The sequence below is a fragment of the Uranotaenia lowii genome, chromosome 3 (assembly GCF_029784155.1).
Source record: "Uranotaenia lowii strain MFRU-FL chromosome 3, ASM2978415v1, whole genome shotgun sequence".
NCBI classification, from domain to species: domain Eukaryota; kingdom Metazoa; phylum Arthropoda; class Insecta; order Diptera; family Culicidae; genus Uranotaenia; species Uranotaenia lowii.
The window spans coordinates 200,361,409-200,433,497 of NC_073693.1; the positions used below are offsets into that span (position 1 = coordinate 200,361,409).

The window sequence follows — 72,089 nt, forward strand, 5'->3', positions numbered from 1 at the left end:
ATAAAATAAATAGTCTATGACCTATGTGTTATTTTTGATAATAACTTCAATTGGGATATAACATCATTGAAACTGCTAAATATTAACACAAGTCACTTAGATATACAATCAAAGATCAAACTATTGAAAACTTTCGTTCTCCCTCATTTTATGTATGGTGGATTTATCACTTCTAATGCTCAAATCAATTTTATAGATTGACTTCAATTTGCATTAAATGCCTACGTACGGTACGTGTTCAGACTTTCACGGTTTTCTAGAGTAATCTCCAAAAATTTCTTCATGGATGCGATTTCAAAAACTTTTTCTGCTATCGATCGTATATGGTAATGCACAGCATTATTATTTGTAAAAAACATTTTTGTTTATACTCAGTTTGAAACGTATCAACTTGTTAGGGCTAGGAAAAGCTACTCTACGTTTTGCTTGCCCGGCTGGGCGTTCACTATATTGGTCTCCAGGAGATGACGATTTTGGCGGGACTTTTCTCCCAAACTCTGCTGCACGGGTGGAGCTATGTCAACTAAATGAAGATTATGTTAAATGAAACTATGAATTTTGTGAGGGAAATTTAACTACTTTGGGAACATCATATGTACAAAAAAATAGCACACTAGAACTGGTTTAGATGAGGACCATACAATTTGATTTTATTTTTCATCGTATTGGGGTTTTTATGGAAAAGAGTCACCTTTTGCATGAGAGGGCAGATTTACCACAATATCACTGATTAAGGATTAAAAAAAAGGGGAATATGTACTTGCGCTCGGTAGATTTATTGATGTGTTTGCAAAACTCGATGCGGCCGTGATGCTCGTTGGTCGACTCGTTGGGAGACGGTTGATGGGCTGGCGGTGACAAGCTCGACGATGACGATCCAGAAATTGGGAGAGGACCAAACGACGGATTTTCCTTGGCAGTTGATTGTTTCAGGCGAATATTTCCAGGCAGTAATGGTCTGTGTTGACGTAGACCAGAATAATCTCCTCGTGGAATTTGGGTCTATGTTGACGGAGACCTTTATAATGTCCACATGAATTTAAGGTCAATTTTTACGGGGACCTTAATCATGTCCAGGGAGTGGTGCCCAGGTGAACACAGGAAACTCGCGCGTGGCTTACGAGACGGCAGGTCTGGCGATGGCTTTGCCTTTCGCTGATTTTTGGGATGGACGGTGAAATAGTCTTTGGTTTTTCCTAGTCACATCACTTCACGATTTGCCATCTTCATATAGTGGTTGAGAGGCTTAATCCAATTGCGCACTCGCTGTTCACCAGTGACTTACTTGTCACAAATAACGGGGTATGGCGTGGAAAAGTATCGTATTTCCTAAACTCACTCCCGGACTAATCGATCGATATTTTAGAAAAGAGGCCTGCTTTACTTTCGGAGGTCCTATATATACCTTTGATTCACGTCCTTTCCTTTTCATTTCCGCCCATCAAATCCTGTCCCCATCGTTGACGTCTTCATTGATTGACAGGAACAGTACAATTTATCTTTATGGTTGGTGTCTGATTTTTCAAATTCGATGTTTTTTTTTTCAAAATATACATTATGGCATGTTCAAATTCAAATTTTTAATGCGATGTTCCCATTTTTTATGAATTATTAATAGTAATATATTTTAATAGTCCTAACAAAATGTTTTATTTTTACATACATAACGAATAGAATAAATAACTACCTAATTATAAAAAAAAACTAAACAACAAAAAACAAAGAAACGGAAAATTTTATAAATAACAAAAAAATTAATTTATCTTATGGCGACACCAACCTGAGGCTACTAAACACAAATTATGACATATTTGTATTTAGGAATTTACGGACAATTACAAAAGAAATATAACAATTTTTTTAAAGACATTAAAACCAGTTTACCCGAGCAGCAGAATTCTAATTGTAACTAGCAGAAGGCTAATTACAAGTTATATAAAAAAATGATCATAAAACATGAAATGCTCACAAAATTTCGAAACACGCTTTTTTATAAGAACACTGTTACAATCGTTAGCGCCGTTAGTGAAACAAATTGATGTAATTGGTAAAATCCTACAGATAATAATTTCATTCCTCAGGTTCAAATTCGATTGGTATTTTTGCAGTTTTGAAACCTGGCTGTGGCTCCAGAGGATAATTGATTTCGATTTTCAAGATTTAGGATTCAAGATTCCAGACTTCAAAAATCAGATTTGCAATAAATACATGATAATTACAATATTTCGGCAGGTTTTGTGAAAAAAGTGGGTTAATTGTTAATTTCATCTACCCATGTTATTCTTATATAACATTTTCATTACTTCATAGCCATGCAAGCACGCACTAACAACATTCTTCAGCGATCATTTGCATAATTTCCGTTTCGAACTGAAGGACTCGGCCAAATAATGCCTTCCTTTGCCCTTTACATTTTGATCTTCCGACGCACCCCAAATATCCCACTGCCCACCTGCAGTGTGTTATGTGAATCCTCACTTTGAGAAAATTAGTAACCACAGGAATCAGCCTCGCCGCTACGGCCCCGATGGGCGTCCGTTGCGGATTTCCAGCGGCCATCGGCAGTCTGCCGCGTGGCCAGTTTTGCATTTCTACTCCAACTATGCCGGCCGGCTGGTCTTGGGGGCAGGCGATCACGACTTCTTCAACACCGAAACCTATCCGCTCGAGAGCATTCGGGAGTTTGAGTCGGTGTCCAGCGCTTGGAAGCGTCTGCTAGCCAATTTGCTCAAGAAAGGTCAGCTTATTGGGCTTCTAGGAGGGGGAAAAGGTTTCGATACGATCACCACCACCAATTGGAAATTTATACAAGTCTTTTGTTAATCAATTAACTTACATTTCGTCTTTCGTTTCTTTCAGAAGAGGACGAGTCACAGATATTTGTCAAGTTCTTCCGATTCCACAAGTGCTATGATCTGGTGCCAACCTCGGCCAAGCTGGTCGTTTTCGACACGCAGCTGCTGGTCAAGAAGGCATTCTACGCGCTCGTCTACAATGGCGTTCGAGCGGCTCCCCTCTGGGACTCCAAGCGGCAGGAATTCGTCGGCATGCTGACGATCACCGACTTTATCAAGATTCTAAAAATGTACTACAAATCGCCGAACTCGTCGATGGACGAGCTGGAAGAGCACAAGCTGGAAACTTGGCGAAGTAAGTTTGACCATCAGGAAAAAAGTTTCTCTCAGTAAACTTAACCTCATTTCTATTCTCTTTCAGGTGTGCTTCAGGAGGAAGTTAAGAAATTAGTTAGTATTGGCCCCGACGCGTCGTTGTACGATGCCATCAAAACGCTTATCCACAACCGGATTCATCGGTTACCGGTCATAGACCCGCAAACTGGCAATGTGTTGTACATATTAACCCACAAGAGAATACTTAGATTCCTGTTTTTATACGTAAGTTTTGACTTTATTCGCTACCTATTGCATTATATTGAATAACTTGTCCCTTGAGTAAAAAATATCTTCAGTATAAAAGATAACTAAATGTTAAACATGTGTAAAAAAAATCTGAATGGCTAGAACTAGAAATCTTTAGCCGCACTCGAATTCCCATTACATTAGCCCTTCGATGCTACAGAATAAAAAGTTTCGCGTTACAAATCTAAATTTCAGGTCAAGAAATATGCTACACACTTGACGAATGACAATTACATACAGTATTCGGGATATTTTCGTTAAAAAGTATTTCTTTTCTAAATCCCACATCAACACTGGAGATCATCTAGATCAGGAATGAGCATGTTTATGCGGCTCGCTGAACATTTTTTAAATTATCGGGATTCGACTAGGCCGAACTAAAGCATGTTCGTATTATTGAGAAGAAAGACACGAATGCCACAAGAATGGTAAAGTGTCATTAATAAAACCTTTAAAAAAATATTGAGAAGCTCTCGAATTTTGTCTAAAAATGATTTTAAAAAGGCACGAAATCCATCATCCTGATCGATTATGTTAACTGGTTGGATCTCGCATATAAATTACAAGAGATCCAAATTCAGTAGTTTCAAAATCTTCTCATCACCCCCAGTTTGATCGGTCGAAGCCGGGCAAAATATAATTTGTTATACAATTTCTCTCATTAATAGTTTAAAATTGATAATAATTTGTAGATTCATAAAACAAACTGAAAATAATGGAAAAGAGAGTATTTCTATTGCATAAATTATTCAAAAAAAAAAATAAATTAAATTCTAATTCGGGCTACAGAAGTTTTGTTTATGCTAAGAAAAAAAAACTTAATAAGTACTGTTGACTTTTGTGATTCTTTTCTTCATTTTGGTAATAAATATTGGATTTGCGGTTCAATGTTTGGTTTTATCGATGAGACTGAGCATCTGAATGATCCTGAAGTAAAATTTTATTACACAAATTGAATTTTTCACAAACTGTAATTAAATAAAGGAATTTCGTCGCAAATTAAATTTTTGAAACAGCATCTTCACCAGGATATTTTTCTTTGTACATGCGTCACATGTGTCAGCAAATTCCAAGAAAATGTTTTCCTTGTCGTTAAAAATCGATTTCTTGCTAACTTCAATAAAGAAGCAAAACAAGAAGTGTGTCAAATGTTGAACGTTGAAATTAAACTTTTGAATAAATTTAGTCGTCGATTCCTCAAATATATGTAAGCAATTTCTAAGCCCCAACTATAGCATAGCATAGCACAAATCTGGCATTGGCTGATACACATAGTACAACTTATACCTAATCAAAATCAACAGAAGATGCTAAAATGAGAATCTGGTTTCAATTCCCATTCCAAATGTTGATTTTGAAGATTAGTGTGGTACAATTATGCACACCGCGACAAGTCTATGTAATCATAATAGGGAATATCTGAAACAGTAAAATAACTCTTTAGGTGCAGAGAACTCATACGACCCATAAAGCTGTTCCAGATAGTCCAGGATTGTTGAATATGACATCACACACATGATTCTTGCTTTGTTGCGGTACTTTCCACATTTTTCAATCGAAGCAACTCAATTCATCCCTCCTAGCTCGGGCGGGGGAAAATATTCATAAGGCAGTTATGTTGATATGGTACACATTAGCCAAGCTGTGTTTATCTTTTCGCACAAGCTCCACAGGATAAAATTACTTATTTGTCACATGCACTAGAACAATATGTACCATCTTTGTATTCCAAATTTTCCAAACCCTAAAATTGACCATTTTCTGTTATAAAAGGATCCGGCACACCGAGCGCACGAATTCGTCAACATTTGCCCCTTCGGAGTCGAGTTGACGTTTATCGCCGTTGTTTTCACATTTTTAGACAGTTAAACTTATCATTGCAATCATGGGATTAAATAACACCAATTAACCATGTAAATGTTTGAAAAAATATCACTTTCAGGCACATTGAGTTTAAAACAAAAAAAACTAAACCGCTATCAAGCAAGGTTCTTTCAACTTCATGAGGCAAATCTTAAACGTATCTGTAAGACTCTTTCCTCAAGTTTGGAGGCCATCCTTGCTGTGAATATCTAGCCACACGTTAGTATCACTTAGTTTCAATTTAGATAGGTTCACTCAATTAAAAAACTAAAATTATCGTAACTATCAGCAAAGCGAAAACAACGCGTTCGATGTCAATCAGTTATCGCCTTCTCTGACCCGCAATTTCTATGCCCCAAATATACATGCCTATATACCATGAAATCTTTGGGTTTTCCATCGATTTTAAGTGTGATGAACCATCCAACAGGGTTACTGATAATCGCTTCGTTTGCTTCGAAATTTCCAATCGTTACCGACGCAACCACAGTAACGACGCTGTTAAGCATTGACTCGCGAACGAATCAAAACATACAACATAAGAACAACATGTAAGTCTTAGTGAACCATGTACTATGAATTTTCGTTCTGTTTGTGTTGCCTAGCGTTCCTTGTTGATTTTCTCCTTCCAATTTTCAGTCATGAGTCACTCCAGCAATCATTCGCGTCGCTACTGAATGAATTCGTTTGCGAGTTGATTCGTCGCGAGTTGATGACGATGCTGTTGATTAATGCCCAGACTCAGCCCTAAAGGAAGAATGTTACTAGGGATCAATCCCCGTAATAAAAACAGAGACCCATTTTTGATAAATAACTAACATATCTTGAGAGGAAAATTAGCCAATATTGGCAGCGTTCGCGGCGAAGCATGATCGACAGCGAGTCGAGTAGATGTTGAAGACTTCGACGCCGTCGAAGCACAATGTTTTCATCAAGGTGTGTATATATTCAGAAGGTGTTACCGAATATCGAATTCCCGATTCAGCCATTTTGGCTATGTAGGCTATGCGACTATGCGGAACTCATGAAGTTTGTTTACCAACAAACCACCGAAAAGCTGAGCAAAAAATAAACAAACTCATTGAGAGCCCCGCTCACTCCTCGCCTACTTACTGTGAAAGTCAGAGAACCTAGTGTGTTTAATAAAGACGTTTTACTTTTTCAAAGTTTAAACTTACCGAGGGTATTCGTTTATCTAGTTTTAGGATGAATCATCCCAGAGGATGAAAATCCCGTAAAAATAAAGATTAATTAGTTTAGTAGGGAAGGGGCCGCAGAACATTTTACGCCTTTGTAGCATCCGAACAAGTTTCCTGAAAGGCTTATGTCGGAACTAAAATTTAAATTCGGTGTTAGACAAAATATAAGAAAATAAAAGTCACCAAAATCTCACCTCTAAATTCCTTCATCGTATGAAAGTTAAAAAAACAGCATTTACCTACCAAAGTGTAGGCAGTATACCTACAAACATAAATTTGTTTTTTTTTAATCGAAGAGAAATACACAAATTTGGCGTTATCCGACACCTTATTCGTGCCTATCGGATGAATGCAAGAGGGCGCAAGATTTTGCTCTCATAGTCTACAAATCGTTGCCAGCGACAATATCTTCCAGCTCTCTCATCGGTCATTCATTGTTACTGAATTCCCATTTGATTTTTAGCCATCATAACGATGTTTTTCTCACTTAACACGTTCGTCACCACGCTCATTTTGATACCTTTACTAACCACGCCCAAAGAAATTCACGGAGCGAGAATGAAAAGAAGGAGATTCCTTGATTTGCAACCTGTGGCTAACTTGAGTAAGAGAGCGTCACACGTTTTTTGTTGTGACAGGGCCTCCCAGGAAATACACCCGTCACCCGAATATGGGTCCCATGGCGACGAACGTGTTAAAGCCCGCACGGGAGCAAAATCATTTCAAAATTTACAAACATGGCTGACTTCCTATCATATCCGATTGAAACTGACTTCAGACGACAGGGTTGCCATTATTTTTTTTTTTTTTTTTGATTCCGACTGCATTTGATTGTCCGACTCTTTCACCATCCAATTCGGAAGCGTTGTTTTTTTTCCAAATGACACACAAATAAAAACCGTTTTTTGGCCACAGGTTGGTAATAGAGCACAGCCGTCGATTTCTGTTTTCCTTTTTTCAAATTCGGTGCAGTTTCAGGGCTCGTAGGTCATTGTCAAAACTTGTCCCTTAGAACTCACATATCGACAGATTTTCAACTGACTACTTCGCTAGAATCATACAAACCGATTTTCACCTTTCACTAGCTGGAATTCACTCGTGTTATTAAAAAATTAATTTCTAAAAATAAGAAGTGCAATCAAAAACTACACCGACCAGAACAATTTTGACGAATTTGACAGATATGTTCGTTCAGTAGCTCAACAAGAATGAACCTCTGTCACCTCACTAGTATCAACTCCCAGAATGAGGTGGCGAGAGCTCCGCGAAGGTGAAGTGACTCGACTATCGTTACCTCACGCGCGGCGCAGAATAAATAAGATAAATAAGGGTCGTAATGTTATGCTATTTTATAGAGGTTTTTCGGCGAGTATTAGGAAATAGAAACGTTTTCACGAGTTGTCCAGGTGTTTCAAGCTACTCTGGTTTTCGCCATTGAAGAAAAGAGATTGCCAGAATAGCTTAGAATATCAGGACAACTCGTGGAACGTTTTTATTTTCTAAAACTCGCCGAAAAACGTCGATGAAATAGCATAACGATTTTCCAGGAGACAAATTCATTTAACGCTTTGTTCTATAAGACACATCAAGGTATCGCATAGTTCCAATGATTAGTGATTGCGTGGTAAACTAGATAGACCCATGTATCCCCGTACACTCTGAATTCAGTGGTAAGAGGTCATTAAAGAGTTGCGAATCTTTACCCATCGAAATAACGTTAGGGTCTTATTTTCAGACATATCTAATGATTCGACTTCACGAATGGAAGAAAACAAAACCATACACACAACTGTTTATACAACGCATATGGCAGAAAACATGACATTAATTTCTTCTCGTTACTTATGACTCAAACATTTTAGCTGCAAGGTACCTTCATTCTAGCATTGTAATAATCTGATTGATACTTGATGGAATATGGAGAGTATTGAAGATGTTGAATTTATCATGTTTGATGCAAGTGTGTAAAGTGTGTGTGGTGTAAGTGTGTGAATTTCGCCTAAGAGTCTGTATTAGCCTGTAAAGGGTGTAAAGATCAAACGTTTGACACCTCATTTTCGATACCTGTAAGAGTCATCTCTATGAAACAATCAAAGACTGCAAGTGTGTATTTACGAACTATATTCCTGGGAGATCTGAAACTGAATCAAAGCAATCGAAAGATTCCTTTTAATTCAACCACGGTAAATGAAAAGTTCATATACCAGTATTTCGATAGCAACTTACTACCTTCTTCAGTGAATCGAAAACGTTCACTGAAGAAGGTAGTAAGTTGCTATCGAAATACTGGTATATGAACTTTTCATTTACCGTGGTTGGATTAAAAGGGATCTTTCGATTGCTTTGATTCAGTTGAATCATTCAACCAAGTAGGCTCATACCACAACAGAGATCTGAAACATCTTGGGTCAAGTACGCCAGGTACCGTCAGACTTCAAAGGAAAACGACTTACAAATTTTAGCGACCAACCTTACCCAAGTAACACGGATCAAGCCAATTGGCTTTTTGAGTTTTAATATTGTTTTATGAAGACTTTTCGATGGTATCCAATTTTTAAAACGGTTTTATTGTAACATAGGAAATACTTCATTTATCGTGTGTTTTAAAAGAGCCCTGAAAGTTTTGCTAAAGCTTGAATAAAACACTATCTTAAGAGTGTTGTAATAATGTTGCCAAAGTATTGCTAAATATTTAATAAAGCACAAACTTTCCTGTTTGAATTAGAGCTTTGGAACCAGTTTTAATAATGCGCTCAATGCGCTCGTTTATTCACAGTGTGCTTTTATTCGAATTCTAAGAATTGAGCGAATATCGATTTGCGGTTGGTTTTAATTTTTAGATGAATTAAGCTGGGTTTATTTATATCATTTTGATAGCACGTTTTCCTCAACTTTGAGTGATAATCCTTTCAAAACAGGTTATGCTATCTCTAAAAGAGGTAAACAAGTTTAAGCGTGTATACGTTCTTCTCGATTGTCAAATCATCTGTCACTTAGTTTTATCATGCCTACATCCAATGTTCCAATAAAACAGTTTTTCAACTTGGCTTGAACGCAAGCCAAGTAGGCTACACGTATACACGTAAACAAGTTTAAGCGTGTATACGTTCTTCTCGATTGTCAAATCATCTGTCACTTAGTTTTATCATGCCTACATCCAATGTTCCAATAAAACAGTTTTTCAACTTGGCGCGTTCAAGCCAAGTTGAAAAACTGTTTTATTGGAACATTGGATGTAGGCATGATAAAACTAAGTGACAGATGATTTGACAATCGAGAAGAACGTATACACGCTTAAACTTGTTTACCTCTTTTAGAGATAGCATAACCTGTTTTGAAAGGATTATCACTCAAAGTTGCTGAAAACGTGCTATCAAAATGATATAAATAAACCCAGCTTAATTCATCTAAAAATTAAAACCAACCGCAAATCGATATTCGCTCAATTCTTAGAATTCGAATAAAAGCACACTGTGAATAACAACTCCTGAAAAGTCCTAGAAGACTGCAGCCACCAGCTTCTCTTCAGCAAAGAAGGAGAAATTGAGCTTCATTACAAGTGAAAATGCTCATTCTATACTTTCATCAGCCTCAACAAGTTTTAGATGATATAAATAGTCAGGATGAAGACTACTAGCAATGGTCGATCATTGAAAATTACGATTTATTTGAAGCGTAACGTAGTTTTGATTAATGAATGTATGAAAGTAATGAATTTCAATGCAAAACAAAAATTGCATAATTTGAACACATTTAAATGTTACTTAAATTATTATTTTTTAATTAAAAAAATTCTTAAAATTGTGTCAAACTTAATTTTCTTGGAAATGAAAATATTTTTAAAATAATTTAAATGCAATCATCACCAATCACCAAACGTTTGGGAGAGGAAGTGCTAACACGAGAAAAAACGGAACAGAAAGCTCCCACAGTAAAATTCCTATCAGATTCCTTGACGTAGTTTTAAAGGATCTGTGGATAGTCTTAAAAGAGATCTGAAAGGTTTCTTAAGGCTATGTCTATAAGGTCGAATAAAACTATTCTGTTGGATGTTTTATTAGAGCGTAAAGAATTAGCTTTAAAAACGTCAACAAAATGGGCCCTTTTGGCCATATGTTAGCTTTAAAGTAGTTGTGCTAATAGCGTAGAATGCGCTTTGGCTTATAAAGTAGCTTAAGGAAATAGCCTTAAGCGGACTGTTAAGGTTGAAATAAAACTTAAATTGTTACTTGGGTTATAAATGAGGAACTTTTTGTAGACTTCTTGTAGCTAGACGTGCCATGTCTAATAATCTAAAATTTGCCGGAAATTAGTATCCTTGGTTTGACTTCTGAGATTATCATTTCTGTCTTACCAAAAAAACGTACCGTAGCTACCGAAAGCACAAATACCTACATGAAGCAATCTATATATATAAAAAGTAATTTCCGTTTGTTCGTTTGTATGTTTGTCTTCAATAGGCTCAGCTGCCTTAAGAGCTAGAGAGCTAAAATTTGGCATGGGTGCTCATTAGGACCAGGAATGATGAAAAATGTTTTTAGTTTTTTAGATTTTCGGATGACCCCTTTTGAGGGCGGTCGTCCAAACAACAACGGTTTTATTCTCCCGAACCAAAAGTCATGGCACCCATTTTGTGAATCGACTTTCGTTTCCGTTCGTATCGTTGGCGGGATTATTTTCACCATCACCATGGGCAGGCTATTTGAAACGACCATCCAGAGCTCACATGTACTGGGTAGCAAATCGAAGCTTGCTGAGCATTAAAATTTTGAAAGTGAAAATTTTGGCGGGTGTTTTTTGTACCTTCTACTGTTCAAAGCACATGCTACCGGTACGAGATATTTGGATACAATTATAAGCCTACATTTTGATTGAAAAATACTACTAGCCTGTTTGGAATATATTGACTAGAATAGTAGTGGCTTTCAAAATGCTCTTTACCGCTGCTGGGGGGCTTTGAAGGTCAACCATTTTTATATTTTTGGAATTCCTCATAGAGAAAGAAAAAAATTTTAGATTCAGAGTTTATAAGTTCACGGCTGCGATTTTAACGCTTCAATTGGAATTTTAATGGGGGATTAGAAAATTGATAACATAATGAAATTTGAGGTTTTCAGTTTTATACAATTCTATTTTACTGGCCAACTTCTAACTTTAGAGTTATCATTGATGAAAAATGTGGTCGATTCTACCATCTCTCAATGGGATGTTTGTACCCATGAAAAAATAACAGAACTAAAAAAAACCTTTTTCATAATATAAAAATGGTGTGTCCGAGATGATTTGTTGTTGATAACTTCAAAAAGTTATTAGTAGAACTTTCAACATTTAAGATAAACTAATAATAAAACAGTGCGAAATTGAAAAGCGAAAAAATACATACAAGCAAATAAAAAAAAACATGCAAAGTGGGTTTTCAACATGGTTCAAAAAAGTTCGGAGGTTCTTAAGATATTTCTGATTAAATGAAACTTAAATATACCATTTTACAGGGAGATCATCCATATTGAAAAGTGGGATTATCTTCAACAAATATTTTCATTAGATAGGGGATGGAAAAGATTAAAAAAGCAGTTTAATCTTTCGAAGATAAAACTATTAAGCCAAATCTATTCAAGCTTCATAAAGAATGATGGGTGTAAAAAATGTTTTTCATGAAAGGATGAAGGATTGGGATGAAAATTTGTACACGAGAGTTTTGAGGGACGGGCAATCGATTTCAGGTATTGAATTCAGGGTAAGGGGCCGGCAAAAGGTGGGCGTCCATATTAACGTTTCCATATTTTTGCAATATCGTCGTTACCATACATCGGATTGGGATGAAAATTGGCACACGGTAGTTTTCAGGGACGGACAATCGATTATAGTTGTCAAATGTTTTGCCAGGGGTCTACGACAGGAGTCGTCCATTAGTTTTCCACTGCTTTTAGCAATATTGACGTTACTATGCAATAGATTGCTTTGAAAATTTGCATACGGGAGTTTTGAGGGAAGGAAATTGATTACAGATATCAAAGATTGTATAAGAGGCCACCTGAAGGGGTTTAACTTTTTGACAATAATTGCGTTGTTATGAAACTGTCGAGTCGAAATTCATACACGGTGATTTTTTGGCACGTTCAATTGATTTCTGATTTCAAATTTAGTAGCAGACGACAGAAAAGTGAACGTCCAATATTCTAGCAAAAATAACTAAACAATGATTTCGGAAGTGCATCTGGAAAATGCTTGACAATTGGCGTATTCATACAACAAGTTGAAAGCGAAACGGAGTTCGTATGGGATCAGCTAGTTTTTAATAAAAATTTGTTAGTTGGACTTTAAGAGACTACTTGGAACAAATAACTTCATGAGTCTAGCTCGAGCCGGCTAATCTCCCAATTTTCCCCCAGTCATAAGCCTATATTCCCAATCTCAAATTGCTACAAACCTGATATTTTCAACCCCTTCTTTCAGATCAATGAGCTACCAAAGCCATCCTACATGCAGAAAACGCTGCGCGAGATCCGCATCGGCAGTTACGATAACATCGAAATTGCCACCGAAGATACCAGCATCATAACGGCACTGTACAAATTCGTCGACCGCCGGGTTTCGGCCCTGCCAATGGTGGACGCCGAGGGACGGCTGAAAGACATCTACGCCAAGTTTGACGTCATCGTAAGGACTTTTTACTTTTTTTTATCTGTTTCATGATGACTTAAAGAGGTTGGTTTTTTCCACTAGAATTTGGCCGCCGAGAAGACCTACAACGATCTGGATGTTTCGCTCAAGACGGCCAACGAGCACCGGAACGCCTGGTTCGAGGGAGTGCAACACTGCAAGCTGGACGAAACCCTCTACACCGTGATGGAACGGATTGTCCGGGCCGAGGTACACAGGCTGGTGGTGGTCGACGACGAGGAGAAGGTGATCGGTATTATCTCGCTGTCGGACATTTTGTTGTATCTAGTGCTGCGACCCACCGGCGATGGTATCGGTAATTCTGAATCCCTGCGAGCGACCGATCCACGCTTGCACAAATCGCCAAGCAAGCTTAGCAACCAGTCGAAGCAGGACAGCAACGAAAGCATCGAAGAGGAGAAGGAACTACTAGCAGAAGAGGAGGAAACTGGCGAGGCTGGATCAGAAAAGACTGAACTGGTAGAAGCAGAAGAGGCGACGGAAGATGCGCTAGATGAAGCACAGTCATCAACAGCTCAGCAGGAGGATGACAAAGCCGACGAGAACGATATTCCTCCGGCGGATTCGCCAAACGAGCGCAGCTCCAATGACTCGCCCGTTCAGGATCTTCTTGGTGAAGAACAGAATGCCATACGTGATACACTAGCAACCAATGTCCAAAGAGAAGTCGGTTTGGTGAGCGAGTAATCGTAAGCCAGATCGTCAACGCGAAACTCCTTTACAGTTTTACCAACAACCCATATACATATATATTATATTTTATCTCGTTTGGATTAAGTTGAACTTTTTTAAGTGGATACATTTACTAATCTGTTGCCCTTCATTCTCGGAGCCAAGGGCTTTACTAAAGTGAAATTCAGTGCAGGAAAGGGCAGCATTCAATGTTATATCATTTGTATAGGATGAAATTATCAAGCAAAGAATAAATCTGTCATAGTTTATGTAACTTATAATAGGAAAGACGATAATAAAAGCAAACGAAATTTATTGAGAAGCAAAGCACATACTTGAAGGCCTTATAGCAATATACATACACGCAAATGATTCTAATATTTTGAGACGCCACTACAGATAAACTACCAACGGTAATAAATGTGATCGAATGCTGCTGCAAATCCTTTCCGCCTGTTTGATTTAGGTAATCATTATCTAAAGCAAAGATGAAACAACTTTCCGTTGACAGGCATACATTTTTTTCTGTAAATCGAATCAATCCATTGCTTATCCAATCTATTTTTGGACAAGGGTAAAAGTAATTGAAAATCAAGTACAAACCAATTGCATGAAAATAACAAATGGAAACTCAAGAAAGAGAAACAATTAACCAATACAGCGATAAACATAAACTCTTTACTTCAAAATCAAACAACAAACATAATACAGCGGTTTTTCTTTTTCAAAAAAAACGGGAACAACTTTCAAGCACATATGGGAGTGACTTAATATTTAACTACGCGACAAATCTCAGTCGCAGTAATTAGATCAAAATTCTAACAGTTCAGCATCTAAACAATAAATTTAGAACAAATGGCATAAACATACGCGGAGAATTTTTGCTTCAGTAACAAAACAGCCATATGAACATTGTTAAAATAAAATACATCCAAATACAGGCATGTACATTGCTTAGAGAGAAAAAAAAATTAAAAACACAAATCATTAAGATTAACAAAACACTACAAATTGATGGCCACCTTGCGATGATAGTGAAGAAGAATAAAAAAAAGTCCTAAACAAAATGCAAATCATATTTATCGCTCCCACCTCCGGGCTATTATTGAATGAAATTTTGTAACCCTTTAAATTATTATTTCGACCTAGACACTATAGAAATTGGAACACTGAAACTACGCTTGCGAGTTACGTTTTCTTTTCAGTTCATATTCTCAACGGAATGATCGTTGTAGCTGTTGCGTGAAAGAGACACATGGAGAGAAAGAAAGATAGGTAGATAGATAGAGCGCGAGGTAAACTTGTTGGAAGGAATGTCGGTAGATGCAAGTAAATAAAGCATGAAATGTATGTACATTAATATAACGTAATACAATACAAAACAATTAAACAAATGTTGATAGTTTTCGGCTATGGTATGTAGTCAATATAAACCATGCAAATGAGAAGAAATGATAAGCTACAAATTTCTATTCAACAAACTAAGCTGCTGAACCATAGAGAAAGCAAGTTTCAAAATAAAACAGTTGGAAAATAACTAAAATGGAGTTCTTATTTCGACAGATTTTCCCTGCACAGAAAGGCGTTTCTTTCAAGTTTAGTATTTACCTAGTCCAAACACCAAATTTTCTTGATATTGCACTATGTTTTGTACGTCAACGGTCCTTTCTGTTCCCGGTTTGACTATTCCAATATGTAGAAAAACTAAATGATATCCTTTTTTACATCACTATTTTATTAAACCTTTGTGAAATATATTGCGGAATGTATTCAGCAAATAAAATATTTACAGGATATTGCTAAACAGCTTTTCTATCTGTTTAATTTTTGATATTTTTTCTCATGTTTGCAGAAGTTCTTTAAAATTAAGCTCCAATTAGCTGCAAATGGCATAAAGGGTGATACGGTCAAAATTTGGTCGAGGGTAAACGCGTGTAAATCGGTGAAATCGTTTATTTAAAAAATCAAATTAAATTTCTTTTTCAAGTTTAATTAGTATAAAATTCAGGAAAAATATTCAGTTAGGCTTCCGCTTTTCCAAATCCGAATTGCCGGGCCTTACGCTTAACTCCTGCCATCAGATTTTGTACAGCCACCTTGTCCACCTTCTTCGCCGCAGAAAGCCAGTTTGCCTTGAACTGCTGCTCGTCCTTAGCAGTTTTTTTGGTCTTCTTTAGGTTCCGCTTGACAATAGCCCAGTATTTCTCAATTGTGCGGAGCTCTGGCGTGTTGGGAGGGTTCTTGTTCTTGGGAACCATCTGCACGTTGTTGGCGGCGTACCACTCCATGGCCTATTAACCGTAATGGCAAGATGCCAAATCCGGCTAAAACAGTTCGGAACAACCCTTCAGGAAAGGCAGCAGACGTTTATTCAAACACTTTTTCACGTAAATTTCTTGGTTGACAGTCCCGGAAGCTATAAATATGCTGCTTTTCAAGCCACAGGTACAGATGGCTTGCCAAACCAGATATTTCTTCGCGAACTTTGATAGTTTCATGTGCTTGAAAATATCTGCTACCTTTCCCCTTCCCTTTGCCGTATAAAACTCCTGTCCCGGAAGCTGCTTGTAGTCGGCTTTGACGTAGGTTTCGTCGTCCATTACCACGCAGTCCAACTTCGTCAGCATCGTCGTGTACAGCCTCCGGGATCGCGCTTTGGCCGTCGTATTTTGTTTTTCATCGCGATTTGGAGTCACTACCTTCTTGTAAGTCGATAGTCCGGCTCGTTTTTTGGCTTGAAGCACGGTTGTAGACGATACACCCAGCTTATTTGCGGCATCTCGGAGAGAGAGGTTAGGGTTTCGCTTGAAACTACTCTCTTTGTCGTCTCAGCGGCTTCCGGTTTTCGATTTCCCCCCGATAAAGACTTCCTGGCTGTCGACAAACGTTCCCCAAACACTTTAATTACATTTGTAACGGTAGATTTGGCAACTTTTAGCGATTTTGCCATAAATAAACCAAAAACATTTGTTTTCTTTGAATATTCCATACTGTTTTGGCCCGCCAGCCAATCTCATTTCTGAAATTTGGCCCGCCTGTTGAAAATGATGATGGCCACCCATGATCTAGATGATCATGAAGATTTTAAGACCTCTACATTAATCAGTAAAAGTAACAAAATTTAAACATGCATGTATAGAATGAAATTTTTTTAAACAGGATTTGGTAAACAAGATGTGGTAGGCTGTGGACGAAGAAAACGGAAGTTTTTTTTTGACAGGAATTTTTTTAAATTGGTGATATTTGTGAAATATTTGAAGATGGAAGCTTATGGTGGTTAAAGTTCGAGAAATGGATGCGACTAGTGGCCAACCCAAAAAAAAATGCTACTGTTTAGAAGCGAAGCCGACAGTTTCCACAACATCACCTGATTTAGTCAAGCCACGTTCCCAGAAACTTTTACCGCAGTTGAAGCTAGACTGCGTCCTGAATCATCCGTAATCATCATTTCTCTTTGATTTGGTGAGCCCGTTCTGTATTATTTTTTTTTTGGCTTATTTTTATTCTATAAAGGAAATCACAAACACCATAACCTTATAAAATCATATGATATATCTTATGAAATCATATGAAGCGTTTGGCAGGCAACTCCACGCTTCATTCCTCCTTTGTTATTTTGCGTTTTTCATCACATGGTTGGCCTGACCGTAGTAGTATCGGCAACGCATGTTCTATGTATCAGATACTATGTTGAAAAGAAAAATGAGGAACGCAAGTTTTTCATTTTCCAGTATGCAAACAAGTTTTGGCCATGTTGATGTGAGAATAAAAAGAAGAAGAAGAAGAAGAAATTTAAACATGCATGTATAGAAATAAAACTTTAAAATTAACATGAGGCAAGGTTCACTTATACAATAATGAATTTTACATTTTCAAATCTTTTTCATATAGGTTTCCCCAATACTTCTTTACACTATGTTTTGCCAGATTGAGCATACATTTTCTAAACATTTATTCATCACAGTATCAGATTACGACCATGTTCTTTACCGAAATTCTAGGCCAGGGGTTTTCAGATCGTGCTCCGCGAAGGTTTTGAAAGTGCTCCGCGACGTACTCAACGAAAATCATAAACCAACTTTGAAAAACTCTGATATTTTTTTATCGTTTCATTTTTATTGAAACATGAGAAAAAAAATCACAGGGCATATACCTAGTACGAACGAATAAATTTTGTTTACTTTGTTTTTACTGGCGGCTGAATTCCTGCAGTGATGTTGGCAAAGAATGGTGAATTGTCAAATGCACTGCTTTGATCGAACAACCTTGTGTTGCAGGACTGAGTGTGCAAAATACTCAATGAAAAGGCTGTTCTTGCGCCGTACTTGGCGAGCTACCGGTTGGAAAAGCTGAAGAAGCGCATACTAGCTTAGCTTAGCTTGATTGACTACTCACATCCACCTTAAATCGTAAAATCCGAAATGCTGTTCTACTATAAAGATGTTTGTATGAGAAAAAAATGTTAGATTTGTTGAAACTTTACATGTTTAGTTGAGTTGAGTTTTCAATTAAGGCAAAACGGTAATATTCAAAGAACAATAAATTACATGTAGCATTTTGAACTCCACGATCGCTGGTGTGGCTCAGTAGAACGAATTCCATGGTTGCTACTTCGCGATTGACCGAGGCCATCAGTTTTGTACAAGGGTCAAAAGAATGGTACTTGGGATTAGCCCATTCTCAATGTACAAAACTCATGCTCTCTCTTTGAACATCAATAACGGCGCCGGCCACGTCCTAGTAGTCAATGAATAGTAAGGAAAATAGAGAAAGGGATGAAAGACATAAATTTGTGCTTTAGGACCGAGGTCACCTCTGCATCCTAGCAAACAATTTTGTTTGGGAGAGTGGGTAAAAGGATATGATCTGGAAGCACTTCTGACTAGTGCATTGATCTTGTATTAAAAATCCTAATCTCCTACGTTTTTAAACATTTGGATTTAACAGAATTCCAAACATGTTTGTGCAAAAGTATTAAAGTATTATAATTAGTATCTTTTCTATATCAGCTTAATATCTTCCAAAATGAAAGTTTGATTAGTTGATTAGTTTCTAATCAAGTACAACACAATGCATAATTTACAATATGGTGTTTGTTTTTCATTTGCCAAAACTAACCTTATTTTACAGTTTTTCTTAAGGTATGATGAGCAGCGTGATAAAGTTAAAATAATTATTATTTAGTTTACCTTCTAAATATGATTTGATGTTTTTTTTGTGAATATCTTTAAATTGAATTTCCACTTAGGTAATGGTTGTCTGATCCTTCTTACTCAAATGCATATGTTAACGTACCTAAAAGCAGAAACGATCTTTCTATCGAATACAATCAAAGCATGCTTCTGTTGAAATACAGTAGAAAAAGTGAATTAGGAAACGATGAATAGTCGCGATGACAATTTTGTCTTAACGACCAAACAGTAATGTTAATTTATGAAATACTAATATAATTATAATTTGAGTAACTAGCGATTAAAGAATTTGTCTGTTTGTTTAACTTTAACTTCAAATATCTACGTAATAAAAACTGTTTAAATCTATCATTTCAATGTGTTAAACATCAGGAACTCATTTATAATTTTTTTTTGTCGGCGAACTAACGAGTTGAAAAAGCTTATGAAGCTAAATGTTCATCTTGGAACTGTGTGCTCAATAAGCTTCCGTGAAATATTTCACTTCGCATGAAACTGTCAGAAATTCATGTTTGATAGATTTTTAAATATTTTTTTCTGCGGAATAGTTTATAAAGAGAATTTGAACATAAGGTACACCGGGGTAAGTGAGGACGCGGGGTAAGTGGGGACGGTGGCTATTAAAACAATACTGTGAACTATTTTTTCAAACTTTTAATGCAGAATGTTAAATTTTCTTGTAATCTATCCAATAACTGTAAAAGAGATACGGTTCCGACAATTGCGTATGTTTACGGTGACTTTTTTGTAAATTTTATATTTTTAACTACGATGTCGAGGTGATGTGCATCTTTTTCAATCCCAAATTTCTCGTAAACTAGCTGGCTTTTGACGAAAAACTTTTTATTGAAACAATCCTTACATTCGAAACAACCAGTTAGGAAAAGAAACGACGGTTAAAAATTGAGAAAAAAGGGTTTATTTGCAAAAATCAAAAATTTTGTCTCCAAACCCTACCTGGGGTAAGTGGGGACGACTTTATATATACTTGATGTCAACACATTTTTTCAATTTTCTCTCCTTCATTCAATACAATTTAGCTTTATTTAGCATTCAGATCATGAAAAGTTGGGAAAAGTACTTTTTTTTCTAAATTAAGTGTATATTTTCGATAATATCGGATTACACACAATAATCAATGAAAGATGCCTTATTAATGGTACCATGAACTTTTTTCAAAATTTCGAACGGTTCGAGCAATAAAGTAACGTATTCAACCAAAAAAACACAAATTTCTAGAAAATATCCTGAGAAATCAAAGGGAAAATCTACCGTCCCCACTTACCCCATAAAGCGGGGTAAGTGAAGACACCAGCAGTCCATAACAATTTACGTGATAACTTTTTTCGCTTTGCGTCTATCAAGCTCATCTCTTCAGCATTTGTGAACAACATGTTCTGCATCATATTGAACGCGATTTTATCAAAATTGACCCACTGCAGATTTTTTAATGATTTTTTAAAGTTGAACTATACGAAAAACCGTCCCCACTTACCCCGGTGTATCTTATATAAAAATAATTAAAAAAATGACTTAGCTTGATATTCGGGACAATGACAGATTCATGACAATTGTTTAGCGGCCCTGCAGAAAATCGTTTTCGGTTGTTCCCAATGATGTAGCTCCAGTCCTCTTCACTCAACCAATTCGATGAAATAACTCTTGAAATTTCGAAGAAAATCCACTATCACAACATAGAAAACCCCAAAACACAACACTTAACCAAAATTTTACAATTTTAAACCCATTTGTAACGAAATATTATAAAAACTTTCACAATAACACATTTCAAACATTTCACTCTGACTGTGCTGCCTCCCCATGATCAAGGTGTTCCGGGTTTTCCGATAAAGATTCACCAAAACACCAAACTTCGGCTAAGGTGAAAGTAACACCCAATTCCTTACAAAAGTCAACAACATGACCAAATCCCTCAGCTTGCCGTCTCTAGAAATCTGAAATGAATCTCCCATTTTGAACTGTCAGAAAACTAAAACGCAAAACATTCGAACGAGCGAAGAAAAATCACGACCGCACTCGACCAAGGCCTGCTAAGAACTCAAAAGCTGAAGAAGCGCATACTATTGCTAAAAACTCAATCAAACCTTGTATTCAAGAAGTCGTCCGTATCATTGATCGTCCGTTGATAATAAAACAGTGGAATTGGTAAATTCGATGCTCATGTCAACACGGTTTCTCGGCGAATTTGTGACATGGCTGAAGATGTTGAAAGCGATTGAGAACTTCAAAATTCGACATGCAGCTTGACGAATCCACTGATGTAGTAGGACTAGCAATTCTGATGATATTTGTTCGCTATCAAGTTTCTGAATGTTTCGAAGAAGATTTGTTCCTTTGCAAACCATTGCCAACTTCCACGTCGGGGGCTAAAATTTTCCAGCTAAACAATTGATGATTATGTTACGGACAACAATATTCCATGGGGAAATTGCATTGATGTATGTATGGACGGTGCGAAAGCTATAGTTGGAAATACTGTTGGAGTCGTTGCCAAGATCAAAGAAAAGACCACAAGTTGCGGTAGTAGTCATTACATCGTTCATTGATATGCACTCGCTATGAAGAAACTATCATCATCTTTGAAGGAAGTCTTGGACGAAAGCATAAAAATAATCAATTTTATTAAGGCTCGACCGAAAAATTCAGGGATATTCAAGGCGTTGTGCGAAGAGATGATGAGCCGACATTCCAGATACTACTTCATACCGAAGATCGCAGGTTATCTCGTAGAAAAACGTTGTCTCACCTGTTTGAATTAAGAATGAATTCAGTCTTTCAATGCAAGGTAAAGGAATAACAATCTTCGATTAAAACGGTAAAATCATGGCTATCAAGAGAAAAATAAATTTTTTGGCAAAATCGCTCAGAAAGCGCAACCTGGACAGCTTTCTGAATTAAAGAAGCATTCAATCAGAAATCCCAACAAACATTTTTGCTGATTAATAACGCCAATTCTCTGATCGTATGCTGTGTTAAGGTGCTGATTGCTGTTTTGGCTAGCTGGCTGAAGAACTAAATATTTCAGCGCTATTTCATCGTGTGAGGAAGTTCTATTTCAGCCAATAGAAAGTAGGGGAAAATTGGTTGAAGAATAACTTTCAGCCTTTGTCCAACCATTTTTGACACCATTCAAATTTGACAGGCGTCAGCTGTACAAGGGTAGCTTCGAAAGCACCTTTCAGCTATATCAAATTTTCTTGTTCAGTTATTTATCAATCAATATGCATGAGAGTGAATGAATCGAATTAAGGATTTTTTTTATCTTCTAATTATTCTAAATTTCTCACTTTTCTTGATAAATGGCCTAGCCGGGAAATGTTTCTCGAAGCATTTCAATTTCTTCATATGAAATTGAGCTTGGTTGGGAGATATTTCGGTCGCTTAAGAACGACACTTTTCTGAACCCGATCAGAAGAGAAAAACTAAATTATATCAAGATGAGATATTTTGATATTCAATTTTATCCTATCTGGATGAGTTATAATTTAGTACTCGTAGGATGTTAAAATATCTCAAATTATATCAAAAAATCTATACGATCATAGCTAAATTATATCAGTTTTTGATATGCTCATATCAAGATTATATCTCGTTCAGATAGCATAGTTTGATATTGGACAGAACAAATTATATCAAAATTATAACTTATCAAGATATAAGTGCTTCGAGAAAATTTTCTAGTGGAAAGTCAATAAACCACATTATTTGATAAAACCATGGCCCATTTTTGGTTTCCCAAAAATTTGATTCAATTTTAAGAATCTGTTGAGCGAAACTCGTTAATGTAAGGTTTGAGCCGTTGACTTCGATGTCCGTGTTTCAGAAAAAGTTGAACGTATATCAAAACAAGATATAATCATGTTATTTTAGCACAATCCGAGAAAAATCTTTATCAATGAATATGAGCTCAACTCCATTCAAGTCTGTCAACCAGAGTAAGATATAATTCAGATTGGAGAAACTTAAAATCGAAAATTTAGAGTACTTAATTATAACTGAATCAGATGTAAATATCTTGGTGAGATACTATTGAGTTATTATTTTGATATGCTCTTCTGATCGGGAACCTATGCAGAATGCATGATTGGTTCTGCGTTCTGCGGCATGAGGCCAACAAGCCGTAGACTCAAAATTCAAGATAAATTCAAATGAAGAAATAAAAAATAACACGAGAGGGGAAAAGTAGCTGGCAAACATCGGACCTACGTCGTTTTTGTTTTTTTTTTATTGATCCGTCAATTGACGTTTCATGTCATCTTCGCTGGTTAATTTCTCCAAATCTCGATGTTCAAGGCAGCTTCTCCCTGAATTTTGGTTGCCATCTTTCAGCACGATAGCTGATTTAAAATTAGAACTAAATAATGTTTCAGCGGTTGTTCAGCAAAAAATGTTTGTTGGGAATAAACTTGAAGTTATCATCCAAAAAATTCCAAGAATTATAACAATCACAACACTTTTCGTTGATAAATTTATTTTTGTATTCCTTGGTTTAAACTTTAACGTGTCTATTGAAGTCATTTACATTTACAATTACAGTCCCCCCACAATCATGGGTCACACACAAATATTAGTCACCGGCCATTTTAACTGCTGAGATCTACTGAACTATTTGAATTTTTTTCATACTACTATTTTTAGTTTATCGATAATATCATAAAAATGCATTAAAAATAATATGTGTGCGTTTGATACCAGTAAAATGCTGTTTAAATAGTTTTTACCATACGTTAATAATTATCTGTTGAACTATTCCAAAAATTTCCAATATTATGAGGTTAACATCTTAAACCGTTAAGCTCCTTATGCGGGTATTTGAAAAATTCCAACTAAATAAATAGGTCTCATATAAGCAAAAAGGACGGGTTCACATTTTCCAAATGAAACTGAGCGAAGAAAACGCGAAATTTCAAAATTATTTGCGAAATAAAATTGACCCATAATTGTTACAACATCTACCAAATTTCACACAATCATGGGTCACTTTTTGCTAGCAAAGCAAAACATTTCTTGGTTGCTATAGCTCGACCCAAATGCCCCTTGAATTTATAACAATCAAAGAATGCCCCTGAATGTTTGCCAGAAACGTGATGATTTCTATGTTGATTTTCGGGTGTTGCCATGGACTTCTATGTGACTAATAATTGTGAGCAATTTGACTAATAATTGTTACGGACTACAATTTTTACCAATAATTGTGGTTTTGAAAAACGCTGATTGTTTCGGTAAATACTGTTATTTTTTAACAAAACTGACAATAAAAACCCACTTGAATTCAAAGAGGAAGCATTTAATGACTGAAATTTATGCAAAGCTTGATATTTGGTCAACTAGCACCCAAATAAACAAGCAATTTGTGGTGAATGGGTACCGTAAACTGGGGGAACTTTGATCACTTTTTTCATTCATTTTTAAATATTTTTAAAGTAGTTACTTTTTCGTAATACCTAAAAGCTTTAAAACCCTTACTGAGGTGAGGAGTATTAAGCATGATCATTGATTGCAGTAAATTCAAACGACATCGGTAGTTATAATTAAATGTTTGTTCCAAAACCAGATTTCAAGTTTCGGGGTAACTTTGTTCACTATGGTTTCAACGTTTCACAAAATCTTCAACTTTATTGTTTTGATGCGATCAAGCACAGAAGGCTCAAAACATCGATACCAGTAATTTTTTGTTTGGACTCAATTTAATTTTTCAATGTTTTCTTTCAAAAACAAATATGCTCGATAGATGGACAATGTTGCTGCATACATTTAGGAGTAAAAATTATAAACATTTCTCAATATTTGTTGGCCTCAAAAACAAATAAAATTTTACCTTCATGCAATTTCCTAAGTCCTCGTACTGTTCCCATGTTCTTTTTTTTTCTTCAAATTTAACCATTTGATAGGGTTTTTAGCCATTTTTTTCTATACGGGCTTTCTCATGGAAAATGACCATTTTTTTTTCAATATCCAAAGGTTATCATCAAATGACCATAAAAATAACACTTAAACTTAAACTAAACCAAGAAAAAAGTTGAACTTTTCCATGAAACAACCCGTTTATGAGCCTTCAAAAAATCTGATATTTTAAGATTTTAAAATTGTATTTTAAGTAATATTAAAAATCTTCTAATAAAAACCAAAATTAGCTTATTTGTAACTCATTTTAAAGGCATTCAAACGTTGTAAACAGTTTTCAGATATTTTAACTTAATACTTAGTAAATGATGATTATCTGCAAAAATTTCATGTTGATCAAAGTAACCCCTCTGATCAAAGTTCCCCCTGTTTACGGTACGTTAAGTGACTAATGATTGTGGGGGGACTGTTCAATGTTTTACCGCAGGATTTGTTGAACAGCTTTCAGTAAAATTCCCCGAAGAATATCATGAAATAATAAAAAGATCGAAGACTTTAAATGCGTGGAACAGCATATTTTTATGTCAAAGAAACCAGAATCATTAACATTGCAAGAAAATGAATGCTTGATAGATATGACAACGGATTCAAAGCTTCAGAAAAGATTCGTATCCAAAAAGTTGTTAGAGTAGTTATAAATTGAAAAATAAATTTTAAACTTTGCCGGATAAAGCAAAACTTATTCTTCAGTTGTTTTCCACAACTTATCTATGTGAGTCTGGATTTTCCACACACATCGCAACGAAGACAAAATACCGATCCCGACTAAACGCGGAACCAGACGTCAGGCTACAACTTCTCTGTGCTACAACTGACACAAATTTAACCATACTTGTTACAGCTTAAAAAATCTAAAAGCAAGTTCACTGGTGTTGGGAAAATGTGGTAGAAATTTCGACACTTACGGCACATTTTGAAAATTTTCCCATGCAAACACATTTTCAAGATCTGTGGAATTCTAGTTTTTTTACAACACGTGTTTTGCTGTGATGCAAAAATAGCAATATTTCCATCCCATACGGCTGAAATAGAAACAGTGTTGTAAAAAAATACAACGCCCCAAGATCTTGAAACCATTTTTGCATGGTAAAATTTTCAAAATGTCAAAATTTTTACCACATTTTCCCAACACCAGTGAACTTGCTCTAAGAAAGCGTATTTGTTCTATTGAAATAATAAATTTTTGTTGACACATAATTTGTTAATAAAAACAAGACTATTTGAAGAGTAGCAATTACTGATTTTATTGACTACGCTGACAAGGCATATCTTATTTGAACGATAAATACTATCAAGTTTTCAAAACTCGGATTTTTCATTCTTTCAAAAATGTAGGTGCTCCGCCAAAATTTTTGGTTTTAAAAAGTGCTCCGCCGAGCAAATGATCTGAAAACCCCTGTTCTAGGCTAATGTGTCTATAAAATTTCGTTGGTAAACTTTAAAGATTAGGAAAATAGTTAAAATAATCAGATCTTTGCACTTGTCAAAAGTGTTTTTCTCTGATCACATCCTTTTACCCAAACTTCCAAACAAAATTGTTTTCTAGGATGCACAGGTGACCTCAGTCCAAACGCCCAAATTTATATCTTTCACCCCTTTCTTCATTTTTCCTAACTATCTATTAACCACTAGGACGTAGCCGGCGCCGTTATTGATGATGAAAGAGAGAGCATCAATTTTTTACATTGAGAATGAGCTACTAATTTCGAGTGTCATTCTTTTGATTTTTGTGCAAATTGGTGGCCTCGGTCAATCACGGAGTAGCAACCATTGGCGATGAGGAATTCGTTCTTCTACAGAGCCACGCCTGCGATCATGGGATTCGAAATGAATTTGTTTTAAACATTGTCGGACAATTTTTTTTAATTTATTGCAATGAGAATCATACTATTATTTAAACTTCAAAAACTGGTAATAATGCATTTTGGGTTCAATCATTTAAGTGGATGTGAGTAGTCAATTAAGCCATGGCCGTAGGAACGGGGGGGGGGGGTTAAACCCCCCCCACGAAGGTCCAAAAATGCCAAGAGAAATATTTTTGGATGCACATAAAATTTGAAATTTCTTATCATATTTTGATGAACAACTTAAATGATTCATGAGTAATATTAGTGTAATAATCTCGACTCCAAAACCACAAAATCTCATTCCAGATGTTATCGATGAATAAGGCTCGACACTAATTTTCGAGAGCAGTGTTTATTACAGCAGCTTCAAAGCTAAAAATATTCGACTTTTAGTTTACATTTTTCGGTTAAGTATTAAAATCTATCTTACATTTTAGTGCGAGAATGTCGCCTGTGCTTCGCTACTCGATTGCTTTCGAACCCGGGTCTATCCGAGCCAGAATACGGAAATCACTAACATGGAACAAATAACTGTATTAAGATTCGAATTTCACTTTCAGTTAGATAAAGCAAAAAGAACTTACGGTTAGCTATGCTCTGAATTCTATCAGGCAATTCGTCGAGTACTGCCGAAATCGAGTGGTATCGGAACGGTATCACTGTTTCAACAATCGATAATTAGCGAAATTCTATCCTAACAATCAAGTATCAAAGACAACTTACATTAAACGAGGCACTAATTAATCTACCTGGCAAAGTATCGGTGGTTCGGAATGGTGGGATCACTGTACGAATATTAACTGCTTATTAGCTTTCGTCAGATTTCATAAAAGGAGCAACTTACGGTTGGAGAAATCGGGGTCTTGTTGCACTTCAACAAGTGATACCTTTCCTACGGGAAATCACCGAAAAAAGCCTTAATTTCACGACAAACAAATCACTTATTACTTGCTCAAACAAGACGCGCACAAAAGCCGGGGAAATAAAAACAAGATGGTTATCCCAACAAGAAAAAAGGTCGTCATACACGGTGCTGGTTGTTGACAACCTAACCAATGCTGCCAGTGGTGCCGACACCAGACCACAATTCTACATCAGTTTTTCAAAAAAAAATTCACTTGTTGATAGTAATTCAGTCCCAAATATTGAATCCCAACGAAGATAGACTAAGCTTACCAGATTGTCCGGATTTTGACCAGAATTTCTCACTAAATTTGCAAAATCAATCGAAAATTTCAATAAAGTCATTAGAATTATGTATCTTGCGTCCAAATAATTTTTTTAAACATTTTTTTCCAAAATATACATAAACAATTTTTTTGGAAACTTTAAACATGATTCTGAATCGGCTGATGTGTTTCAATTTAATAAAAACAGTTTTCCACGTGTTTTTTTTCTATTTCAATGGAATAATTCCATAATTCGCCTGCAAATTGGCCAGATTTTCGAAAAATCATTTTAAAATGTTGTTTAAATTTACAAGTTCAATTAGGAATAAATGAATAAAAATCATATTGAAAACCATAAATTCATAATCAAATAAAAGATTTCTGGTTAAGAGTTCTAATAAAAATTTCGTTTTTTGGTTTCAAATTCATAGGATTTCTTAACTGAAATTTAGATTAAGGATTTGATTTTAGGTTCAAAATGCAGAATTCAGACTAGGAAATGAAATCCCAGGTTTGTATCCAGATTAAGCTCAAATCTAAGTTTTTAATCAATATCAGAATATCAATTTTTAAATTTCATTAAGTATTCAAAATGGAGGAGGTCGCAGTTTCATAACTTTGATTCTTGGTTTAAAAAAAAAGTTAAATTCAATAAAAGTCAGTTGGGAAACACAAACCTGATGATAATCACCCATAAAAAATAAGATCTGGATTCATTTCAAAGAATTTGCTTTTTCAAAAATCTAGTTTTAAATTTTCACAGGATCACAGGATTATAATAATGAAATATAAAAAAAATTAATGATAATTTTTGAACTTGTTTTTTATTCTCAGGTAAAATTTCTGCTGGTATTTTTATTTAACATTATTTACATACATTCCAGATTCTTCATTCTTTAAAATCAATGGTTCTAAAACCTAAAATGTTAATTTTTATTCGAGTTTACAAAAGTAATTAATAAACCTTATTTGAACAGTTAACCTAATTTTTTACTTTTATTTCTGAATGTTTGATACATTTTCGCCCATACTTAAAATTGTTATGTTTGTGGTTCAAAAGAATTAGCTCCCTAATGTAATAAATAAAAAAGTTTTTTCTAAATGAAGCGTTAAAAATCCTTTTTTTTTTGTTTCGATTATGATAGTAGTTCCTACATCATTGTGCCATTCGCGACTTTTCTCAACAATGCAGTTGGCACACCAATCACTTATCTGGAACAACTGTGTTCGATGTTTACTCTTGGGCTAAAACTCACGGACATCCTCTCAGAAGGTAACTGATTTACCAACTGAGCTATATCTCAAGTACCTACCTATATTTTTTAAAGCTTCATGAAAAAATGATATCTCCTAGGACTTATTTTCAAAATTAAATAACTTTTCATGCAGAATAACTTTAACTTGAATGATTTGTACTTAGTATATATATATACATTTTTTCACGTGTGTATGCATTGTTCAAGCAAAAATGTTATAGGAAAAAATTGTTATCAAAACCCCCCCCATGAGCCGGTTCTTCCTGCGGCCCTGAATCAAGCTACACAGCAAAAAAATTCTAAAAGTATACGGAATCTTAAACACGAGTAGTCTAATTTTTACAAGTGTAAATCGAAGACGATGTAATTTTCAACTCCTTTTGATGTAATTTTAGTCTTTTTTCAAAAAGTGAATAGAAATACATTGTTTTGCTACAATTTTACATTCCGTGATGTAAAGATCAAGCGGTCAATGAATTTTATATCACACACAGTGTAAAATTGTATGTTTGATTTAAAATTAAATTGAAATGTTTAACTTGTGTGGCGCGCGTCGGATACAAAGTATAAACAAGCAAGAAAATTATTCGAAAACGAGTCGTAGGCGTAGCTCTAGCATTTCCAGAATCCTTCAAAAGCTGGTAGGTCAAAAATGTCATATTGAAAAAAGAATTCTGTTGAAATTAATCAGTTTTCTCTCCATTGCAGCAAGATCAGATTTTTCGCAGCGGCAGTGATTTTTCGGAGAAATTTTCGTCAGGCGGAGGTGACGCTGACCGAAAAATAATGGTGTTCTGGGACGAATCGAGGATCCTGGTGACGGTCATCTGTACAACATCATCGTGCTGGGAATCATCGGATGAAACAAAATTCCAGGCTGACGCTGTGCGTGATAGTGCATCTTTTTAGGTTATTTTTGGAAATATAAGCAAAATTAAAATTTTAAAAGCAGCGTATTCATTCATCGACAACAGCAAAACCTGAATACTTAGCAGATTTCTAATATTTACGATAATAAATCTTAAAATTTACATCCCTGTGTATTTTTATACGACGGCTTTCGTCGTTCGATTTCGTGCATTGTTTTCGATCTCAATTTACACGCTCCAAAAAATACATTCTTGGAAAAAATACATCGTGATAAAACTTCACATAAAAATCGTTTTCGGTCTAAAATTACACGAATTTTTCTTGCTGTGCAAGATAAGCTAAAAAAAGACACCGTGAATTTAAAACCGGTCGGCATCCAAAAATTCGTTGCATTTAAACTTGGTATAACCTATTTTGATGGATGAGTTTACGGATACAGTTCAAAACTTAGTTATGGTCAACACCCTTTCAATTAGTTTACTAACAGCTGTCTGCTTCTGAATTCAATATGTAACGAACATAAATGACTGTGATACACACCTACGATGCCAACAAAAAAACATCCGCTGCTACTAATTACAGTTTTGTTTTATTTAACAACAACGTTTTTCGCAATCATTCAAGCGCAATAACGCGTGCGTGCGTACATTCTCGCTCACCCAATAGTGGTCATTTTCATCGCTCGCACATTCGATTCACTTATAACAGTGACGGTAATTTGGTTAACGCCTAATGTGTATAGTAGTCAACTAAACTATAGAACAAAATACTAAAAAACAATCAACAAAACAGCTGTTGATGTACGCTGTCTGGTTCAGTTTGCACCACTAGGTCAGCTACTGTTAGGTAATTTATAGGTTAGGTTAGGTGGTAATTGCTAGTTAATGCAATGCTACTCTAAATAGGTGGATACGATGTTATGTTAGTCGTCAGTATAGGTAAGATGAGTCGTTTGCATGCACTACTTTTACAAGTTATGCTATCGTTAGTGCTCAGTCTAGTTTGGCAATGTGAGATGTAACTTATTGGTGAGAAACGCTTAAAGATATCCCGGTCGGGAAGGTGTGGCGTTAATTTTCTGAGAAATTGGGCTGAAATCACACGAGAAAGAAATATTATTATCTCATATATATAGAAGGAATAAGTTAAAGTAGTACTAAGTATCTACGAAATAAATAATTGTGATATTAAGCTTAGTGTTTCGGTTGTTGAAAGTTGCTCAAAGTTCGTCAGTGATCCTGTTGGATGAAATTTCAACCGTCTCGACCGAACCTTTAACCCGTGTCTCTTGCACAGTTTGGTTCGCCAAGAGACTTGGTATAAAGGAAACGGTATCCGTTTCACTGAAAACCGAATTGTGTTCATCGTGATCTTGCGTGGGTGTCGATGGATCAGGACTTGTCAGTGTAATTCGCGATGTCGGTGTTGGTGTGCTGTGGTATGACAATTTAATGTTTTGCAAAATGGAAACAAAAATCGATACTCAATATCGGAGGTATTCAATACACAGAATCAAAATAAAATAACTCACCTATCTCTTGTTTTAATTTCAGCATTTACCGTCACTCCTCGCGGTTTGCGGAAGTCGCATTCGACCGCAAATGCAGCATCTCCAGGTGTCACCAGATCGGGATCGTGCTGCACTACCACAATGTTCGAATAGACATCGCCATTGTTGATGGTCTGGCACTGATCGAGACTGAACTTCATCTCCAGCGACTTTCCGGCACGTTTCGGTTTCACAAAACATGGCTCCGACTGTTTGTAGAAGCTACCCCGGGTATACATGACGCCGGTGAAATCTTCTTCCGTCTTCAGTTCGATCCGCATCGAGTCCGCTCCACAGCGCAGGTTAACCTTCTGCAGCCCATGAGTCGAGGGATCGATCTTGAACTGGTCGCCCAAGTCTTGCTCGAAAAGGCTCTCTGTAGGAAGAGATAGAATCAGAATTGCATAATTTAGTAGCCAAAATAGCTTTGTTGAACTTGGAGTGGAATGGATTAGCGATAATCAAAGTCATTTATTACAAAGGTGAACAGCTTTTCTGGGTCTGATAACTGATAGTGAACTTAGTGCCAAGGAATCCAAACAGGTATGAAATTGATTTCGTATGGTCATATGACGTTTAAAACAAAGTTTGAAAATATCGAGATTTCACAAGCGTTTTGTCGGAATTTGGTTTGTGTGACCTCTGATACCATGGCTTCACATTCTAGAACTAGCTCTCCGTATACAACTTGAACTATTTTACTTCATGTTCCAAACATTCCTTAACAACAATCTAAAGTGAAACTTCAAAAGGTTTTATTAATGATTTTAACAAGACTTGCTAAGGCCTGCCCCGACTCAAATTGCATCAGGGTGAAAACGCTGTAGAAAAAAAACTAGTTGACCGATCCTTTCCAAATTTTCAGATATCCAGATATAACGAATTAATGAGCTTTGGCATTTCCACTTCATTTATACTAAATGCCACATCCATATAATAGCTTATCCAGCCTAACATTGTTCATTAAATAAAATGAAGAGTTAATCACCGTAAATTTATTTTATGAAATTATTTTATCGGTTATATGTCTTTTGAGGAACAAAGAGAAGATTTGTGATGAAAAGTTTTTCAAATTAAAATTACCCTTCCGTTCATTTTTAACATCATTCATCTTATTCTAACGTTCTACCCGTCTATAATCTTTCAATTCTTAAATATTCTTTCTCAAAAGACATAACATTTCACCGATATAGCCGATAAAATAATTTTATAAAACTGTTCATTAAATTTTTGTACAATTTTTTACAAAGCTTCCCCTTTACAGAAATCACCTTTTTATTAATTTCTTCCTCAGGATTAATCTCCTCGAGATATTTTAGAGGTGTTTGCTAAAAAATCCCAGTATTTTTTCGATAAGTCTTAAGTTCCAGGGCATTGAGAGGTTTCATGTCCTTAGGTACAAAAGTGACCACCTTGAGTCCAGATATCTCCAAGGTTTTATTTGAATAGTGGAACGATTGAAAATAAGTCAAATTGGACTGAAAGTCTGTCCTATAGCTTAGTTGAGCATTTTAACTGACCCAAAAATGCAGATCCAGATACGAAAAGCCCTTTGAAGTTTTTTTTTTAAATATTTTGAGTTATACCTAGAAAAAATAACGAATGAAACTTATCTTATTCATCGCGCAAAAAGTCAAAGCTTGCAGTTGATTTTCCTGTGCAACATTTAAGGTGAGAAAATGCATGCCACACACTCCATTTGAAAAAGGAAGGCTAAGAGCAACTGTATCCGAACAGGATCAGATTGACCAAGGAAAATGATAGTTCTACCTTGAGACATTTTATTATCTTCTAAAGACTGTTTAATACATTGAATTTGATAAAAAAAAAGATTTCATTCGAAAATTTAGAGTAAAAGTGAAAAACCACAAAAAATCTATAAAACCAAACAATTCCAATAAAGAAGCGCTACGAAAAGAATCTGAATGTTCTACTTTGCAGGACTCATTATTTAGAACTTCCATTTCGCAAACTGTTGACAGTAACAAAATCATCGGCAAAAAAATGACAAATTTTGAAGCAGAGGAATATTTATGTAAAAATTTATGATATTGGATGAATAATCTGAAGTGTAGCCAACCTACTTCTATCGATAGTGAAAATTTTTTTTCAATTATTTCACATTTTTGCAGCAAAAATCAATCTTTTTGTCGGTTAAAGTACTTAGTTTTTGGTTCTTGGATTTTACAATTGCTAAAAAATTTTGAAACGATGGAAAAAATTGTAATGTTTTACAATAAAAATTAAAAAATACTACATAAATAAGGTTTCCTAAACATCGTCAGATTTCCCGATTCCCGGGAACGCTATAATGTGCGGAAAATGGACAATCTACTGAAAACATGTATGTAATTCCGAATTACTTTGCTTCAAAAATAAGCATGATGCGTGATCCTGAAGATGAATAAGAAAAATTTTCATAGAGCGAAAATAATATTTCTTTTTGGAGGTTAAAGGAAACTAGACCCTTTAATCAAACGACATTAATCTTTAATTAAAATGAAACAAAATCAATAAATAAATAAATGATCTGATAACTACTTTTGCTCATTGCATAAAGGAAAAAATTTAATTTTTTAGGATAATATCCAACTTTTTCCATTATAACTATACCGTGCCGGCGCCAATGCACACTGGTACAGAACATCAATCTAGCGGAACTAAATTAATAGCGCCCAGGGATGAAAAGATATACTTTTGATGTCTTCGACAACATTGCATAGTTTTACAAGGCGCATACTTTGAAATGAAAAATAGAGTCGAGGGATCCACCAATAGCAAGATGAAGAAGCTAACTTTTTTGTTAAGCATTTTAGAGCTCTTTAACTGCTGATACGTGGGTGGCGATAGAAACATTCAAAAATCAAGTGTACAACAAAATTGTCATTTTTTTCGCATTTAGGGCGAACACGAAATTATTGCAGCACATTCAACAAGGCATAACTTTTTTACCATTGGGTAAACATCAACCAAATTTTGCACACTTTCTCATTGATGTGTATTGTGCTATCAAACTCGAGGTCGTGTTTTTCGTTTCAACGAAAATGGAGGTGAATTAACGCGAGTCGAGAGAACAAATTCTTTCCAAACACCAGGAATTTCCTGATATGTCGCACCGGCAGTTAGGAAAAATGTTGAAGATTCACCATTCAACCGTCTCCAGAGTGTTGAAGCGGTTCTAGGAGCGGTTGACGTTGGACCACGGCAAAGGAGCTGTAAGAAAACCGGGACCGGAGAACAAAAAGACGGAGGGAAAGGTGAAGCGGACGATTAAAGCAAATCCCAACGTCTCAAGCCGTAATTTGGCTAAAAAGATCGGCATGTCGCAGAGCTACATCTAGAATCCGAAGAAGAGAGCTGGACTACATACAAACATACAAGTTACATAATTTCTCAAACCGCGATGAGCGGCAACAATCGACGACTAAAACTCGGGTGCGAAAGTTCTACGAAAAGATGCTGACAAAATATGGATGCTGTATGATGGACGACGAAAAGTATATAAAAGCAGATTTTAAGCTAATTCCGGGGTTGGAGTTTTTCACCGACAAGAGTAAGTTCGATGTGGGCGACAAATTTAAGAAGAAGAAAATGTCAAAGTTCGCCTCCAAATATCTCGTTCGGCAGGCCATCTGCTCTTGCGGACTGAGGAGTGAGCCTTTCGTGACAAAGGGCACAGTAAATGGCGAGATCTACAAATCTGAGTGCCTTGAGAAGCGCCTTTTGCCGTTCTTGCAGCAGCACGACGAAGTTCCTCTATTTTGGCCAGATTTGGCATCATGCCACTCGTCTAAAAGTGTCCTGGAGTGGTATGAGCTCAATTCTGTTCATTTTGTTCCAAAGGTCATAAACCCGCCAAACTGTCCGGAGCTGCACCCGGTGGAGCAGTACTGGACAATGATGAAACTGAAGAGCAAGAAGACAGTCAAAGACGAGAGGGACATATCGAGAAAATGAAAAAAAACTGAGAAACTTTGATGGAGGGCATCAAGTGAAAATACGTTCCATTTTACACTCGAGGCTCCATCGATTAAGTTTTCTTTTGATTTTTGTAGTAAACGTATAAAACTACCCTAAAATTTTGGTTTGATTCTAAACATTATAAGAAAATTTGCGTGTAATTTTCGGTGTCGCAATAATTTCGTGTTCGCCCGTTAAGAACCTTCAATTTGTTCACTTTTTCATTTTTCTTCACAAATGATTTTTTATAAAGCTACAAATAACTAACGTTCGATTTTTTTTGCCGAGGTGCTCGAATTCAGTACAAAAAACTGAATTACAAAATAAAAAGGGACCCGCTTAGCTCACTCGCTAAAAACAACAGAAATGATCGTTTTTATTTTATTCCTGACCTTAAAGAAGCAGAAAAATTTATTCCTAGTATGGCAAGTGAATGGTACTTAGCGTAGGTATCAGAAAATGCGAAACATAGAAATCTTCATTGTTGAATTTCGGAGAAAATAAAGATAAAATTTGAAAAGTGTGCGGTGGTGCTTTAACAGCAATTCGTTGAATAAATTATATATTTAATTTATCGTTCCAAGCTATGATCGCAATAATTTAAGAGGAAAAATATCTTTTTGAAGTCTCTAGAGATCAATTGATTCCATAGAAAACATCCCAAATTTATTTAGTTTTAACTACTTCTGTCATTATGAAGTTCAAATCGTTCCCCATCGAATAAAAAACATGGAATTATTTTTTTTTATTTTTTTTTTCAAATTGAAAACATTTGAATATAATAGAAAAAGCTCTTTTAGACATATTTTGTTCAATTTTTCATCCAAAGTTTTATGTGTTTTGCGAGAACAGCTTAGATGTTTTGATACATTTAGCACATTTTCATAAAACATTTTGTCTATTTAAGGCATTCCGGTTAAGAGATAGGATTGATTCCTGTCACCCCAAAAATTAAATCACTCCAGGGATCAAGTCTTCACTTCTCCTCTATTGTTGGGTGGTATTGTTTATGATAATCCGATCACTATTTCTGCTAATAAAGTCAAACCACAGTAACCCGGATCAATACGACCCCAATCGAATAGTTTTTTAAACCAAAACTAAGATTAAAGCTTTTATGTGCTCTTCTAGCGGTTTTGATAAGTTGTCTCGAAGATTTCGTGTAGGGGGAAGTGTTCCTAAATGCGCATGTTGGGTAATATGCGCATACAGCCGATTGACGATATGGCTGGAGATTCAACGTATCTAATCAGTGCAGATTGAGGGTAATACGCTATTGAAACATGGCATGAAGAAATTTGATGGTTATATAATGCCAAAAAAATTAAAAAATTCAAACAAGATTTTTGTCAGTTTTGTTATAATATATTGAACTTTAATTATCGTGCGTACAGATTCTGTGAACAAAAATTTCAATGGTTTTTCTTTCTTATTCATCTGGAAATCAGAAATTCAACAAATTGAAGCTTTTGGCAAAGTTGTAAATGATAAGATATTGGAATAAGAGACAGGTTCTGAATGCCCATATCAAGGCAGGTTAAATGCCTATATCAAGAAAAATAGATTAGTTTTATAAATTTTTTACTTTTTATCATTTAAACATTAAATCTACGCTCAAATAACGATCTTACAGCGAAAAAAGAAGAGCTTCATACTGATCCGATAAAAACACGATATGGACAAAATAATACCATGAAATATGGCCATATGGCATACCTAACTATGTTTTATGTAAAAGAACTAGCGATGGGATTCACCAAAATTTCAGCCTTGACGTATGCTAAACATCCGTTTCTACCATTTTAAATTAAATAATCTCAAAATATTGCAAGTGTTAATGAAATATAGCTTAAAACATAAATATGCGCATTTAGCCCGCCAGTTTCGGAAATCGGCTATTTTGACTTCTTTTATCATAAAATTATTTTCACAAAAAGTGTAAGAGATTTTAACAGAAAAATTGCTCTAATGTATATAAAACAGATGTCCGCTCATGTGTATATAGTTTTCAGACTCCTATCTATTGGAATATGGGAGAAGATGAGTGCTTTCCTTAATATGCGCATATAGCCCGCCTCTCCCCTATCTAAAGCGTTCAGCTTTGACATCAACTAATGTGCGTCTATTCATCACCACGAATGAGGCCTCAATTCTGTTTAAAACTAAAGGGTAAAAAATTATGGCATCCTTGTCTCCGAAATACAAAACGACATCATTTTAAAAAAATCGCAAAAGGAATGTGTGTTTTTTGCTTATTAATAAAACAATAAATTCTAAATATTATTTAGATTATTCAGCCGAAGGATCAAAAGATTGCTAACAAGGCAATACACCGTTAGCACAAAAGCATTTGGATTATGAATAACTTCTACAGTTTTGCTTCAATGGACTTGAAAATTTGACACAACATTCTTGAAATGTTTTACAATAAGAAAATAAAAAAATAAAAAAAAATCGATTTTTTGAAAGTGTTAGACCCTACCCCCCCCTTAAGGAGAAAAAACAAGTTGTTGTAGCATCCACCGTTTCCATCAGATTTTGTCCACAGTATCCTTGGTCTGTTTTAAAATTCTAGGGAAGCGTATTTTTCAGCCTTTTTTTATTTTGATTGTATTATATTGTAAGAGTATGATTTTTTATAGTAAAAAGCAATAAACTAAGAATCACAAAACTTTATGATGAAACGAGTATTTCCAAACAGCTTTCTGTTTTTCAGTTGATTGAGATATTCAACCTCTGGTTACACCTGCCCTGTTGAATTTTTACCTAACAAAACCAGCTCACTTTTACAGTTTTAGATAGGGTCAGTGTTTTGTGATTCATCGGATTTCCAATCTAGTATCACCGATCGTATTGTTTATTGTTTATGAATCAGTTCACCTTTTTGTTTAATTCAAATATTTTGGAGAGATATAGAGATGTAGGCCACCATTGAATTGATTTCAATAGGTTTCTATGAGGTCAACTTTTTTATCACAATTCGGTATAATGTTCCTATTTCTGGTTTTCTGTAAATTTACCTATGCAATTATTTCAATTATTTAAGCTTCCTCGAAGTTTATTTTTAATTGTCTCATGTTATCAGATTGCTTTTTTTTTCCTTTTTACACATCACATAACTGGAGTTATGACATTCCTTCATCGCTTAATTTATCATTAATTGACGCTCACCCAACTTCCTATCCGCTGTGCGACAAGCGGCAGCCAAAATAACTTTTCTTTGAAGTTTATATGAATTTTAATCAGAACAAATCGCCCCACTGATTGCACGATTAGGTCATCACCGTAAAGCCTCGTCGGTGACTTTAACAAGTGCGGAGTTCAAGTGATCTTTTCAAGAGAACATCGGCACTTTTATGAGGCGCAGCCTTCAGGACAAATATTCAACCTTTTGTAATGCACCATAATCACCACATTGTTCCACAAAACAGACTAACCGGTTATTTTTTGTTTACTTTTTTAGCATGAAGGTAATATGATTCACAAACACGTGTTGACTACTAAAATCCAAAGCTAACTATGGTGATTATTTACCTTCAGAATTAGCCTTTGCCAATATCGTCACGAAAAGTACGCCGAAAATCACGAAATTCACCATTTTTGCTCACTGCTGCTAGAATGCTATTTCAGGTTCCTCGCCTACTGCCTTATTCCAAAAGCAAATCGACTGAACACAAAGCACCGTTATTCTCGCTTGCGTGTTGCGCTTGCGTTCTTTCTTCTTCTCGTATCGCTGAACTGAGCGCGTCTTCACTTGTTGGCAACCTGCCGATGACTGTTTGTCGATTGCCTCGACGAAGGTGTTATTATATGAAACACCACCGTCTAAGATGATGGAACTTATTTCTTACGATTAAAAACAACAAAACAGCCCTCTCGATCGAAGTAAGCTTTCGTTGACGATCGGTTCGTTCCAAACTCGTGGAAAAGCGTTCTTTTCACCCACTGCGAACACCACCATCATCATCTCGATTAAATCAACCCACCACAATCCAAAACCCACCGGCAAGAAGGTCCCAACCGGTGCTTTTCTCATGGCTTGGTTCTTAAACCACGTGCTCTCTCGCTCTACCTATATGTAGGTACTTGCCTATATGCGAAGCCCTGTTTTTGATGCGTGTCGTGTAAGACAGAAAGCCATCGCACCAGTAGTCATAACATAAATCATAACAATTATCTCCAAAGCAAAGCGTACATTTTGTACGATAATGTTATAACCCGATTGTTTATCAAATCAACAACATTTTATGATATCGTTTTAAACGCTAGCAAGCAAAAACCTCCATTTTTACTATTATTCTTTGGAGTTCGAAGTTTCATTTTTAAATGAATATAAATATTTCAAGAAAATATTAAGTTTTAATACTTGTAGCCAAAACTGAAGCTTAAGAATGCCCAATACGGTTTTTTATTATCTGACAAGTTGCACCAGGGCACAGTGGTTCAAAATTTAAAAAAAAGTTGGAAAAAATTATTAAAAAGCTCTTTTTTTGAAAATTAAAGGCGAAAAGTTGAAAACAATTAATAATTGAACTAGTTTTCAAAGTTTATTATTTTTTTCTATAATTGCTTAAACGGGGTTTGAGCTTTATACTTGAAAATTGAATATTTTTCAAATAGTTATGAATATTTTTGTTAAAATTAAGTATGGGCTCCAAAATTCCTCTAGGTTAGTTGTATTCATACTAAAACTGATGTTTTATGGTGAAGTTGCATATATATCGAAGCAAACAATGCTTAGTTTACTCTGTATAAAGACTTTAAAATTTTGATTTTTGAACCAAACAGCGTTCCACTCAAAGACATCGTATTCAAAATACATAAAGCAAAAACTAGCAGCTGATTCTAAGATATATTTTTGATGACGCTTTCACCAATCCAACGGTGTATATTTTACCACGGCGATCGGCAGCGCAAGCTATATTTATGCTGCCGAAAAATGAAAAGAGTAGGGTAAATGTACCCAATCTTGGCCCCTAAGGCATGGTTGACTAGATTTCCCATGATTGTTGTCTTCCTGTAATGTGTACCTTCAAAAGTCCTTCGACAAATATGATTGCTAACTAGCCTGAAATGCAGTAAAAATATGTCCTTGCTTGAAAGCGGTTGATAATTTGAGATAAACTTGATCAAACTTTTGATTGAAATGCTCCTTATTGTAGCCCCCGCGCCGTATTTTGGCCATTTATGAGTTCCTTAAATTGGCCGTCTCTGGGAAAAACTTGCCTCACTAATACAATAACAGCCCCCACGAAGTCATTGAAAATATCCCGGAAGGAAGCACATCAATGTTCTGTATTGTTTTCAAAAAGTCTGAAGTACGAAATGTCAATCAATTTTTTTAACTGATATATCCATGTAGAATTATAATCTTACGTGAAAACGCTTTACTTGTTTATTTTAGTTTTTGTGTGTTTATAATTTCTATTATAAATTCCAAACTATTGCATTGGTTAACATAAATATATTCATTTATCCAGCAAACAAATCGTTTGCTAAATCTTTAACATGCAATTATGATAGATCTGTTTCCATTGAAGTCAACAGATTAACATAAGATGGTAAATATTCATATTTTTTTTTATTCCACTCCCATGAAAGGAGGACCGACATTTTAAAAACCATTATGATCGAGGCAAGAGGCAAGCTGAAGCTTAAACTTAAGTCAGCGAACGATTCTTTGAATCATACATATTATAAATGTCGCCCTTAGGAACTTTCTAGCAATCGTTCGCGTACACCGGGATAGCAAAACAAGACAAACTTTCGCTCACTCCAGCCAGCCTGATAAAAATATATTGCATTTCACTCATTCGTTTGGAAACTATAGGCAATGGAAGCGAACAGCAAATTCAAAAGCTGGGTGAATTTCAAGCTGCATCCCACTCGCACTCATGCAAAATCATCACCCAAACTCGGCAGCGCTTCTTTCGCATATTCCTTTCCTACAGAGAACAAACGTCATCACCTCCTGATGATGCACAGTGATCTATAATAAAAAACAAACTTGGTCAAAATATTATTTTTGATTTCACATGAAATTGCAAACAATAAAAATTCAAGTTCGTTACAACGTAGTATTTCAACATTGCAGTGCAATTATTTTTTGAAATAAACATAATATTAAGAGTGTCGTAATTTGAGCTTTATAACGATTCCTTTCAAAGCGACACATATGCAGCAAATGTTCATCTTCAATACAAATGAAATTAAATAAAAATACGTTAAACCTCATTTCCAAATGTGCAATTTTTTTAGTATGAATATAGTAACTGCAACATTGAGATCCAAGATATCAATTCGGATTCGGATCCGGTAAATTAATTTATTGAGAGGTAAATTTTATTGAGAAGAAAAGTTCTCGAAATTTACCATAAAAGAGCAGCTCAAACTGTAGCATTATAATTCCAACTAAAATGCCAAATACGCTTGAGTCGGTTTGAGAGATAAATAAATTGATTATAGTCCAAAATACATTCATCATATTTTTAATTAATTTTAATCATTCATTTTTTTTTTTGGGCTTGTGATATAGCTCAGTTGGCAAGTCTGTTGTCTCCTGAGCCGATGTCCGCGAGTTCGAGCCCAAGAGTAAACATCGAACACAGTTGTACCGGATAGTTTTTCAATAACGATCCGCCAACTGCAGCGTTGATAAAGTCGCGAATGCCATAAAGATGGTAAAACGACTATAATCGAAACAAAAAAAACATTCATTTTACTTTAGACCGGCTTTTCAATTTCCAGACCACTGTGCACCGTCGGCCGACGAACGGCCGCCGGCTGCCGTCCGACTGCTTATGTCGTTTTCACACATACATGCATACTTCTATCTGTGGAATTGCATGCCAAGATTTGGCGAAAAATATATTTATATTTTCTTAAATTTTAGATAGTAAATGTACGTTGTTTTGAGTAAGTTATAATTTTATATTTTTTGTCATGTTTTGCTGCAACCAGCGGTAATTTTTAGTGATTTTTCCATAAGGTAGTTTGTTTTTAAAATCAATCTGAAGATGGCAGATGCACTAGCAAGGTAGGTTCATTTAAGATTTTTTCCGTAGATCATAATTTTATTTGCAGTTTGTCATGCGAAAAAAAATTATTACGCAGTCATTTGGATTCAATTGTGGATAAATGCTATGCAGAATGTTGCCATATGCGGTTTCCTTTAATGTTTAATTTTTTTTTCATTTTTAGGCGTATGTTTGACATGAAAATCACCAAAATGCATTTTGGCATGCCAAGATTAAGAGCATGCCAAGTTAAGGCTCACTTACCCTAAATCGAAAAATTTTAATCATAAAATTTTGGATTATAAATAAATCGCTACTTTATTGAGGATGTTTTTCATCTCCAAACTGTGAAATATCTTATAATATATCGGATTGGTATAGACATTTAAAAAAAGTTGAAGATTCATATGGTTTTTTTAGGTGTTTTGGGTTGAGAATAAAAAATCCTATTTTTAATTCTTGTGTTTAGTTGTCGTTCATGTTTGTTCCATGAAAGGTGTATAAAAGGTCCTAAACATATCTAATTACATCATAACGTTCCTTGAATATTGGAGAGTCGATTCCTGCAAAAAAAAATGGGTTGTCGCTGACTTCAAAAATGGACTTTTTCCAGCTTTTTGGGGGTTTGAATCACTGTGCGGGGGGTCTTTAGTTTATCCCTCAAATTGAAAATTGCGTTCATTTCGACTTAAAAACACAGGTATTTTTTATAATTTCTAACATTTTTATTTTTCGATTAGATCCCGTTAGATTTATTTCTGCATAAAATAAAACCATATTTCAATGCTCTAAAACTCTGTTATTTTTCAACGGGTATCTTAAAATAGCTCTTCAAAATGCATTGAAATTTTATCAGAGTTTTAAAATCAAATATTCTAAAAAAATGAAGTAATGAATTTTTCAATGGTGTCTTAAAGTATCGTTTGCATATTCTGCGAAAATGACCGGACTATACGTTTTATGATCATCTGAAGACATCAAAGTGGACCAACAACTTTTTTAAGAGTTATGAAAGAAATAATGACAATATTTTTGTGCATCGAAAACAAACAATTCTTTAACAGCTGCACTTTTAATAGGGGAGAGTGGGGTAACGTGGGCCATGGGGAAACGTTGGCCACTCTTAATATCTCAGATATGTGCTAGATAAAAATCTCAATCCAACTGTCATCGTCGTCGCTTTGCATAAGCATATTTTTCTACATGTTGTTGACGTAAATACGCATCATATGCTTCTTTTATTTATCAAGCTTAAAAAAACTACTTACATAATTAAAAAAGCACCCACTAATCGATGGGGAACTTAAAGTTCATAACAAAAACATGCTCTTACGCTTATGATCTTAATTTTGTCATGATCTTTCACGTGGAAGAAGAATTTTTGATAAAACATCAATAAGTCACACAAACGCAACCAATTTGCAAATCATAGCTTGTGGGGAATCGTGGGCCACACAACTTGGGCCATCTATAATTTTATTTTTATACACATTCAGAACTTAAAATACGTTTTCCCTATCTGTAAAGTTTTCTTATGCCAAATGAAGAGTTATGAAAAATATTTTGTCCATCCTATATAAGGCGGCATCCATAAATTATGTAACGCAAAAAATGCACTTTTTTGACCCCCTCCCCCCTGTATGTCACAAATCGTAACGCTTCGACGCACCCCCCTATGAAAATTAGGTAACGCTGATAATTACCCCCCCCCCCCCCCCTCTTCTCATGTTAGCAAATACTGATAATCTGAGACCAAAAAAGATTTTAATATATTTTTTTTTAATATCTAAAAATCTATCCAAACCAAATCGCTTCTTAGTACTCATTGATGATAATTCTCTGATAAAATAAGTTGATTGTCTTATTACGAGTTGCTCTGTGTTTGTTCACTGATGATCTACCTTGTTTACTTTGTTTTGTTTAAGGAGCATAACTTGTTACCCAAAATATACTTCACTTAGTAATATTCGTCGGAATAATCAATATTGCATTTTTTAAAATTTGGACCCTTTGCAAATTCTCCGAATTTTCCATTGATCTTTAGAATTTGTGGAAATATAGATAGTATGGTTCAAAATCTTCACAGTGAAAGTAATTTTCCTTTAAACTTTGGCTTGGACAGTTAAAAATCGTGATTTTTCCTGAAACTCTCTAATTTCTTAATACGCGTCCCAATAATTGGGCTGTCTGATTTACCACTGATAAGGAGGTACATTTTTAAAAAACGTTGAAAATTTTATCAGAAAGACTTTTTATGGCAAAAAATGGTACGGTAGGGCTCAGGAAGAATTCATTGTGTTCATTGTGTGCATAGGTATATCTTTATTTTATGCCAGCAAAATGAATTATTTACAATTTTCGGCATTTTAGGACTAAAGTAGGCTCTAGGTCCAAAGTAGGAGCGCTCACCCTATGTAATTATGTAATTTTGTTTTGATCTGGTCAGCTGATGTATTCTCAAGAAAAAATAAGTCAAAAAATTGTGGCTGCTGCGGTGGTGCATGGGTGACTGATTGGAGCGTTTTGACTGCTATTTTGAAAGCGTTCAACCGTAAAATAAAAATGAAAAATAGCTGTAAACTGCATAAATTGCGGGTTTAAGTCCTCGGTGAGCCGTTGTATCTTTTTCGAGAAATTGATGATATTTACGGCTTACGTTCTTCCCTTCTTTGATACCTCATGTTTCTCTAATACTTCCAATCACCTTTAAAATGTACATAAGCTGCTTTGCATAGCCAATGAATGCTTGATTTAAGTGTCAAAAACATTACATAAAATTATTGAAAGGTCTACCTAGCAAAACCTGTCATTTTGAAATACTTTCAATGGATTCAATTTTTTTTTATTTTGAAATGGTTATAACTTTTGTCATTTAACACTTAGAAAAAAAAGTAACTTAAGAATAGAAAACTTCAAGTTTATTTAAATTTTCTGGATGAAATCATATGCACAAATTTCTTCTTACATAAAAATTTCCATACACAATTTGAACGTTTTGCGCTAGGAACCAACAAAATTATCTAAAATTTTACACTGATGCTTGGTGATCCAAACAGACAATTTTTCAGCGTTCTTATGTTCATATACGTACAATAGGGTTGCAAAGGATGTATGGGAAAAAAATAATGATCGAATTTTGAAAAACGACCATTTGGAAAACCGGCCGTTTTTTGATCCCAGTAAGTCGATCTTTGGTCAAATTTTTTTTTCGTGATTACTAGAGATCTCAATGTTTCATGCATGTCCTAGTCATTTTTGGCATCGAAATTAAAATTTCGATTTTCCGATTTCCTGTGGCTCCCCTTTGGTGATTTTTGAGGGTCAGAAAACTGAAACTTTGAGCGCTTTGAGGCACCCCTTAATCAAGTCTGGTTGGGCTGAAATGTTGCACAGGTCATTTTTTTTGTCAATCTACAAAATGTGTATGGTCGGTTTTCAAAAGTTGACATGAACCATTAGACTGAGTCGATTTTGGGTCATTTTTGAATTTCTCAAACCCTGGGGTCCTAAAAACTTTGTTTTGATTCAAAACTCATCCATGATTTTTTGCAGAATTTTTTTTTTACAAAACAATGTAACCCTCAAATATTTCGTAAAATAAAAATTTAAAAAAATCTGCTGAAAATCATATGTTTTTAATTCGCAAAAATGAACCAATTTTTAAATTTTGAGAAAACTTTGAGATCCTAGGCGCAATTGATCAGATAATTTCAAAAGAATCCTCAAGAGCCGATTAAAAATTCTAGGACATATTGAGCGCTCTCTTTAAATATTATTCTTTAGAAAAACGGATGATTCTACAAATGAACAAACGATTTAGTCAAAGGGGAATATCTAAGTGCAAGATTAGAGTTAATATTGCTTAACAATTTTCCCTATTTTTATCGTTTTTTTTTTGTAAATGGCATTGCATTTTTAAATTTTTTCTTCGTACTTTTTTGATCGAACAAAACTACAATTTTCCAAATAATATGTATATATAATGAGAAGGCGAAATCAAATAACCTTGAAGCCTCTTTTTCTCGAAAACAGCTTTGATGCACTTATACCCCTTTTGCCCCAAGGACCTCAAATCAGACTGCACAGTATTTATAAAGTAGTATTAATCTGCATTTAAATACGCAAAAACATTATACAGCTCTGATACATATATATTTATCTTCTATGTATGTATGTATGTATGTATGTAGTTAAACCCACCAGTGGCTGGTAGGTCTTTCGACCCGAGTCGGTACGGGAAGTCTCGATTGCACATTCAAATATTGTTCATGCTTAACTCATCAAGAATATTTGCAGCACAACCAAGGGGTCCGTTACCACTGGCTTGGGACAGGTTTGAATCATCTCACTCCCTTCAAATTGTTCGAAACAAATAAAGAATCCTGAAAAGGTACCTTAGTACCCTACACATGATTCCTAATTAGCCGAGATACTCCGGCTGGCTTGAACCCACAATCCATTGTATATCAGTTTTCCGTTCGTTTGATGCCCTGTCCTACCCCCCACTAAGCCCCCATAATAGAGTTAAGCTATTTGAATTAATGAATATAATATACAATAATAAAAAATAGTTACAAATTTTAAACATCTTACCTCGTACCATTTGAAAAGGATACTAGAATTTATTGAATGAATGGATAGTTATCTTTATCCCATAAAAGGCTTCGTGAATTTTAAAACGTTCCATATACAGTACCGTTCATAATTGTATAGAAATTGTAAGCACGCGCACTGTCACTTCGACTTTGAACTTCCATAACTTTTTACTCTAATGATATTTTTTGTTCAAATTTTTTGCGTTAGATAGATCAACCATCACACTCTTCTATCACAAAATTTGAGCTTTCTGGATTTTGTGTGGCCTGCGATACAGTAAATCTATGAAAATCGGACTTTTTGGGCTTTTCTCGTTCAAACTGCAATATCTCAGAAACTACACTACATTTTTTACTCAAATTTTGCAGAGTGATTGTTGAAATATGAAGCTAGCATGTCTGAAGTTTTCAAAAAGTTCTATCGATGAGATCAAAAGTTACGCGAGGTGCAATATTTCAGGCATGAACCTTGAAATGCGATTTCTATAGAATTTTGGACGTTCGTGAGAACAATATCGTTTCCTCCACCAATTAGACAAAAATGTCTGGTAAAAGCAATGAAGAAAAGAAAAAATGGAACAAATGATCCATTTGTATTTTTAAATCAGAATCTCGCGATATTGTTGTGATTTTTTGGTTGAAATAGATTTACTGGTTGTTAAACAGAGAATGTGATTTTCCTATGAAAATAAACGTCAAAAATTCTATAGAAATCGCATTTCAAGGTTCATGCCTGAAATATTGCACCTATCGTAACTTTTGATCTCATCGATAGAACCATTCGAAAAATTCAGACATGCTAGCTTCATATCTCAACAATCACTGTGCAAATTTTCAATAAAAAATGTTGCGTTGTTTCAGAGATATTGCAGTTTGAATGAGAAAAGTCCAAAAAGTCCGATTTTCGTAGAATTACTGTTTCTCAGGCCACACAAACTCCAAAAAGCTCAAATTTTGTGTTATAATAGTGTGATAGTTGATCTATCTAACGCAAAAAAATTGAACAAAAAATATCATCAGAGTAAAAAGTTATGGAAGTTCAAAGTCGAAGTGACAGTGCGCTTGTTTCCAATTTCTATACAATTATGAACGGTACTGTATGTGTGTTAATAATAAGTTTATACTCGGTCCATCTCAAAACATTTCTTCTGTAGGCTTTCCATCTGCTGGCTAATCACAACACGTTGCAATCCGCATTTAAATCATAGCAAGCCAAAACTCATACATACGAAGCGCAGTTCAAAAAAGCAAAACAAAAAAATGGTGGCTTATAACGTTTAGAAAAAAAAAATTCTTTCCGTCATTCTGCTAACTATTCTATCCATTTTAAAATATCATCCAATACTATTTTTTCCAATTTTGTACCATAACAACCTGTTATTCGCTTTTTTCTTGTCATTGGATAGATTCTTGTAAACATGCACTGGAACCTATGGTTCTACACAATTCAGTTTCCCGCAACCGCACTTTTAGAACAACAGAAACCACAAATCACCGACTTTTCAACGGTATTGATGAAAGAATCCCTCACCCAATGCGTCCCCTTAAATGTATGTATGTATGTATGTATGAAAACCCACCAGTGGCTGATAGGTCTTTCGACCCGAGTCGGTACGGGAAGTCTCGATCGCACATTCAAATATTATTCATGCTTAACTCATCAACAATAATTGCAGCACAACCAAGGGGTCCGTTACCACTGGCTTGGGACAGGTTTGACTCATCTTACTCCCTTCCAACTGTTCGAAACAAATAAAGATTTCTTAAAAGGTTCCAAAGTATCCTTATCAGAATTCCAAATTTGCCGAGATACTCCGGCTGGCTTCAATCCACAATCCATTGTATATCAGTTTTCCGATCGTTCAATGCCCTGTCCAACCCCCCCCCCCCACCAATCCCATTGAATAGAGTTAAGCTATTTTGAATATATGAATATAAAAAATATTTATTTAAACATGTTTTGAATCTTACCTCTTTACCATTAAAAAGGATACGTATTTTATACCAATATGTCATGAAAATATGTCATTCGAACATCTTATTGGACGATGGTGTGAAGAAAAAAAACCATAAAGAATAGTTTTGTACATTATTTTTAACATCAAAGCAATCGAGCCTGTTTGGATGACACCAGCTTCTAGAACGATATCTATCCGTGACAACGTTGATTACACGATATGAGCATAATCAATGTGTTAAACATAAGTAAAAAACACAGCATCCAAAGCCGTGTTTGCACAGGAGAATGAAAATGTTCATGGATTAGTAGAAAATCGGAATGCTCTCACCTAGTTCTCGTGCTTTTACCGCCCTTGCGCCCGACGTTATTCGCATTATGGCAGTCATTTTTATCGGATTCGCTTCTTTTTGCATGCTACGAATCAGACGAACGTTTTCAAATTTCACCACACACATTAGCTCTTCAGGACAAAACAAGGATGTTTTTCTTTTCTTGCAAACTCCAATTTATGTTTCATTCAAAACTCGGAAACCAACTACTTTCAGACCACTGAATGACTTAAAACTTAGCATTTGCAGTTTGAAATGCAGAAAAAACAAGAACTCAAATAAATGTGGCACTGCAATACGACCGAAAAAAAATGCTACCGCACACAAGCAAGGCCTACTTGGAACCCCCAATGCGTCCCCTTAAATACACATAAACTATCAAATTTTTCAATCGAAAATCGATGGATTTTGTATTCTTGTATTCCTGATTGCTCCAGCAAAAGCAGCGTTATTTTTCGATCAATTTCTCTTACAAAGTTAACATATTGTTGTCACACAGAAGCACCCTTAGGTGGTTACTTTTAACGGAGCTTTTTGCAATATTTTCGAATATATTTTGTAAAACTTCTCCATTTGAAAGAATGAAACGGCGGCGAAACACGACAACAGCAGCACGAGCCAAATACATCCGCACTCGCGCCAGTTATGAATTTCCTTTTCAACATCATAAAAACCACACAAGCTCTTCCGAAAACTTTTCCGATCACCAGCAGCCACCCGTCTGGGACTCTAAATGAAGCTCCATATCAATGATTTTAAAAAACATTCCCCGGCCTTCCGGTTAACACTGACTAATTCTAATGGATGATGAATTCCAGCCCCTGATATTCGGTGGTTGAAATTTTCGTTCCGTTCATCTTTATTAAATGTATTCAAACTTTACTAAATTAAATATTCGCGGACGAAAAAAAACGCGTGCGACTCGCACAAGGCATCGCCTACTCCTCCTGATACATATATATTTATCTTCTGTAAAGATTCTATTGAAATCTATTCTGTTTGAAATTATAATCAACAATGGACGCATGACCTCACACATGATAAGGTATCCAGGAAGGCAGAACATCTTACTTTCCAAAACAAAATTGCTGGATTTATGTGCGATTCACTATGTGCTACCATAATGTCGGTCATGCATATTCATATGGTCTATATTTTGATCGAACTAAATAGGCAACCTAAAGAATTAGCATTGTTTGAGTAATTGGTACGCTCGAGAGCCTTATTTATTATGCTAATATGGTAAAACGTGGAAAAGTGATTTTTGTGTTATGCAATCTAATGATTTTCACTGGACCAATCACGGCAGTGGTGTAATGGATGGAATAAAGTGGAACTATTTTCAACCATAACCCACGCACCAGGAACTGGCAAAAGAAAAAACCAATAAAAATGCATTTTCCGTTTTTCCTCGCCGAACGCGGCCACACTTTTGCGTTCGCGCTAAAACAGCTAAAATAACAAAAGCGCAATGCTCTCGCCTGGCAGCACCTCCTAAACGGTTGCAGTCAGTCAGGCTAGATTATTGAAGGATATCTTCCGTGAGTCGTCGTTAATTTTTCACCGCGATGCCGATCACCGCAAATCCAATCTCGGACAAATTCACTTTCATGGCGTTCCTTACCTTTCAGAGTTTGGTCTGTCCTTCCCCACTCGGAAACCTATTTTTATACATTTGAACAATCATCATCATTGGTGGAAAATAGGCTACTCAAAACAACCTGGAGGCTATAGGTACCAAGCTTTTTCCTTTTACTTGATGATGTTACCAAAATTCAACAAACTGAGATATATCTAAAATTCGGTTTGAAGAATATTTATGAAAAATCTATTCGAAATTCATTTTTGACATTCATGATTTCTGAATTTTGATCTGAATGACAAAGTTGTTGAATAAACGCGAAAAAAATATTGGTCTCTTAAAACATGCGCCATTTTTTTTTTTTTTAATTTGGCAAAAAGAAACAAAACGGGATTTACCTCAATTGGTATTATTTTATTGATTTTTTTTTTAATTCCAGTAAAAATTGAAAATGGCTTACTTTATGGAAGCATCAAAATAAGTCGATTGTTTTTCTTAAATATTAAAGATATTTGAATACGGATGTTATAAAAATTTAATCTGGAATGATTTTTGGCAAAGTAGGGGAGATGGGGGCATAACGAGCACCCGGAGCATAGTAAGCACTTCTCTTTTCTACAAAAGTACGCATTTCCTTAAATAAATTTTCATGAGGAATAGTTTCGTTCTTCCTATAGTATTAATTTTTCATCAAAAAAAGTAATCTTCTTTATCATCTTTACAGAAATATTTAAACAAAATCATCTAGGTTCTCAAGTGACGAAAATATTATAATTTTCAAGCACCATCTGATATATAATGTAATGTAATTGTTCCTGAATTTTCACCTTCATTAATTTTTTTGATTTTTCACTTAAATCAATTTTAAAACGCTCTTTTACTTTTATTTGTTGACTCGGGGCGAACAGAACACAATTAATCGGGGCACGATGAACGTTTTCTGCCGTAGCATCTAGCCGCGAATTCAACTTGATGTAGTCAACTGAATGATAGAGCTACAGCTTCACCAGTTTACATCTGACGTTTTGACCTATTGGTTAAATGTCGAAGAGGTTATCAGTAGCCTCGAGTTCGATTCCTGTTCGAGGAGATTTTTCTTTCATTTCTTATTCATGATCGATTATTTTGATTGTTGCATTCATGACTAGTAGCATTATGGCGGTTGATGCAATGACTGTATGAGTGTGTGTGTGAATAGCTTATAAAGAGTTGTTTTTGACATTTCTCACGCACATTAACTGGCGTCCCACTGGCGTGTACGGACGAGAATGGAACAATAAACCTCCAAAAATTCCAGTGTAAAAATCGAGCAACCGGCCGACGAACACGGTCGTTTTTGAGGTTAATGTTCCCAAAATAAAAAAGTGTAAGGGAAACACCCTGAATTGTGACACGAATACTACTAGCGGCAAATAGGACTATTCTACAAAAAGTCATACATTATTTTAGTATTGCTTTGTTTGATGGATGTTAGTGAAGTAGACAATGTGCAACTCGAGACCCCATACACCCAACCCTCGGGTAGTGATCATATCACCTCTTGTCTGCAACTCCGATTTTCTACCTCCCCGTGGTACTAGCTGGGGTGCGAGCAACCTTAGCGGAGATCGGGTACCCAACCCCGGTGGATGCTTTGGTCGCATGCAGAATGAGTTAGGGGGCTTCGTACGCGTCTGTTCCCCATGTTAGGGGCGGCGTGCGGAGTGCAACAACGTCCTGGTGGTGTTCGGGACCCAAAACAGCAACATCGCGACGGTCCTCCTGCGAGATAGTGGGGTTAGCTGCGGGCCTTGCGAGCCTGTGACTACAAAAAACATAAGCAACGAACAACGAACAACGAATTTCGGATGGAAATCGGCAAAGACCCACGCGACGAAAAGGGACTAGCGATTGGAAACTTGGAACATGGAACTGCCGATCTCTAAATTTTGTGGGCAGTACCCACGTGCTCTCCAACGAATTGAAGAGCCGCAAATTCGACATCGTAGCGCTGCAGGAGGTATGCTGGAAGGGCTCCACGGTACGAACGTACCCAGATGGTCGTGCCATCTACCAGAGCTGCGGCAACACACACGAGCTTGGAACAGCTTTTATAGTGATGGGAATGATGCAAAAGCGCGTGATCGGGTGGTGGCCGATCAACTCACGAATGTGCCGGTTGAGAATCAAGGGCCGGTTCTTCAACATCAGCATCATCAACGTGCACAGCCCTCACCTCGGAAGTACCGGTGACGACAAAGACGAATTCTACGCGCAGCTGGAGCGTGAATACGACCGTTGCCCAAAACATGATATCAAGATCGTCAATGGGGGTTTTCAATGCTCAGGTCGGCCAGGAGGAGGAATTTAAACCGACAATTGGAAGGTTCAGCGCGCACCAGCTGACCAACGAAAACGGCCTCAGACTTATTGATTTCGCCGCCTCCAAACGAATGGCCGTACGTAGTACCTTTTTTCAGCACCGCCTCCCACACAAGTACACCTGGAGATCACCGTACCAAACGCAATCACAGATCGACCACGTTTTGATCGACAGCCGGCACTTTTCGGACATCATCGACGTCAGATCCTGTCGGGGCGCCAACATCTAGTCAGACCATTATCTGGTGATGGTGAAGATGCGCCCAAAACTCTCCGTAGTGAACAACAAGCGAAACCGGCGCCCGCCTCGGTTAAATATCGCGCGACTGAAGCAACCCGAGGTCGCGGCAGACTACGCGCAATCGGTCGAAGCAGCGCTGCCGGCAGAGGGCGAGCTTGACGAAGCCCCTCTCGAGGACTGTTGGGATACCATCAAAACAGCCATCAACAGTGCGGCGGAGAATGTCATCGGTTATGTGGAGCAATCTCGACGGAACGACTGGTTCGACGAGGAGTGTAGGAGGGTGATGGACGAAGAGAATGCCGCGCGGGCGGCAGTAGTGCAAAGAGGCACCCGTCGAAATGTGGAAAATCACCGACAGCGGAAGAGGCAGCGAGTCCGACTTTTCCAGGAGAAAAAGCGCCGCCTGGAGGAGGAGGAGCTCCAGGAGCTGGAGCAGCTGCATCGTTCCCAAGAAACACGAAAGTTCTATCAGAAACTCAACGCATCCCGCAAAGGCTTCGTGCCGCAAGCCGAAATGTGCCGGGATAAGGACGGGGGTATCCTGACGGACAATCGTGAGGTGATCAAAAGGTGGAAGCAGCACTTCGATGAACACCTGAACGGCGCACATGCAGGAGATCAAGACGGTGGGGGAAGGTACATCGCCGGCGTAGCCAACGACGAAGAGGAGCCACTCCCAACGATGAGTGAAGTTAAGGAAGCCATTCGCCAGCTGAATAGAAACAAGTCGGCTGGGAAGGATGGCATCGCAGCTGAACTCATCAAAATGGGCCCGGACAGGTTGGCCGATTGCCTACATCGGTTGATAATCCGGATCTGGGACATAGAACAGCTACCGGAGGAGTGGAAGGAGGGGTTCTTTTTTTTTTTTTTTTTTACAAGATGGAAATTTGACTTCAAACCATAACAGCCAGGTGTTTGCTGCCGTGTGTGGGTTCGTCCCACTAAAACCACCTTGGGCTTCGTGTGCCATCTACAAGAAGGGCGACAAATTGGACTGTGAGAACTACCGAGCGATCACTGTCCTCAATGCCGCCTACAAAGTGTTGTCCCGAATCCTACTCCGCCGCCTAACGCCACAAGCAAACAGATTCGTGGGAAGTCATCAGGCCGGCTTCATGGAAGGACGGTCTACGACGGACCAGATATTCACATTGCGGCAAATCCTCCAAAAATGCCGTGAACACCAAGTCCCTACGCATCATCTATTCATCGACTTCAAAGCCGCATACGACACGATCGACCGTAACGAGCTATGGAAAATCATGGACGAGAACGGCTTTTCCGGGAAGCTGATCAGATTGATCAAGGCGACGATGGATGGAACGCAGTGCTGTGTGCGGATTTCGCGCATTCGAATCGCGCAGAGGGCTTCGACAAGGTGATGGTCTATCCTGCATGATGTTCAACGCGGCGCTAGAAGGTGTTATTCGACGAGCGGTGGGCGAAAGGCGGGGCACGATTTTCAACAGATCCAGTCAACTTATCTGCTTTGCCGATGACATTGATACTGCCGACTATATCAATGTCATCGGCAAAGCAGATAAGTTGACTGGATCTGTTGAAAATCGTGCCCCGCATTTCGCCCCGCAATCATCTGCGGCGGTGGAGGAGATCTACCGCAAACTGAAACGCGAAGCAGGAAAGATTGGGTTGATGATTAATACGTCCAAGACGAAGTACATGCTGGCCTGCGGATCCGAGACCGACCGAACCCGCTTGTCCAGTAATAACAAGGTCACGATCGACGGCGCCGAGCTGGAGATAGTCGAAGACTTTGTCTATCTCGGCTCACTGGTGACCGCAGACAATGACACCAGCCGTGAGATCCGGAGGCGAATTATCAGCGGAAGTCGTGCCTACTATGGACTCCACAAGCAACTGCGGTCGAGAAGACGCCCTCGCACGAAGTGTAACCTGTATACGACGCTTATTAGACCGGTTGTTCTCTACGGGCACGAGACATGGATATTGCTCGAGGAGGACCTGCGTACACTCGGAGTATTCGAGCGACGAGTATTAAGAACCATCTTTGGCGGCGTACAGGAGAACGGAGTGTGGAGGCGAAGGATGAACCACGAGCTCGCGCGCCTCTACGGCGAACCCAGTATCCAGAAGGTGGTGAAGGCTGGCCGGATACGCTGGGCGGGACATGTTGCGAGAATGCCGGACGACTGTCCTGCAAAACAGGTGTTCGCTACGAATCCGGTAGGAACAAGACGAGCGGGGGCGCAACAAGCGAGGTGGTTAGACCAAGTGGAGCGTGATCTGGCGAACGTGGGGTGCCCGAGAAATTGGAGAACGGTTGCTATGAACCGAGTGAATTTTAGGAATTATGTTCGTCAAGTTATGTCGTGAGACGGAATACTATGTAAATAAAATAAATAAAAAATAATTGTTTGATGGATGTACGCCTCACCGTTTAGTGTAAAATGCATCGATCATGAATGGTAAATGAAAAAAAATTACCTTGACCAGGAATCGAACTCGAGTCTACTGATTTCCTCTCCGACACCTTACCACCACCTAGGCCAAATCGTCAGATGAAACAAGTCAAGCTGTAGCTCTATTATTCAGTTGACTTCATCGAGTCGAATTCGCTGCTAGATTCCCCGGCAGAAAACGCTCATAGTGCTCCGATTAATGTTGCTTATACTGCCCCAGGGGGGTTGTCATTATGCCCCTACAGTGACTGGTTTTCAGCTTTCGGCAAAAAAAATTTAAAATGCATTTTTAAACGTTTTTATCTACTATTTCAAGTTTCATTCAATTTGGCAATAGACTATTTGAGTGTCTGAATACGAAACAATGATGTATTTCACATATTATAGCGGTTCTCTATGTTAAATAAACGTTTTCCTTAAGGTGGTCATTATGCCCTCATTTCCCCTACATTCATCAAAACCGTAAAACCCAGAATAGGAGAAAGGGTGGTAAGAACGTTTCAAATGGAACATACAAATCCACGGACATGAATAAGTTTACATCAACCATACTTCAATATGGTTAAAAAAACAAGGTTCTAAAATCTTCGAATGAATTCCCCCAACGCAGTTTTCTGTACGGCTCTGCTTTTTGTTCATGCCCGAACATAGGTCTCTGAAGGGAAGGGAACGGTAAGCCGCCATTTGCTGCTTTGAAAAGCTAAACGTGTTAACTATATTTTTCGATGTTGCCGTATTTGCACCAGCAGACTGAGAATCTGCCCAGAAAACGGAGCGTCTAAGTAATACCTGTAACCCATTTCAGTTTGAGCGTCTCATATTCGAGCGTGTCAATAGCCTATTGGATAGCGTTTGTGACTTATGAGTCCGAAGGTTTTGATTCGATTCCCATGGCGGATTTTTTCAATTTTGATTATCTCCAATTATAATCAAATGATTGCTGGTGCTGCTGCTTCGAGGTTGCCAATAGCTACTTTTTTTATGCCATAATGAGTATGACATGTATCTGGTAAAGAAAATTGTTTCAACTATTTTGCTTTTTCCCCGTTTTTGAATAGGTTGTGTAGAAAAAAAATGCATTCTTTTGAGACTAAAATCATTTTAATTATGCAGCCCAGTTTCGCAAAAGCGTTACTGACTGGTTTAAAAATCCACACACAAAACGACCGATAACCAAACCTTTCTGTTAGAAAGGCAAAAAAGGTCGCGATTTGATTAAAGCATGGATCATCCAAAAATTGGACGCACTGTTTATTATACCATAGCGCTCCTAGTAGTCGGATCTGGAATGTTTTGATAGTACTTTGTTCGGAAATGTTTCCTCTATCAGTGCTGAAAATTTCATTACGATTCGTTTTGTTCCAATAAAGTTACACGTAATGGAAGCCGCGAGGCGAAAATTAATTTCGGACACCCACGTCAAATACCCGACGTGGTTGTGGTGGATTAGAAATAGGATGGTAGAAATCTAAAAAAATATAAAATTGTTCATCGACAAATGACTTATAAATTTTATAAATTAAGTCAGCAATTTCTGTTATTTTTATTCGAAGTAATGTCTTACGCGAAACTTTTGAATGGTTAAAAACTGATTAGAACTCAAGCGATCGTGTCCAATCGTATAAATGTTAGTTAAAAGTTTACGTGAAAACGAACGTGCGTGTAGTCCTGAATATTGTCAGCGGTGTCATATATACGGATTTTTCTGTATTATACAGATTTTTCAACGTCAATACAAATAAGATACAGATACAGATTTTTATGCAGATTTTTGTGTAAATTCAAAATCAATTGTTAATGAACCAGTTTCCATGGGCTAACTGAGTTAAATCTTTTTAAACCTTTATCCCAACCCAACTTACCACGCTAACCACTCTCAACTGCAGTATACTGCAAAAAATATTTAGCTATCAGCAGCACTTACACCCTGTTTACACTTGCCTTGATGTACCTGATTATTTTTTTTCAATTAATTTAAACAGAGCTTTAACTTCTTAAAGTAAGCTTTTATGACGACTATAACCATGTTCTTATCATTTATATAAGTTAATGGGAAGGGAGTTTTAAATAGTCTCTTTTTCTCAACAGTAAGCATAACTTAAATATTTTTGCTTTTTAACGGTGGATGATATCCCCACAAATAAAGTACACAAATTTCGATAATTAAATTCATATGAAATATCTTCTTCTTAAGTTTTTAATCTATAAAGTAGGGTGGTATTTAAGATTATAACTTTTAAACAGTTTTAAAAAGAAGATAGATTGAGAATCATATAGAAATTCTTATTCAGATTTAATTGGGTTTGCATCGTCTGGTTTTTAAATGAAAACTCTTTAAGTAGATTTTTGATTGATTGAATTATAAAAAAGGACACTTAAAAAAAGGATTCTGAAAAAGGACACTTAAAATAAATTCCAATTCTTGTACGATATGCAATTATTTTTTTAAGTCAGCCCACTTGATAAAAATTCTTGAAATTAAATTTCGATATTTCATTCAGATAACATAAGGGTTAGTTTTTATGGTTCATGCACTGATTTGGTCATTTTTATTCGAATTCAGCAAAAAACTGTCTGAAGAAATTTCAATGAACAAAATTCAAACCCCGATATTTCTTGAAGCATAAATCAAAATTTTTTGCAGTCTTCAGAAAAGTGGTTGAGTTGAGTTAAATACGTATCACAAACTCGAAGATTTTTTTTAATAATGTCATAAATGGATACTATGTAATTTTTAAGGCGTCGTGTTTCTGAAACTGAAATATTTAAGCAAAATATATGAATTCTTGTTTGAATCAAGGATAACAGAATGGTTTTAAATCTGTTGTACGTATTCGTGTAGGCTTTCTAGTTTATCAGTTATAAAAGTAAAATTTTCAAATTTCCTTAAAATTTGATGAATTAAAGTTTATCACCGGTACTTTTTATACAGTTTTTTTCTTATTGAGTTTTTTCACCGAAAAAACTCAATAATAAAAAACTGTATATTCCTTAAAATTTGATTGATTTTAATTCATGAACCTTAAATCTTCCAAAATCAGTAATTAATACACTGGAACCAAACATGATTTTCCTTTGTGTAATCTGAATTCGAAATTCAGGTTTCGTTTTTATAACCAATAATACATTTATATCCAGGTTAGGGATTGACTTTTATACTAAAACCAAAATTCTAGGTTATTGAATCAGATTTAAATTTCTAAATAATGATTGTGTAATTGACATTCAGTTCAGTCCTGTTGACACTGTTGTTTCAATTGTTTCAATTCATAACTTGAATTCAAGTTTCGACTTTAATACATGGATGAATTTTAAAAATTCAGAAATAAGGATGAGAAAATTTAGTATAAAAATGAGATTCAATATAATGAATTGCATTTAAAATTATATGGTTTATTCTTTAGAATTATAACTCAAAATCATTTAGTCAAATTTCTTGCAAAAAATTTATACTTCAAAATGAAAAAAAAGCTCAACGACATGCTTCTCAAAAGGGACAGACTTTTAAAATTTGGGTTGTGAAGTTATGTAATGTTCAATTTTAAAATATTGCGATTGAATTCCGCATATGTTAGTTTGGTATAGATTGAAAATTTTGGCTTAACATTCAGTAATCGCAATTCGTTTGAAACAAGTTATAATCACAATTTGGACATGATCTGCTGAGTATCATTCATAATCAAAATCATGACTTCATATTTCAAAAAATAATAAATTAGAGAGCTTCTAGTTTTGAATTCTTCAAGTCAATTTTATGAAAAAAGGTTAAAATTTCATTCATCTTTAAATCATTATCGAATGCTAAAAAATTTCACACATTTTATCACGGATTAAGTTTGAGTGATTCCTATTGATTCCAACAAATAATTTAAAAGATTTCAATTGAAACGGTTGGTATTGCAATAGTTCTCTCATAGTTTCTAAGGAAACAGTCGAATTATTGAATTTTGACAGAAAGATACAATTTCGCAACTTAAAATTAAAACCTTCATAACGCCAAATATTTGAACAAAAAAAATTAAATATTTGAACTTGAGATTTCAAGAACGCACGCTCGATTCTTAAAATCTCATTGCAATGATTTTTCATGGACCTTAACAAATAACTATCCTTTTTTTTGTTAATTTGATTAATTTTCACAGATAATGTATATTTAAAAAAAAATACATATACATAATATGGAAAATTAGTGAATTGTTGCGGCAAACCAAATTGCATTTGAAAACATCTGGTGTTAGCCTTTAGTACAAATTTTCATATCTAACATACACATTTTATCACTCAAATGTAAGTTCAATCAATGGAATAATTTGTCAAATTTTTTTTTTCAAGCAAGAAAGTCAGCTTTTTATGTTTTGGAATATATTTTTAAATGGTGACCACATCTTTCAGCATAAACAAAAATCGTTTGATGGAATGTGTCCTAGGTTGTCATAATAAACCGTAAGATCTGAAATTTTCGAAATTGGTTCATTGGTAAGGTCGGGAGCACAATTTTTATTTGTTATGGAACTGTTATGCGAGTATTTTTTAGACCTTTTTCAAATCTACTCGTATAATAGTCCCATACAGAATATGTTTTGCTAACCAAGCTACTTTCTAAGACTCAAATTTGATCGTTTCTGAACTTCTAAATGCAGTTAGCAGAAAAAGAAACATACTTTTGGAAAAAATATCGTGAATTCCACATTGTAAGTTGAATCTTTTTACGATTTTTGGCGACATCTGATAGTAGGAAGCCATTCCTTCCTTCTTACTGGCCTGCCTCCGAAAACTAATGTGCATAATTCGACTTCAAGTGAGTTGAATCTTTTTTTAATGATTCAAAGCAATAAGGGGCCGTTCACATACCACGTGGACAACTTAGGGAAGGGGGGGGGGGGGTATGGAAATGTTCACGCTTGTCCACGGAGAGGGGGGTAGGGGTTTGGGTCATTTCCACGTGGACACACTTACTTTCAAAATATTTTCTAAAGATAAGTTTCAACAATTAGTAGCTACTGGAAAGAAAGTGATGAATTTAATAATTTACAAATTTAAAATTAAAAAAAAATTATATCAGGGAATTCGTATCCGGCGTTTTTCAATATCAGCCATTTCTATAACAAAAAGGCAAAAAGTGGTGTTTTCTAAATGTCAAATTATAGGTATTTAAAAAAAACTATTTCAAATCTGTTCACGTGGACATCCGGGGAGGGGGGTAGGGGTTTGCCAAATGTCCACGCTTGTCCACGGAGGGGGAGGAGGGGGTAAAAAATCTCATTTTTCTATCCACGTGATATCTGAACGGCCCCTAAATCAAAGACCATTTCGCCGAAAGAAACATTAAAAAGTAACTAAATCCGTGGTATTTCACATATAGGACTGTTATGCGGGTATATTTCATATGGGACAGTCACGAGCTGATTTTTTTTTTTAATTTCTAGAACAAAACCTCTTTTTTATTGAATTCTATGTTCAAAATGACAAACTGTCAGGTTAGATGAAAAATGACGAAAATTCATATGGGACTGTTTTGCGAGTAAGGGGAGTATAGGTGGTTTTAGTTCAAATACAGATAAATACAGATTTTTTCATGAGGCCGATACAGATTTTTTAAAAACCATCTGGCAACCCTGATTGTCATTCTCTCAACGATGTTTGGGAACAGTAGTTGCGTGCGGGTGTCGTTTGTGCGTTAGAAAAAATGATCGTGAAAGATAAAGTTTATGTTACGTTGTTGATTGCGCGGTTTGGGAAAGAACGCGAAAGAAAATAAATAGCGGTTACCACAGTGGTCTGGTTCAAAAATCGTGAAATCTGATTTTGGGCGGCTTCCTGGCCAAAAATTTTTCAAAGCCACTGGTCGGGGTGATGTCCCCGCCAAGTTCAAATTCGTTTTTGCCGATAAGTTGGCAAGAAAGTGTTTGATCTGGCAAGGTATTTGCTGATGCGGACGAAAAATCCCGGTTTTTGTGAAAAACAAGACCATGGACTCCGAAATGAACAAGGAGGAGTGCCTGAAAAATGTTTTTTTCCGTAGATCTCACAAAGGACCAGTAAAGTTTTCGCCAGATTTGGCATGCTGCCACTACAGCTATGAGGTACTAGAGTGGTATTGGGCCAACGGGTGGATTTTGTCGAAAAGGACATCAACCCTCCCAACTCTCCTCAATTCCGCCCTATCGAAAAATGTTGGGCAATTGTCAAGTAGAAGATGAAGAAGATTGGTAGGACGACTCAGGATGCAACAGAGATGAAGAGGTTGTGGGACAAAATGGCCGCTGAGGGTAGTGAATGGCCGCTGAGGGTGGCCGCTGAGGTCAGTGAATCCAAACCAAATCCAAAGTGTCCAAACTATGATGAGTGGTTCTAGACGAAAAGTTCGAAATTTCATCAAAACAACATCGAAATAATTTTTTTCTTGTTTTTCATTCGAAGTGCAATAAAAACCCTACATTTTGATTACAAAACACTTTTATTTCGTTTACATAGCTCCGAGATAGACCCTTTTTAATGCGTCCAGATTTTGCGTGATCCATCCTTTAACTCTTCCGCAATATTTTTACGTGATGTATTAACAATTATTGTTTAAAGAAGCCAGAACGTTCTAAACACGAAAAAGTTCCTTTGTTTGTTTAAAAAAAAATGTTTTCTCTGGGATGGCATGTAAAAAAATCGTTTCATAGGGGCCCCGAGAAAAAATTGATCCGGCCCCTCGATTATTTCATCCAGCCCTGCTCATCAATTAGCGACGTGTGAAAACTCATGTTTTGAAGGTTGCCATGTAAAAGAAAGGTCTTGATACACTGCATCCAAGTGCTGTTTCATTTCACTGCGTTGTTTCCCTCCGAAATACATTAATCAATTAATCGATTGAAAATGCTCTTTTTGACTTTATTCCAACAATCAGTGGACATTCGCGTTTCCACTATGCGACGAAAACCACATTTAGATAGCAGCCGTCCATGAGAATGTATTTATTGTTCGACAGTAATTTTTTTATGCTACAACGAAGCCTTTGGGCGGTGAGGCAAAGTACTTATCGGATCGGTTCAATTGATTGTTATGGCGTAGAATACGATAAATCTTGTTTAGCAGCAAATAGTATAGCTCAATTTAGACACATTTAAAATAAGGGTGTGTCAATTCATTGTGCAAAACACTGGATGAAAGCAGAAATGAGTCGCTTACTAGCTACCTATCGCTAATCACTTGAATGCTTTACATTGATCCATTTGTTAAACAATTTCTTTTAAATAGCTCATCAATCTCCCGCCCGAAAGGCTAGCGAGCTTCGACGAATGGGGAATTAATGAACAGTGACATGAATGGCGCTAAGCCGCTGCATCCCAGGCCACAACGTCCAAATGGTTCTGATGTGGGCATTCGAGGAGGTTGATTAATTTTCTCAACATTGCACAATCTCTGCTCGTAACATCGATTGTGAGCGAGCAACTATTTTCCTGCAAATTACATCATGATGACATATAATGTATGTACACTTCTTATCACGAAAGTGAAAATGTCCAACCCCTTTTGCCTCGATAAACCAGCTGAGCCATAACTAACCGACTAACGGACTGAAGCTAACCAGTCCGTCGATGGCCACCCAGTTTTGATCAGCCAGAAAGAAGCAGCTGATGATTCTGGCAAGTTGCCGAGGCGGCGCTTATTAACCAACAGTCAAATGCAGCTCCAGGCCCACGACCCACAGGCGGATAAATGCCAGTTTTATCAAATGTAGGCTAGTAGGAGCAATGTTTTCCACTGCAGTTTTCACCTTTTCTTCTGTCACCTCACGGTCGTTAGAGCGATGCTAGGGATAGTGGATGAAAACAGATTGTTTAAGGGGTACTTTTTACTCTTAAACTTTTATTTCTGGATCCTTTCCTGAAATTTGGGAATTTTCGGAATTTGAAGATTTTAGTTTCGATATAAATTTTTAACTTCAACCTTGATTCATTGAAAATCTACTAATGTGAGTTGTTTTTTTTTTAAACTATTCTCAATCATGATTTAAGAGATGTGAAATAAAAAAAATTTCAAAACATTCATTCATTTCAAGTATTATATTGTTCATGTAATTTTATCCCATTTTCCACTGTGCTGAAGCTGGGAGCAATGATCTTAAACAAGTTTTCCCAGCAGCAGCAGCCTAGATTCATTACGACTGCAGTCTTGTTCTGCAAAACTGTGTCTAGTTCAGCTGGTCCAACCAGACGACGACGCACAACACAACTGACTGGTGCTAGAGCGAAAAAAAACAGATTATCGAGAAAGCGAGTTTAATGCGTCAATAAGTCAGTAAGTCAATGCTCCTAACTATATCATTAACTATGCTTAGGCTATATGTCGGTAAAGTTTTCCTGGATGTTGCACAATGTACCCCTAGTACCCACGGCTAATTGCTCGGATTAAATAATTTCTTCTCGCGCACGTGATAGGCTGTCATAATTGACATGAACGCCGCGGGGCAAAGATGGCACTGGGTACAATTATCTAATTGATCAAATTAAAAAATGTTTCTATACATTGCATAGGATGAGAAAAACAACATGTGTACAACTCTCACGGGAGTTTTACAATATTAACATAGATTAAACTAGCATGATGAGCTTATAGCAGTTACACAGTTTTGAATAAATGTTTTCAGATCTACTTTTTATGGAAGGAATGGACATCAAAATTTAGCTTCAAAATGCATATACCCAACAGTGCTGAAAATTTTAGTACGATATCTGTCATATTACGTGAAGTTTATAAATATATTTTTGAACGCTGATTGCCTGAAATAGCATAGAACAATATTTCAATACGACAGTTAAATAGTTTTTCGAAGATAATAACGTTTACCTTATACCTGACTTCTGTCACTTGGGGTATCGAAATTTCAGCTCAGTCGATTTAGTTGATTTAGAAATTGATTGTTGCCTTAAAACTCAAAGTTAAGACATTTACCTTGAAACCACAAAAGGGGGAAGAATCGATTAAAATCGATATTTCAATTTTGTTGCCAAAAGAGTGGCAAATGTGTGAGATCTGCTCAAATCTAAAAAAATGGCGTTAATGGACTTTTGAAACTTGATTTTTTTCGGGATTTTTTTGAGATCTGCTCAAATCTTTAAAAAAAGAACTCTTTGGCATAGATGAACTTTTGAAACTTAAATTTTTTGAATAACAGGTAAATTTTTAGGGAATTCTAAAAATTTGCCTACGAAATAAACCAAAAATCGCTCTAACACATTAGATTATTCCAAAAGCCCTAACGACCATTTTCCACTAGGACGATCCCTTCATTTTCCACTGTTCGTGAAATAACTTAAAAAAAAACTGAAATATAAGAACTTATATTTCAATGGCCAAATCTCTCCAAATTAGTAACAAGAATGATAAAAACCAGAAAAAGACAAGAACTAGAAAAATGACAAACAGGATAGAAATGAAAAATAAACTACAAAAATAACAAAAATGCCATCTATTTTTATCTAAACAATTTTCGTTAAGTTAAGTGATTGCCAATTTTGACATTTTTAACATTTTCGCGAATTTAAATTATTTTTGTCATTTTTTATAATATCATTGGTATTTCTAATTTGTAATTTTTTGAATTTTTAAATAATTCATCATTCTCGTATTTTGTGTTTATGTATTTTTGGTATTTTTTTTCATTTCGTGACTATATTTACAATTTTTGTTTTAATTTTTTTTTTTCATATCTTCATTTATTTGTAATTTGTAATTTTTTTTTAAGTTTTGAAAGTGTTTGTTATTTTTTGAATTTTTTTTTGTCAGTTTTTATAATTTTTAAGAAGTGTTTATAATCACTGTATTTTGAAATTTTGTGTAGTTTTTTGTATTTTTCTGTAATTTTTTGTAATTTTATGAATTTTCTCGTAATTTCTTGTAATATTTTGAATTTTTTTGTATTTTTTGTAATTTTTTGTAATTTTTTGTAATTTTTTGTAATTTTTTGTAATTTTTTGTAATTTTTTGTAATTTTAAGTTAATTTCTGTAATTTTTTTGATTTTTGTATTCAGTTTTTGTAATTTTAAAGTAGTTTTTATAATGTTTGTACTTTTGTGAATTTTTTCGTATTGTTTTGTAGTTTTTTGTAATATTTAGTATTTTTGTAATTTTTTGAAAATTTTTCGATATTTTTTGTAGTCTTTTGTAATTTTTTTAATTTTTTAAAAAAATTTTTGTAATTTTGGATTTATAAATTATTTTTTGTAATTTTATGTAAATATTTATGAATTTTTATGTTTTTTTTGAATATTTATGAAAAAAAATTGTAAATTTTTGTTATTTAAAAAAATGGTTTTTTTTGAATTGTAGTTTTTTGTTATTTTTTTGTAATTTTTCCGTAAGTTTTTGTAGATTTTTGTAAATTTCTGTAATTTTTTGTAATTTTTTTGTCAGTTTTTGTAATTTTTGTTATTTTGAGAATTTTTTCTTTATTTTTGTAATTTTGTGAATTTTTTTCTTAATTTTTTGAAGTATTTTGATTTTTTTTATAAGTTTTTTGTCGTATTTTGTGATTTTTGTGATTTTATGTGAATTTTCGAAATTTTTTATAATTTTTTTGGATTTTTTTTAAATTCTTTTAAGTTTTTGCATTTTTTTGTAATGTTTGTACTTTATTTATTTTTTTATTTTTGTTATTTTTTGTAATTTCTTGTTGTTTTCGAAATTTTTTCATTTTTTTTTGTAATTTTTATGAAAGTTTTTTCATTTTCTTGTTAGTTTTTCGTAATTTTTGTATATTTTGTAATTGTTTGAATTTTTTTTGTAATTTTTTGTGAATTTTGGCAATTTTTGTAATTTTTGGAATTTTTTAAATTCTTGTTTATTTTTATTTTTTTTGTAATTTTTTGTTGTTTTTTTGTAATTATTTGTAATTTTTTGTAATTTATCTTATTTTTTTGTAATTTTTTGTTATTTTTTGTAATTTTTTGTAATTTTTTGTAATTTATTGGAATTTTTTGGAATTTTTTGGAATTTTTTGGAATTTTTTGGATTTTTTGGAATTTTTTTGTAATTTTTTGTAATTTTTTGTAATTTTTTGTAATTTTTTGTAATTTTTTGTAATTTTTTGTAATTTTTTGTATTTTTTTGTAATTTTTTGTAATTTTTTGCAATTTTTTGTAATTGTTTGTAATTTTTTGTAATTTTTGTAAGTTTTTGTAATTTTTGATATTTTTTGTAATTTTTTGTAATTTCTAGTAAGCTTTTGTAATTTTTCCTCAATTTTTTGTAATTTCTTGTAAGTTTTTGGAATTTTTTCTTCATTTTTCGTAATTTTTTGTAATATTTTGGAATTTTTTAAGTTCTTGTATATTTTTAATTTTTTTTTGTAGTTTTTTGTAATTTTTTGTAATTTTTTGTAATTTTTTGTAATTTTTTGTAATTTTTTGTAATTTTTTGTAATTTTTTGTAATTTTTTGTAATTTTTTGTAATTTTTTCTTATTTTTTGTAATTTTTTGTAATTTTTTGTAATTTTTTGTAATTTTTTGAAATGTTTTGTAATTTTTTGTAATTTTTTGTAATTTTTTGCAATTTTTTGTAATTTTTTGTATTTTTTTTTATTTTTTTTATTATTTATAAAATTCCTTGTAAGTTTTTGTAATTTTTTAATATTTTTTGTAATTTTTTGTAATTTCTTGTAAGTTGTAGTAATTTTTTCTCAACTGTTTGTAACTTTTTGTAATTTCTTGTAAGTTTTTGGAATTTTTTCTTATTTTTTTGTAATTTCTTGTAAGTTTTTTGTATTTTTTTCCTAATTTTTGTATTTTTTTGTAAGTTTAAGTGATTTTGTATTTCTTTTTTTGTATTTTTTGTAATTTTTTGTAGGTTTTTATTTGTATTTTTAATTTTTTTTTTTATATTATTATCTTTTTAAGTTTTTTGTAATATTTTGTAACTATTTGTAAATTTTTGTTTTTTTTTTGTAATATTTCGTATTTTTTTGTATTTTATCGTGTATTTTTTAAGTTTTTCAAAATTTTGTGTTTTTTTTTAATTTTTTGAAACTTTTTGAAATAATTTGAAATATTTTGTATTCTTTGTATTTCCTTATATTTTTTTGTTATTTTCAAAAAAAAAAATTAAAATTTTTCGTAATATTCTTTTTTTTCTGAAGTTTTCTGTAACTTTACAAAGTATTTGTTTTTTTTTTGTATTTTTGGTTTTTTTTTATATTTTGTATTTTTTTTTTGTAATGTTAATATTTTTTTTAAATTTTTTATTTTACTTTTTTGTAATTTCTTGTAATTTTATGTCATTTCTTGTTATTTCATGAAATTTTTTGTAATTTTTATATTTTTTATAAGAAATTTTTTTGTATTTTTTTTTTATTTTTCGTATTTTTTTTATTTTATTTATTTTTTGTTTTTTTGTTGTTTTTCTGTGATGTTTCGTAACGTGTCGTATTTTGTTGTAGTTTTTCGTAATTCTATTTTAATTTTTGTAATATTTTGTAACTTTTCGTATGTTTTGTTATTTTATTTTTGAATATTATCATATTTTAAAATTTTTTCCAGGTCGGTCATTTCTTTCGGATTCCGTAACAATTTCAAATCGGGAGCAGTAGGTTGTTTGCCTAAAGTCCCTATCCCGCGATGGGGCTGCATCTTGGACTTAGCTGGCGGGAGCCGCATTTCATAAATTCAGCCGCTTGCTGCAAGACATACGCTGTTTGAGCCGCCCCTGACCTGGGGAACAGACGCGTGCGACCACTTTCTCAGTCTGCATGCGACCAAAGCATCCACCGGGGTTGGTTACCCGATCTCCGCTTAGGTTACTCGCATCCCAGCCGGCACCACGGGGAGGTAGAGATAGGAGTTGTGAATAAGAGGTGATATGACCACTATGGGGTCTCGTGTTGCACATTATCCACCGTTTACCAGCCAAATTTTTTGTATTCTTTTGTAATTATTTGTAATTTTTGATATTTTTTGTAACCTCTTGTAATTTTTAGTATTTTTTGTAAGTTTTTGTAATGTTTGGTATTTTTTTTAAATTATTTTGTTTTTTTTTTTTTGTAAACGTAATAGTAATAATTGTAAGTTGATAATTTTATGTATATTATGTATTTTTTGCGATTTTTTGTATTTTTTTATAATTTTTGTAATATTTAACTTCATCTACAGGTTTTAACTTCTTCGTGCTCGTGAAACAATTTTCATGAAAATCGTCATTAAATTGTTCGAGTTTGTCCCATTTCCAGTTGTTTTTCCATAAAAAGTGAGATTTTTAAGGCTCAAAAACACTCGGATTCAAAATTTCACTTCATTTCGACCGTCTTTTTATGCGTGATGGTGTTACAAAGAAAACGCCAGTATTTATATATTTAAATGAGCTTTTGAATTTTTATTAAACTTTTTGTATTTTTTGGGATTTTTTTAAATTTATTTTGTAATTTTTTGTAACTTTTTGTAATTATTTGTTTTATGTAGTATTTTTATATTTTTTTATTTTTTCGAAATTTTTTGTATTTTTTTTGTAATTTTTTGCAATTTTTTTTAATTTCTGTTAGTTATTTGTATTAAATTATAATTTTTGTATTATATTGTAATTATTTGTATTTTTCGTAATGTTTTGTAATTTTGTTGTAATTTGTTGCCATTTTTTGTTATTTTTGTTATCTTGGTATTTTTTTTCGTTAATGACAATAATGAAAAAATGGTTAAAACCAGATGAAATTTGTAATCTAAGATTATTTTGTATCACATTACAAAATACTACCAAGTTTTGATTCAAATTAGATCATTAGAAATCAATGCTTCAATTTAAGCAAATCGGGCATAGAAACAGAGAAATCTTACAGAAAAAAAACCGAAGACCGGGACCAAAGGAAATAGAAAACATCGAAATTTTTATGTTGATTACAGGGCCGTAGGAAGAACCGACTCATGGGGGGGGTTTTGGTGACTGATTTTAACCTATGATGTTTTTCCCAACAACGTACGAAAAAAAAAAAATTATTTGTTACTATGATTATTCATTTTTAAGTTTTCATTAAAAGTTTTTGTTTTAAAACGGAACTTTAGAAAAATGGTCCTTAGCCTAAAGGGTGAGCTAATTTTTTTTATGAAACTTTTGGAAACAAAATATGGAATTTGCTTCCATCGAAAGTACAAATTTTAGAACTTGTTTAAAAGTCTGGTAGGTCGAAGCATCAAATAAGTTCTTTTCAAGCTTGCCTTCAATTTATTAAAAAAAAAAAAATCTATGCTCAAAACATACAAGCCCAAACTCTTTTGCAAATTCCAAGAATTTAACCTTAGAAGAAAATAAATTAAATATTTCAAAAAAAAACAGTAAGTGATAACGAATTTTCGGATCAAATTTACTCGAAGCAAACTTGAACTAAAGTTATGATTTCAGTTTGAAATTCAGCTTTAAAAAATTTCAATATCAAGAATGTTAATCAATACACCGAAAAAATATAGAATTTTTTTGCAGATTTTTTTGGTGAAGATCAGATACTCGTTTTTTTTAAAAGGAAATATTTTTCATAAAGAATCAATACCATAATGAAAATCCTGTTTGTAATTTTTTCAAATATAATTTGGAATATTATGCATAAAGCAAAACATAGAAAATTCTTCTTTATATCTACGATTTTCAGCTGAATTGTGTGTACAAACATCTTCTGATTAAAAAAAATTAAATCTGGAAATTGACAAGCAAATTTTTATGTTCATGTTCTCTTGAGTTCTTTTACAATTTTATGTTGATTGAAAAACTCGTTCACTCATTCCTGAATTTCAAATCTTAATATTGAACCTGAATTAAAAAATTGAACTGTTTCCAAATTTCTATACCATTTCTGAAATGTACAAAAATACGATTTCCGAATCTAAATTTCAGATCAGAATTTTATGAGCCGAGTTTCAGAGTCATCATTCATGAATCTTTCATTTAAATTATGCATCGCTGGTTTAATATTAATTCATTTTTTCAATTATTTATTTTTAATCTGTATTGTGAATCAGAATTAAAATGATGAATCTGAATCTGAGTTTTCAATTTTGGATCGCCACTTAGAAGCTTTTAAAGTTTAAATGTTGTTTTAGAAAAAAGTTTGAGAACTTCGATTTAAAATGTAAAACAAAATTCTTCTTTTTTCATATTCGGAAAATGATTATCAAAATATTGAAAATACAAATGATTTTCGAAAAACATGATTCAAATTTGATATGAAATGCAAAACCGAATCAGGATTTCAAAGCAGCTTTTCATTCTTAATTTCTAATGATTATTCGAACTGAAAATGAAGAAACCTGAATTTGATACAGAATCAGAAATACGAAAATATTTAGAAATTAAAATTTTGGTTATGGGAATAAAGAATCAAAATCTCCAAAATGAGTTTAATTTTAAATTTAATATTCAGACCTGAATTTCTATTATAAGGTTGCAAGATTGTCGGACAAATAATATAAATATGCCCGGATATTTAATAAAAAATTTGGAAAAAAATCCGGTCTGACCCGGTTGCCCGGATTTCATTGGAAAAGCCGGGTTTGTTCTCATTTCAATTTTAAATCAAACTTTAAAAAACAAATTGAGTTAAAAAATATTTTTTGTTCATGCGTCCAAAAGTTTTGAAGCAAGTTTAAAAAAAAATCAGGAAAGGTTTTTTCAAATCTTTTTTTTCATGATTTTTGATGAGCAATTCCTAACTTTTGATCTGTATTGCCCGATATTGCCTGGATTTTGGTAGAAAATTTTGAAATCAAATACCCGGATTTTGCCTAGTTTTTACATACAACAGCCCGGATTTGTTCGGCCCGGATACGTGGTGAAAAAAATCTGACAACCTTAGTTTATGAACAAGTGAGAAAATTTTGAAAAACTGTAGCAAAATTTTGAATTTGGGATGGGTTTTTGAGGTTTTGGAATTAATTTTTAGTCTAGATTGTTTTTCTTGAATAGACTTGCTCTATTATCATAATTTGATTATGG

General features: G+C 34.9%; 2 protein-coding genes across 6 annotated transcripts in view; one reads left to right on the forward strand and one right to left on the reverse strand.

Annotated features, from left to right (window-relative positions):
- The window catches only part of LOC129754581 (uncharacterized), a 318,099-nt gene extending 302,731 nt beyond the window's left edge, over positions 1-15,368 (forward strand). For 4 of the 5 annotated variants that reach the window (XM_055750722.1, XM_055750719.1, XM_055750721.1 and 1 more), the window contains 4 exons: positions 2,860-3,150; positions 3,217-3,395; positions 12,938-13,141; positions 13,208-15,368. In XM_055750722.1, the coding sequence (XP_055606697.1) occupies positions 2,860-3,150; positions 3,217-3,395; positions 12,938-13,141; positions 13,208-13,852 (1,319 nt within the window). In that variant the 3' untranslated portion in view covers positions 13,853-15,368. The remainder of the gene's footprint in view (positions 1-2,859; positions 3,151-3,216; positions 3,396-12,937; positions 13,142-13,207) is intronic. The other variant, XM_055750723.1, reaches the window with a different exon arrangement.
- Positions 15,369-30,670: 15,302 nt separating this feature from the next.
- On the reverse strand, positions 30,671-39,412 carry LOC129757873 (uncharacterized). The gene is made up of 3 exons (XM_055755228.1): positions 39,140-39,412; positions 31,628-32,021; positions 30,671-31,529 (listed from the first exon to the last, which is right to left on the reverse strand). Exons 1-3 carry the CDS (start codon positions 39,201-39,203, stop codon positions 31,316-31,318), a joined length of 672 nt encoding a protein of 223 aa, XP_055611203.1. The 5' UTR covers positions 39,204-39,412; the 3' UTR covers positions 30,671-31,315.
- Positions 39,413-72,089: the final 32,677 nt, after the last annotated feature.

Coding starts and splice junctions, on each gene's coding strand:
- LOC129757873 (XM_055755228.1), bottom strand. CDS start 39,203: ATGGTGAATTTCGTGATTTTCGGCGTACTTTTCGTGACGATATTGGCA. Junction 32,022..39,139: donor GGCAAAGGCTAATTCTGAAG/GTAAATAATCAC, acceptor CTCTTCCTACAG/AGAGCCTTTTCGAGCAAGAC. Junction 31,530..31,627: donor GAAATTAAAACAAGAGATAG/GTGAGTTATTTT, acceptor GTCATACCACAG/CACACCAACACCGACATCGC.